This window comes from Triticum dicoccoides, chromosome 6B, assembly GCF_002162155.2.
Source record: "Triticum dicoccoides isolate Atlit2015 ecotype Zavitan chromosome 6B, WEW_v2.0, whole genome shotgun sequence".
NCBI lineage: Eukaryota > Viridiplantae > Streptophyta > Magnoliopsida > Poales > Poaceae > Triticum > Triticum dicoccoides.
Window position 1 is genome coordinate 486,161,581 of NC_041391.1, and position 59,336 is coordinate 486,220,916.

The 59,336-nt window shown below is 46.8% G+C and overlaps 3 protein-coding genes across 4 annotated transcripts; 2 read left to right on the plus strand and 1 right to left on the minus strand.

Moving 5' to 3' along the window:
• The first annotated feature begins 15,941 nt into the window (after window positions 1–15,941).
• Window positions 15,942–23,607, plus strand: LOC119323439 (ubiquitin carboxyl-terminal hydrolase 3-like). Its single transcript, XM_037597104.1, has 9 exons — window positions 15,942–16,115; window positions 16,247–16,378; window positions 16,474–16,527; window positions 21,404–21,509; window positions 22,268–22,326; window positions 22,415–22,489; window positions 22,728–22,776; window positions 22,872–22,948; window positions 23,326–23,607. The coding sequence occupies exons 1-9, from the start codon at window positions 16,065–16,067 to the stop codon at window positions 23,407–23,409; spliced, it is 687 nt and encodes a 228-aa protein (XP_037453001.1). The 5' UTR covers window positions 15,942–16,064; the 3' UTR covers window positions 23,410–23,607.
• Window positions 23,608–23,702: 95 nt separating this feature from the next.
• Window positions 23,703–25,846, minus strand: LOC119323437 (protein ROLLING AND ERECT LEAF 2-like). 2 transcript variants are annotated; one of them, XM_037597102.1, is made up of 2 exons: window positions 25,181–25,846; window positions 23,703–25,059 (listed from the first exon to the last, which is right to left on the minus strand). In XM_037597102.1, exons 1-2 carry the CDS (start codon window positions 25,686–25,688, stop codon window positions 23,876–23,878), a joined length of 1,692 nt encoding a protein of 563 aa, XP_037452999.1. In that variant the 5' UTR covers window positions 25,689–25,846; the 3' UTR covers window positions 23,703–23,875. The 2 variants fall into 2 exon arrangements, with proteins under 2 accessions (XP_037452999.1, XP_037452998.1); XM_037597101.1 differs by having other exon boundaries at window positions 23,703–25,080.
• Window positions 25,847–26,383: 537 nt separating this feature from the next.
• On the plus strand, window positions 26,384–27,656 carry LOC119323438. The gene is made up of 2 exons (XM_037597103.1): window positions 26,384–26,980; window positions 27,107–27,656. Exons 1-2 carry the CDS (start codon window positions 26,633–26,635, stop codon window positions 27,512–27,514), a joined length of 756 nt encoding a protein of 251 aa, XP_037453000.1. The 5' UTR covers window positions 26,384–26,632; the 3' UTR covers window positions 27,515–27,656.
• Window positions 27,657–59,336: the final 31,680 nt, after the last annotated feature.

The window sequence follows — 59,336 nt, forward strand, 5'->3', positions numbered from 1 at the left end:
CTCGAAGGCTTAGCTGCAGTCCAGTGCTCGCCTAAGTTTGAAAAACCCTACCAAGTGGTGAGCAATCCTCCCACTCGGGGGCTTAGATGCAGTCCAGTACTCGCCTAAGTTTGAAAAATCCTACTGAGTGGTGAGAAATCCTCCCACTCGGGGGCTTTGCTGCAGTCCAGTACTCGCCTAAGTTTGAAAAATCCTACCGAGTGGTGAGTAATCCTCCCACTCAGGGGCTTAGCTGCAGTCCAGTACTCGCCTAAGTTTGAAAAATCCTACCGAGTGGTGAGCGATCCTCCCACTCGGAGGCTTAGCTGCAGTCCAGTACTCGCCTAAGTTTGAAAAATCTTAATGAGTGGTGAGCAATCCTCCCACTCGGGGGCTTAGCAAAGTGTGGGTCAGCCACGACCACCACTTCAGGGCTGCACCGTCAAGAAGAAGGACGAGATTGTGCACACTGTCAAAGGCCCATCCAACGGCTGGCGCCAAAGCAGACAGCTGACAGGGACATCAAGACCTTTGTTGAGTGCCTTGCTGGTGAGCTGAGACAGGAACGTCAAGACCATTGCTGAGGGCCTTGCTAATGAGCTGATCAATGCTGCTCAAGGATCGTACAATTGGTCGACTGCTGATTCCTCTTCAGAAGCTGCATCAAGCAAACAGAAACCAATCCGAGAGAAGAACAAGTTCGATCAGTACCAGCTAAAAAGAGTTTTAGTTCTCTCAGACCCCCGCCGACTGCCCGCAGTCGATGGCGGTCTCGGGGACTACACCCAGTGGGTGCACTAAGCGTGCCCCCACTGGAGTAATCTCCACTCGGTATGGCCTGACCAGTCCGAGTGATGAACAAAAAAAAAGATAGGCCCTAAGACTCCCGCCGACTGCCCGCAGTCGACGGCGGTCTCAGGAACTACACCCAGTGGGTGCACTCAGCGTGCCCCCACTGGAATGGTATCCACTCGGAACGGTCCGCCCGATCCGAGTGACGGCCAAACAACAAAAAAAGACACGTTCCAAGCGTGAAGAAATTCTGAGTAATCAGTTACTCGATGCAGGACCAGCTCCAAATCATTCCAAAAAAATGCTATAAGGTGAGTTTAAGGCTCCTCCGTTGACCTGTTTTCAGCCTTCTTCTAGGACTCAAAGCGTGAAACTCATAAGTTTGGATCTAGAGCCGACTCGTATTGACGTTCCTCCGGGATAAGAATGGCATCTCACCGAGAGAGCAGTCCATTCGTCAACCTTGTTGCCTGGATTTAATGAGACATCCATATTCTGATCATGAGTTTACCTCTTCCGAGAGATGATCGAATGTCACCAAGTTGCTCCTTGCGGGCACTTACCCCAGATCACTCAGAAGCGCAGTGCCGGAATCCATTGAGATTTTGTTCAAACCTTAGTTGTCTGAAAGTACGATGACAGGTACCGAGTATTTCCATAATCACTCGGCCCAAGTTGTGTCTTTCACAAACTCGTTCTACAAAATCGCAATCGATTCGGGGGCTAATGTTGGGGATACACATAACAGGTAGGCCCACGAAGGGTCGAAGTATCATAAAATAGGGGGTCCACACAACATGTGGGTCCAGATAAATTTCATACAGACATACTATCCACTCGGACAAGCAGCATACTATCCACTCGACCAAGCAGTGTACCATCCACTCGGATGATAGTTCACCACTCGACCGTACGACTCACTCGGATATACGAAGACCAGCAGGCAACAAAGCAGTCGACATCATTCTCATGGTGAGGGCTTGGTAGTGGGATGGCATTATGGCATTCATGCCCCACTTTGTAACATAGGAGGTGAGGGGGTGGAGCACTCTATATACGCCACCCCCACCACTAGACTTGGGGGGCTTTTTTCTTCCACCTCTCTCTCTTTTCACCATTAGTCTCAGGACTTAGCTCAGGCATGGGGATCCGTTCCTCTCTCTCACACACACATTTTAATCTTCGGATATATACTCAGATAAAACAAAGCCTCTCCGGAGCATGAGACGTAGGGTTGTTATCTCCACCGTGAGAGGCCCGAACATGCTAAAACCACCGTGTCACCCATATGCATCTCGATAGATCATGCTCCGTTACCCTATACCTTATTATTGTCGGAATCGTTCCCACGACAAACGGATCTGTCACATTCAGAGCCGTATGTATTTTCCAAAATATTCTATGTCTACAATGCTCTGCACGGAGCTACTCTAGCTAATTGCTCCCACTTTCAATATGTATCCAGATTGAGACTTAGAGTCATCTGGATCGGTGTAAAAGCTTGCATGGACGTAACCCTTTATGACGGGCTCTTTTATCACCTCCATAATCGAGAAATATTTCCTTAGTCCTCACTAAGGATATTCTTGACCGTTGTCCAGTGATATACTCTTAGATCAAAATTGTACTCCCTTGCCAAACTCAGAGCAAGGTATACAATAGGTCTGGTACACAGCATGGCATACTTTATAGAACTTATGACTGAGGCATAGGAAATGACTTTTCATTCTCTTTCTATTTTCTGCCATGGTCGGGTTTTGAGTCTTACTCAACTTCACACCTTGCAACACAGGCAAGAACTCCTTCTTTGAATGTTCCATTTTGAATTACTTCAAAATCTTATCACGGTATGTACTCATTGAAAAATCTTATCAAGCGTCTTGATCTATCTCTATAGATGTTGATGCTCAATGTGTAAGCAGCTTCACCGAGGTCTTTCTTTGAAAAACTCCTTTCAAAATAATCCTTTATGCTTTCCAGAAAATTCTACATTATTTCTGATCAACAATATGTCATTCACATATACTTTATCAGAAATGTTGTAGTGCTCCCACTCACTTTCTTGTAAATACAGGCTTTACTATAAGTCTATATAAAACTATATGCTTTGATCAACTCATCAAAGCATATATTCCAACTCTGAGATGCTTGCACCAGTCCATAGATTGATCGTTTGAGCTTGCACATTTTGTTAGCACCATTAGGATTGACAAAACCTTCTGGTTGCATCATATACAACTCTTCTTTAATAAATCCATTAAGGAATGCAGTTTTGGCATCCATTTGCCAGATTTCATAAAATGTGGCAATTGCTAACATGATTCGGACAGACTTAAGCATCGATGCGAGTGAAAAAATCTCATCGTATTCAACACCTTGAACTTGTTGAAAAACTTTTTGCGACAAGTCGAGCTTTGTAGATAGTAACACTACTATCAGCGTCTGTCTTCCTCTTGAAAATCCATTTATTTTCTATGGCTTGCCGATCATCGGGCAAGTCCACCAAAGTCCACACTTTGTTCTCGTACATGGATCCCATCTCAGATTTCATGGCCTCAAGCCATTTCACGGAATCTGGGCTCATCATCGCTTCCTCATAGTTCGTAGGTTTATCATGGTCCAGTAACATGACGTCCAGAATAGGATTACGTACCACTCTGGTGCGGACCGTACTCTGGAAGACCTACGAGGTTCTGTAGTAACTTGATTTGAAGTTTCATGATCATCATCATTAGCTTCCTCACTAATTGGTGTAGCAATCACTGGAACTGATTTCTGTGATGAACTACTTTCCAATTCGGGAGAAGGTACAATTACCTTATCAAGCTCTACTTTCCTCCCACTCACTTCTTTCGAGAGAAACTCCTTCTCTAGAAAGGATCCATCTTAGCAACGAATATTTTGCCTTCGGATCTGTGATAGAAGGTGTACCCAACAGTTTCCTTAGGGTATTCTATGAAGACACACTTCTCCGATTTGGGTTCGAGCTTATCAGGTTGAAACTTTTTCACATAAGCATCGCAGCCCCAAACTTTAAGAAATGACAACTTTGGTTTCTTGCCAAACCACAGTTCATAAGGCGTCGTCTCAACGGATTTTGATGGTGCCCTATTGAAAGTGAATGCAGCTGTCTCTAATGCATAACCCCAAAATGATAGTGGTAAATCGATAAGATACATCATAGATCGCACCATATCCAATAAAGTGCGGTTACGATGTTCGGACACACCATTGTGTTGTGGTGTTCCATGTGGCGTGAGCTGTGAAACTATTCCACATTGTTTTTAAATGAAGGCCAAACTCGTAACTCAAATATTCTCCTCCATGATCAGATCGTAGAAATTTTATTTTCTTGTTACGATGATTCTCCATTTCACTCTGAATTTTTTTGAACTTTTCAAATGTTTTAGACTTGTGTTTCATTAAGTAGATATACCCATATCTTCTTAAATCATCTGTGAAGGTCAGAGAATAACGATACCTGCCATGAGCATCAACACTCATTGGACCTGCATACATCCGTATGTATTATTTCCAACAAGTCTGTAGCTCATTCCATTGTTCCAGAGAACGGAGTTTTAGTCATCTTGCCCAAAAGGCACGGTTCGCAAGCATCAAATTATTCATAACCAAGTGATTCCAAAAATCCATCTTTATGGAGTTTCTTCATGCGTTTTACACCGATATGACCCAAACGGCAGTGCCACAATTAAGTTGCACTATCATTATCAACTTTGCATCTTTTGGCATCAATATTATGAATATGTGTATCATTACGATCGAGATCCAACAAACTATTTTCACTGGGTGTATGACCATTGAAGGTTTTATTCATGTAAACAGAACAACAATTATTCTCTGTCTTTAAATGAATAATCGTATTGCAATAAACATGATCAAATCATATTCATGCTCAATGCAAACGCCAAATAACATTTATTTAGGTTTAACACTAATCCCGGAAGTATAGGGAGTGTGCGATGATGATCATATCAATCTTGGAACCACTTCCAACACACATCGTCACTTCATCCTCAACTAGTCTCTGTTTATTCTGTAACTCATGTTTCAAGTTACTATTTTTTAGCAACCAAACAAGTACTAAATACCCAGGTGCTACTATAACACTAGTAAGGTACACATCAATGACTTGTATATCAAATATACCCTTGTTCACTTTGCCATCCTACTTATCCACCAAATATTCAGGGTATTTCTGCTTCCAGTGACCATTTCCTTTGCAGTATAAGCACTCAGTTTCAGGCTTTGGTCCAGCTTTGGGCTTCTTCACGGGAGTGACAACTTGCTTGTCATTCTACTTGAAGTTCCCTTTCTCTCCCTTTGCCCTTTTCTTGAAACTAGTGGTCTTGTCAATCATCAACACTTGATGCTCTTACTTGATTTCTACCTTCGTCGATTTCAGCATCACGAAGAGCTCGGGAATCGTTTTCGTCATCCCTTGCATATTATAGTTCATCACGAAGTTCCAGTAACTTGGTGATGGTGACTAGAGAACTCTTTCAATCACCATCTTATTTGGAAGATTAACTCCCACTTGATTCAAGTAATTGTAGTACCCAGACAATCTAAGCACATGCTCACTTCTTGAGCTATTCTCCTACATCTTTTAGCTATAGAACTTGTTGGAGACTTCATATCTCTCAACAGGTATTTGCGTGAAATATTAACTTCAACTCCTGGAACATCTCATATGGTCCATGACGTTCAAAACATCTTTGAAGTCCCGATTCTAAGCCGTTAAGCATGTTGCATTAAACTATCAAGTAGTCATCATATTGAGCTACCCAAAACGTTCATAATGTCTGCATCTGCTCCTGCAATAGGTCTGTCACCTAGCGGTGCATCAAGGACATATTCTTCTGTGCAGCAATGAGGATAAACCTCAGATCATGGATCCAGTTCGCATCATTGCTACTATCATCTTTCAACTTAGTTTTCTCTAGGAACACATATAAAACATAGGGAAGCAACAACGCAAGCTATTGATCTACAACATTATTTGCAAAATACTATTAGGACTAAGTTCATGATAAATTAAAGTTCAATTAATCATATTACTTAAGAACTCCCACTTAGATAGACATCCCTCTAATCATCCAAGTGATCACGTGATCCAAATCAACTAAACCATGTCCTATCATCACGTGAGATGGAGTAGTTTTCAATTGTGAACATCACTATGTTGATCATATCTACTATATGATTCACGCTCGACCTTTCGGTCTCAGTGTTCCGAGGCCATATCTGCATATGCTAGACTCGTCAAGTTTAACCTGAGTATTCTGCGTGTGCAAAACTGTCTTACACCCGTTGTATTTGAACGTAGAGCTTATCAGACCCGATCATCACGTGGTGTCTCGGCATGAAGAACTTTCGCAACGGTGCATACTCAGGGAGAACACGTATACCTTGAAATTTAGTGAGAGATCATCTTATAAAGCTACCGCCGAACTAAGCAAAATAAGATGTATAAAAGATAAACATCACATGCAATCAAAATATGTGATATGATATGGCCATCATCATCTTGTGCCTTTGATCTCCATCTCCAAAGCATCGTCATGATCTCCGTCGTCACCGGCATGACACCATGATCTCCATCATCTTGATCTATATCAATGTGTCATCACATGGTCGCCTCGCCAACTATTGCTCTTGCAACTATTGCTATCGCATAGCGATAAAGTAAAGCAATTATTTGGCGCTAGCATCTTATGCAATAAAGAGACAACCATAAGGCTTCTGCCAGTTGCCGATAACTTCAACAAAACATGATCATCTCATACAGCAACTTATATCTCATCACGTCTTGACCATATCACATCACAACATGCCCTCCAAAAACAAGTTAGACGTCCTCTACTTTGTTACTGCAAGTTTTACGTGGCTGCTACGGGCTGAGCAAGAACCGTTCTTACCTACGCATCAAAACCACAACGATAGTTTGTCAAGTTAGTGTTGTTTTAACCTTCTCAAGGACCGGGCGTAGCCACACTCGGTTCAACTAAAGTTGGAGAAACTAACACCCGCCAGCCACCTATGTGCAAAGCACGTCGGTAGAACCAGTCTCGCGTAAGCGTACGCGTAATGTCGGTCCGGGCCGCTTCATCCAACAATACCGCCGAACCAAAGTATGACATGTTGGTAAGCAGTATGACTTCTATTGCCCACAACTGACTTGTGTTCTACTCGTGCATATAACATCTACGCATAAACCTGGCTCTGATACCATTGTTGGGGAACGTAGTAATTTCAAAAAAATTCCTACGCACAAGCAAGATCATGGTGATGCATAGCAACAAGAGGGGAGAGTGTGTTTTCCACATACCCTCGTAGACCGAAAGTGGAAGCGTTAGCACAACGCGGTTGATGTAATCGTACGTCTTCACGATCCGACCGATCCAAGTACCGAACGTACGACGCCTCTGAGTTCAGCACACGTTCAACTCGATGACGTCCCACGAACTCCGATCCAGCAGAGCTATGTGGGAGATTTTTGTTAGCACGATGGCGTGATGGCGGTGTTGATGATGCTACCGACGCAGGGCTTCACCTAAGCACCGCTACGATATTACCAAGGTGGAATATGGTGGAGGGGGGCACCGCACACAACTAAGAGGTCAATGATCAATTGTTGTGTCTAGAGGTGACCCCTGCCCCCGTATATAAAAGAGCAAGGGGGGAGGCGGCTCGCCTAGGAGGAGGGCGCGCCCCTTTCCTTGTAGTAGTAGGAGAAGGGGGAAAGGGAGAGAGAGAAAGGAAGGAAAGGGGGGCTCCGCCCCCCCTCCTTGTCCAATTCGGACTAGAGGGGGAGGGGACGCGCGGCCTGCCCTGGCCGCCCCTCCTCTTCTCCACCAGGGCCCATGAGGCCCAATAAACCCCCCCGGGGGGTTCCGATAACCACCCGGTACTCCGGTATATGTCCGAAACCTTTCGAAACCATTCCGGTGTCCGAACATAGTCATCCAATATATCGATCTTTACGTCTCGACCATTTCGAGACTCCTCATCATGTCCCCGATCTCATCCGGGACTCCGAACTACCTTCGGTACATCAAAACACATAACTCATAATATAAATTGTCACCGAACGTTAAGCGTGCGGACCGTACGGGTTCGAGAACTATGTAGACATGACCGAGACACGTCTCCGGTCAATAACCAATAGCGGAACCTGGATGCTCACATTGGTTCCTACATATTCTACGAAGATCTTTATCGGTCAAACCGCATAACAACATATGTTGTTCCCTTTGTCATCGGTATGTTACTTGCCCGAGATTCGATCGTCGGTATCTCAATACCTAGTTCAATCTTGTTACCGACAAGTCTCTTTACTCGTTATGTAATTCATCATCCCGCAACTAACTCATTAGTCACATTGCTTGCAAGGCTTATAGTGATGTGCATTACCGAGAGGGCCCAGAGATACCTCTCCGACAATTGGAGTGACAAATCCTAATCTCGAAATACGCCAACTCAACAAGTACCTTCGGAGACACATGTAGAGCACCTTTATAATCACCCAGTTACGTTGTGACGTTTGGTAGCACACAAAGTGTTCCTCCGATAAACGGGAGTTGCATAATCTCATAGTTATAGGAACATGTATAAGTCATGAAGAAAGCAATAGCAACATACTAAACGATCAAGTGCTAAGCTAACGGAATGGGTCAAGTCAATCACATCATTCTCCTAATGATGTGATCCCGTTAATCAAATGACAACTCATGTCTATGGTTAGGAAACTTAACCATCTTTGATTCAACGAGCTGGTCAAGTAGAGGCATACTAGTGACACTTTGTTTGTCTATGTATTCACACATGTACTAAGTTTCCGGTTAATACAATTTTAGCATGTATAATAAACATTTATCATGAAATAAGGAAATAAATAATAACTTTATTATTGCCTCTAGGGCATATTTACTTCACCTCGGTGCATATTGAGGCATGGGTTCTAGATCGCAAATTTGTTAGACCGTCCATGCGGCAAGTTGGAGCAGCCATGTATATGCACAAAGGCAAGGATGGGCATGTTCGTCAGTTGTGTGGCCCGGGTATTACTCTGGTTTTGCGGGGACGTATAAATAAAATGCGCGTCAAGGTGCAAGAGGCTCCTACCAGCGTTGGGAAGAATAAATTGGTGGTACTCCAATCCCATCGTATATGGAGAAGAAAGGAGGTGCCAAGTACCATGTCTAGTTCAGATAGCCGAGAGGGAGGAGATCGTGTGGCAGGCCAGCAAGAATTCAAGATGACAATGAAGCATGGCGAAGTTGCTGATTTGACGCCCCCCGCTGGAGAAGACCTTCCGGCGCTGAGGACAACGCTTTTCCAAGGGGGGAGGATGATGAGGGCATCCTAGTGCCTCATGTTGTTCCCATGAAGGCGGAGGTGAAGCCCAACTTCCGGACTCCACCAAGTTAGAGGCATGCCAAATGGGTAACCGAACCATGTACTTGGTCAGTTGTAATCTTATCTATTTTTATTATTCCAGGTCATGTTGTGGGCCACTTAGGATTTTTATTTTGTGTGTTTCGGTGTGGGCCTGTCCAACTGACTAGTTTTCTCGTTGCCCATATAGGTCGTTGGCTAGGTTTAGAGGGGATTTTTCTTGGCAGAGTTTAGATATTGAGTTGTATCTCGAGGTGAAGCATCCCTCTAGGAACGGTGTTGCCGTTTATCTAGATTGAATAAGATTGCGTGAAGGTTCTTGTGTGCATCAAGAATTATCAGGCTGAGGTTTGAGGCGTGTTGATCATCAACACGTTGCTTGCTAGAATTCATTCCTCTTCTTCAGGTTGTGTTCATCACATGATTGGAAGATCTGCTATCTTGTTGATTCGCTGTGAAAGATCGGGAAAAATTCTACTGATCATCACGATTGATCCTTATCATGGTGTGTTGTGAGCACTTGTATTAGTGTTAGCTCGTGTGTGTGGATTGCAGGGCCTATCCTCATTTCATACATGATCCTTGTGGTTCCCTCTTGGGATTCTACATAGGTTCACAAGTTTGATGGTTTGGGTTGCGTCCTTGTAAATCAAGCTAACTATCTGCTGCAATTTGTTTGTGAGTGTTTCCTCTTTTCCTTGCCACTTGAGAGAGATAGTTGTTGTTGCTTGTGTGTTCTTTGGCAGCGTGAAAGAACATTTTCATTATTACTAGTGTTCGTTGTACTATCATTATTGAAGATGAATAAATCGGAAGTTTTTCCCGCAAAAAAATATCGTTTTCAGCGGCGTCCCGCATCAAAGTGTATCAATCCTAGACTATGTGTTCTCATGAATTGCTACTAATGAACATATGTAAAAATATTGCATACTAGATCATGTGATGATCTTGTGAATCGACGCGTCAAGTCACTCTGTGAGGTCACATTCAACAATCCGTTCGAGCAGTTAGAATGGAAAGACTTAGGTAGGTGCATATTTCGGGGGAGGAGGGGGCTTCACATATCACACAAATGTATGGTAGTGACCATCACATGTCATACAAAGAATTGTTCCACATGAGCAGCAACATCGCTTGTGCTTTCACGTGGTGGGGAGTTAGCGTAGTATCTCAACAACGACAAAATCAGATTTACTGATGATGTTGAGTTCAACATACTGTCGTGCTGACATAACAACAGGCTTACACATCTGCTGCTTTTCATATAACACATGGTGTGTTATTAGTACCCATCTAACCAGTATCATCAGAGTCAGTTTTCAGTCAAGCTGAAAGAATACTTAGGAGAGAAGAACGAGTCTCACCCCATATATGGTGAAAACACTAATTACCACGAAAGATCGAGAACTAGCCATGATGGGACCCAACACACTAAGATAACATAGAGCTGGCATCCATGTATCTTGTCATTAACGAAGAAGAATCGTAAGAATAGTTGTCTTTATAATTTTCTTATCCTTTCCTATTTTTTTGAATTTTTTGTATCTTTTGCAATTTAGAGCATGCTTTGTATTCCCTTTCCTTCCTAGAGATGGAACATTTAGCTACTAATAAAGCTCAATATTTATCCCATATGACATGCTGCCTCATTTTATAGATTTGTTTGTTTTTTTCTTCCGTTTTCTCAAAAAAAATTTGAAAAATTCAAAGTAATTGAGCCAAAAAGGCCCATGGACTAAAAGTGCCCCGCAGGCCTAGCCCGACATGTTCAATTAATGAGCCGTGTTCGTTCCCGAAGGCGAGTCCCGTGTGTCCGGCACGACCCGATCCGCTTATAAATGGGATGTCGTGTGCCTAGTTGTGCAAGGCCCATTTATGTGTGGGGCGCCCAGCTGGCCACATATGCCCACGAGAAGACCTCTCTTGTATGATGTCCGTGGTTGTCAAACAGGCAAGGTTATGCCTGCAAGCATGGCAAATGGGCTGCCCACTCTGGCATATTTTTTTCTCTTTGGTTTTGTACATAGTTTTTCTTAAAAAACGGTTGTTGACTTTATTGAGCTAAATATTTGACAATCTATTAAAAATAAAAAATAAATATTTTAGAAAAATTCGGTATGTTTTCTATAGAAAAGTTTAGTGTATATATAAAAAGTTCACCATATATTTAAAATGTTTAGTGTGTATTTAAAATGTAATCATATAATTAAAAAGTTCGTCATATTGAAAATGTTCAACGAATATAACAAAAAATGTTCATTGTATATAAAAAAGGTTTAGTGTGTATTTGAATAATGTTTACTGTGTACTAATAAAATTTCAATGTGTATTTGAAGAATAGACGATTAAAACAATAAAAAGTAAATCTGAAAAATAAAAATCCACCCCCCCCCAAAAACACACAGAAAAATAATAATAAAAGAAAACCAGCTTCTAGTCATCACGAACGAAAACAAAACGAAGCCAGAACGCAGATCACACGCGTTGAATGGACCCGCCCATTTCGCCTCTGGCTTCAGTGAAGCTGCGATAGTATGACGCTCGCGGGCGTCATATAGGGCGTGTTTGGTTACATTGCCAATCGAGTCTGGCTCTAGTGAGCTGGTTTGAGGGATTGCAGGCAAAAAGACCCCATATGCACATAGTTTGGTTGCCTGCATGTTCCTTAGTTGCATGAGAAAACCATTTTGACCTGGCGTTTGGGTTGCCCGCATTGCATTAGGCGCACATATGACATGGTGTTTAGTTACAACATGCATAAGGTATTGTCACCACTTCTAACTAGTGGTGAGCTTATCACACATAATTTAAACATGTAGTGCCAGCTAGTTAAACAAATGACAGTTCATCCTAACTACTATCAAATGATAATTCAAATTATTAAGAGCCATTGGCTAAATAGGGGATAGTTCATCGGTGTTGCTGCTACCAGATCTTCCTCTTCATCTTTCTCTTCTTTTGCTTCTGCTGCTGCTTCTTCTTCTTCTTCTTCTTCTTCAAATCCTACACTCACCTCTGTTAAGCCACATTACCTCTGCCCACTCCAACATTTTGTTCTTCCAAGCGTCATTGTCAAATGCCTCCACACCATGGCCAGAGCTAACAACATCGTCAGGCTTGACCTCTTCCTCCTCAGGCACGTGTTCATCAAAGCCCCACTGGAGGATCCAGTTATGCAGAATGCAACAAGCAAGAACAGGCTTAACCTGAGTGGAGTATGGGTGGAATGACTTCTGATTCAGGATCTTAAACCTATTCTTCATAGCTCCAAATACCCTCTCAACAGTTACTCTAAGTCTGGAGTGTCTGAGATTAAACAACTCCTATGCAGTCCTAGGATAGTTCCTACCAGAGAACTCATTGAGATGGTACCTGGTTTTCCTGAATGGTGGAAGAATACTCGACCGACATGCATAGCCAACATCTCCAAGGTAGAACTTGTCGTCAGGGATGTTGATCCCATCAGGTCGACTCATGCTATCAGTGAGAATGTTAGCATCATGCGCTGACCCCTCCCAACCAGCCAGCACATATGTGAACTTCAGATCAAAGTCAACAGCAACAAGCACATTCTGACTTGTGTAGTGCTTCCTCCCCCTGTATGCTGCAGACTGTGACCTAGGAACTCTGGCAGTGACATGAGTACAATCTATTGCTCCAATGCAATCCTGGAATACCATCACAAGCATGTGTTAGTGCTCAACTTGAAGAATACAAGCATATCAATCCATGAAAAGTGTTATATTGTCAATGCTCACCTTGAAGTATGGATACCATATTGGGCTTCCACGAATCTTGGGTGGAGTCTAGGCAGATGGTATCCTGATCATCTCTCCTCTAAGTTCCCCAACAACAAAAAGCACTTGCTTGAAGTACCTAGAGATGGTCTCCATTGATCTACTGAACGTGTTGTGAATGACCCTAAACCTCTGGTTATGTCCAACAACATGGAGGAACATGCCCACTTGCTCTTCCACACTGGTGTTGATGTTATATTGTAGTAGCCCCCCTGCTCCTGAAGGTCTCGACAAGCCTGGCAAAAGGTGCTCTTTTCATTCGAAGCATCCACAGAGCCTCGACGTCATTGCAGTTTTAGATGTAGTTCAGATTATGGATCCTCTCTTGTTCCCGGATAAACACTGGACCATAGCGGATCAAAGGTCTTCCAGCACGACGAGAAACTATCTGGTGCATGAACATGACCCATGCCTAAATCACACTTATCAGTGCTGCTGCATGAATTATTAGCCTCATCCGTGCGTCCATAACCTAATCGACATCGATGGTTCGTTCAGTGGGAAATCGATCCTACACCTTGCCCAATGGCTTAACCACCGACCTAACAAGGGGGGGGTGCTGCTTACCGGCATCGGAGACGAGGACGGCGTAGTGGGAGCCATGGCATAGACAAGGTCGATTGATGATGCACAAGTATAGGGGGTCTATCGTAGTCCTTTTAATAAGTAAGAGTGTCAAACCCAACGAGGAGCAGAAGGAAATGATAGGCAGTTTTCAGTAAGGTATTCTCTGCAAGCACTGAAAATATCGATATCAAATAGTTTTGTATTAAGGTAATTCGTAACAGGTAAACAAGTAACAAGAGTAAACAAGGTGCAACAAGGTGGCCCAATCCTTTTTGTAGCAAAGAACAAGCCTGGACAAACTCTTATATAAAGCAAAGTGCTCCCGAGGACACATGGGAATTATTGTCAAGCTAGTTTCCATCATGCTCATATGATTCACGTTCGTTACTTTGATAATTTGATATGTGGGTGGACCGGTGCTTGGGTGATGTCCTTACTTGGGCAAGCCTCTCACTTACGATTAACCCCTCTCGCAAGCATCCGCAACTACGAAAGAAGAATTAAGGTGAACCTAACCATAGCATGAAACATATGGATCCAAAATTAGCCCTTTACGAAGCAAGGCATAAACCAGGGTTTAACCTTCTGTCACTCTAGCAACCCATCATCTACTTATTACTTCCCAATGCCTTCCCCTAGGCCCAAATCATGGTGAAGTGTCATGTAGTCGACGTTCACATAACACCACTAGAGGAGAGACAACATACATCTCATCAAAATATCGAACAAATACCAAATTCACATGATTACTTATAACAAGACTTCTCTCATGTCCTTAAGAACAAACGTAACTACTCACAAAGCATATTCATGTTCATAATCAGAGGAGTATCGAATAGCATTAAGGATCCAAACATATGATCTTCCATCGAATAAACCAACCAGCATCAACTACAAGGAGTAATCAACACTACTAGCAACCCACAGGTACCAATATGAGATTTTGAGACAAAGATCAAATACAAGTGATGAACTATGGTTTGAGAGGAGATGGTGTTGGTGAAGATGTTGATGGAGATTGACCCCCTCTCGATGAGAGGATCGATGGTGATGACGATGGCGGTGATTTCCCCCTTCCGAAGGGATGTTTCCTCGGCAGAACAGCTCCGCCGGAGCCCTAGATTGGTCCTGCCTAGGCTCCGCCTCAAGACAGCGGCGCTTCGTCCCGAAAACTTCTCTCTGATTTTTTCCAGGGCAAAAGACACCATATAGCAGAAGATGGGAGTCGGAGGCCTGCTAGGGGGCCCACGAGGTAGGGGGCGCACCCAAGGGGGTAGGGCGCGCCCTCCACCCTCGTGGCTGACTGGTGGCCCCCTCTGGTGCTTTCTTCGCCCAATATTTTTTTATATATTTCAAAACTGATTTCCGTAAGTTTCAGCACTTTTGGAGTTATGCAAAACAGATCTCTAATATTTGTTCCTTTCCAGAACAGGGCCCGACATTCTCCCTCTTAATATAAACCTTATAAAATAAAAGAGAAAAAGCATAAGTATTGTGATATAACGTGTAATAACAACCCATAATGCAATAAATATTGATATAAAAGCATGATGCAAAATGGACGTATCATCGACCTGACGGTGGCCAACAGCAAGGGGAGTATCAGATCCGCCGCAAATGCCGCCGCCGCCATTGTCGCTAGCGCAAATCTCAAATCGCAGCCGCCGCCGGTGTTGAGGCAGTAGGAAAGAAATGGGGGTAGTGGCTATGAGTGAGCGAGTGAAAGGAGGGTGAGGCTAGATTTAGCGTCGGGACGGCGCACCAGATTTCCCATCTCCCGCCATTCCCTCTCTCGCGTCGCACCCATCCGTGCGACCTCGCGCCCCACTCAGCCTGACTCGCGAGAAACTGCCGATCCGAGCGTTTCCACCGAGCCAGACTCTGAGTTGTTTTAAAAAGCGTGCGATGCAATCCAACAAACAATCAAACCAGACAATCAAGCCTCTTCCTTCTCGCGCGGGGTTGGGACTAGTCCTGGCCATCTCAGGCCCGGCCCTGTCGGCCCACTCAGGTCAGGCCCTAAAATCCAAGGCCTAGACCCGATGGGCTTGCTCGTGGGCCGGGCTTGGGCCTAAGTGTTGAGCCCACCAGCAGGGCCTGGACGGGCTTGGACTTGGCATATTGGCATTTTAAGGAAGAGGCCCGGCCCATGGCCCTAAGCCCTAAGGGCTTTTAACCAGATGGGCCGGGCTTGGGCTTGAAAAGTAGGCCCGATGATAGGGCCTTGGAGGGCCTGGGCCTACGTTTTCTGCCGTGTGCTTTTTTTAGGCCCGGCCAGGCCGGGCCTGGCCCATGGCCATAGTTGGGACCGATACAACCAAACATGCCCATAGGATCCACCGCCCACGAGTAGATGCGCTCGGACTGAAAGTTGCTGCTGTACCACAGTCAACAGACGCCACCTGCGCCCCCGCTTCGCCGCGCAGCGCACACCAATCTGCCCACGCGCCGCCCCGCCTCTCCTCTCTAGTCGCCAGGCTCTCTTCTTCTTCCTACGCGCGCCGAGAGAAGATGGGGAAGCGATGGATCCCGCTCGAGGCCAACCCCGACGTCATGAACCAGGTGAGCACGGCCTCCTCCCCCCTCACCCCACCCCGGCTCACCCGGTGCTAGGGTTTTGCTTCCCTTTCGTTTCGGGCGCGCCCTCGCTCACAGATGGCGCTTCCGCCGCGGGGTGGCGCTGATGCTTGCAGTTCATCTGGGGACTGGGAGTCACCGAGGGGGAGGCGCAGTTCTGCGACGTCTACGGCCTCGACGACGAGTTGCTCGCCATGGTGCCCCAGCCCGTCCTCGCCGTCATCTTCCTCTACCCGCTCACCTCCCTGGTAAAATCCCTCGTGATCTCCCTCGAGAGGTCTTCTTCGCTTTCGATTATGCGATGTGAAATTGAGATGGGTTTGTTGCTTTCCGGGGCGAGCAGGATGAGAAGGTGGAGGAATACGATGCTTCTGCCACCTCGACCGCAGGGGGCAAGGTACGGCTGTGTTTGTTCTGTTTACTTTTTGTTCCTCCATAGTGCACCCATTGTGTTCGACTGAATGTTTCATCAACGGTGTGCTCCTTTAACGCTAGATCGGTGCCTAGGTAGAGAAGGTCCAGTTTAACTATCTTGCTAGCATACCTTCCAACTTGAGGTAGGGTCTTTTGTTAACCAGATGTTTGTCACCGAAGGGATTTTATTTTTATTATTTTTTGGTTAAATATCTCTGTGGGGGTAGTATAGGCCCTCTGCTGTCTGAAATAGAGTCTTGGTTCCGCGGTGCGAATGTTTCTTGTACAATATCGTGTTACAACAACATTATGATAATGCCTTCTTCTTTTATGTTGTACTGTTGCAGAGGTCCAGAAAAATGCTGATCTTGGTAATTATTGTTTCTATTTTACCAAACAGTTGTTGTTTATGAATTTTTTGCCTTGTTGAGTTGTGATCTTTCCCTCTACCCACAGTCTGGCACATTATTCTGTTGTTGATATTACAGGTATAAGTGTAACAACAACAACAACAACAACAAAGCCTTTAGTCCCAAACAAGTTGGGGTAGGCTAGAGGTGAAACCCATAAGATCTCGCAACCAACTCATGGCTCTGGCACATGGATAGCAAGCTTCCACGCACCCCTGTCCATAGCTAGCTCTTTGTCGATACTCCAATCCTTCAGGTCTCTCTTAACGGACTCCTCCCATGTCAAAATCGGTCGACCCCGCCCTCTCTTGACATTCTCCGCACGCTTTAGCCGTCCGCTATGCACTGGAGCTTCTGGAGGCCTGCGCTGAATATGCCCAAACCATCTCAAACGATGTTGGACAAGCTTCTCCTCAATTGGTGCTACCCCAACTCTATCTCGTATATCATCATTCCGGACTCGATCCTTCCTCGTGTGGCCACACATCCATCTCAACATACGCATCTCCGCCACACCTAACTGTTGAACATGTCGCCTTTTAGTCGGCCAACACTCCGCGCTATACAACATTGCGGGTCGAACCGCCGTCCTGTAGAACTTGCCTTTTAGCTTTTGTGGCACTCTCTTGTCACAGAGAATGCCAGAAGCTTGGCGCCACTTCATCCATCCGGCTTTGATTCGATGGTTCACATCTTCATCAATACCCCCATCCTCCTGCAACATTGACCCCAAATACCGAAAGGTGTCCTTCCGAGGTACCACCTGGCCATCAAGGCTAACCTCCTCCTCCTCACAGCTAGTAGTACTGAAACCGCACATCATGTACTCGGTTTTAGTTCTACTAAGCCTAAACCCTTTCGATTCCAAGGTTTGTCTCCATAACTCTAACTTCCTATTTACCCCCATCCGACTATCGTCAACTAGCACCACATCATCCGCAAAGAGCATACACCATGGGATATCTCCTTGTATACCCCTTGTGACCTCATCCATCACCAATGCAAAAAGAGCTCAAAGCTGACCCCTGATGCAGTCCTATCTTAATCGGGAAGTCATCGGTGTCGACATCACTTGTTCGAACACTTGTCACAACATTATTGTACATGTCCTTCATGAGGGTAATGTACTTTGCTGGGACTTTGTGTTTCTCCAAGGCCCACCACATGACATTCCGCGGTATCTTATCATAGGCCTTCTCCAAGTCAATGAACACCATATGCAAGTCCTTCTTATGCTCCCTATATCTCTCCATAAGTTGTCGTACCAAGAAAATGGCTTCCATGGTCGACCTCCCAGGCATGAAACCAAACTGATTTTTGGTCACGCTTGTCATTCTTCTTAAGCGGTGCTCAATGACTCTCTCCCATAGCTTCATTGTATGGCTCATCAGCTTAATTCCACGGTAATTAGTACAACTCTGAACATCCCCCTTGTTCTTGAAGATTGGTACTAATATACTCCGTCTCCATTCTTTTGGCATCTTGTTTGCCCGAAAAATGAGGTTGAAAAGCTTGGTTAGCCATACTATCGCTATGTCCCCGAGACCTTTCCACACCTCAATGGGGATACAATCAGGGCCCATCGCCTTGCCTCCTTTCATCCTTTTTAAAGCCTCCTTCACCTCAGACTCCTGGATGCGCCGCACAAAACGCATGCTGGTCTCATCAAAGGAGTCATTCAGTTCAATGGTAGAACTCTCATTCTCCCCATTGAACAGCTTGTCGAAGTACTCCCGCCATCTATGCTTAATCTCTTCGTCCTTCACCAAGAGTTGGCCTGCTCCATCCTTGATGCATTTGACTTGGCCAATATCCCTCGTCTTCCTCTCCCGGATCTTAGCCATCTTATAGATGTCCCTTTCACCTTCCTTCGTGCCTAACCGTTGGTAGAGGTCCTCATATGCCCGACCCCTTGCTTCACCAACAGCTCGCTTTGCGGCCTTCTTCGCCATCTTGTACTTCTCTATGTTGTCTGCACTCCTATCCAGGTATAGGCGTCTGAAGCAATCTTTCTTCTCTTTAAGCGCCTTCTGGACATCATCATTCCACCACCAGGTATCCTTATCTTCGCGTCTCCTTCCCCTGGACACTCCAAACTCCTCCGAGGCCACCTTACGAATGCAAGTCGCCATCTTCATCCACACATTGCCCGCATCCCCTCCTTCCTCCCAAGGGCCCTCCTTAAATACCCTCTCCTTGAACACCTGAGCTACCTCCCCCTTGAGCTTCCACCACTTCGTTCTAGCGACCTTGGCACGCCTATCCCGCTGGACACGACTCCGAAAGCGGAAGTCAGCAACCACCAGCTTATGCTGGGGTACAACACTCTCCCCAGGTATCACCTTACAGTCTAGGCACGCACGCCTATCTTCTCTTCTCGAGAGGATGAAATCAATCTGGCTAGAGTGTTGGCCACTACTAAAAGTCACCAGATGTGATTCTCTCTTTCTAAAGAGGGTGTTAGCTACAATCATGTTGTAGGCTAGAGCAAAGCTTAAGACATCTTCTCCTTCTTGATTCCTGATGCCATAGCCAAAGCCCCCATGCGCCCCTTCAAAACCTGTGTTAGATGTACCCACGTGGCCATTGAGGTCCTCCTATGAAGAGCTTCTCACCAATCGGTACACTCCTAACCATGTCTTCCAAGCCTTCCCAGAACTCCCTCTTGGTGTTCTCATTGTGGCCTACTTGCGGGGCATATGCGCTGATAACATTGAGAACCAAGTCCTCAGCTACCAGCTTGACCAGGATAATCCGGTCCCCACGTCTCCTGACGTCTACCACTCCATACTTGAGGCTCTTGTTGATCAAGATGCCTACGCCATTTCTGTTTGCAGCCGTCCCCGTGTACCACAGCTTGAAGCCGGTATCCTCCACCTCCTTCGCCTTCTGTCCTCTCCATTTGGTTTCTTGGACGCAAAGGATATCAACACCTCTCCTCACTGCTGCATCAACTAGCTCCCGAAGCTTCCCTGTCAGAGACCCTACGTTCCAGCTACCTAAGCGAATCCTCCTAGGCTCGGCTAGCTTCCTTACCCTTCGCACTCGTCGAGTCAAATGCGAAGACCCTTGCTCATTTTCCACTACATCCGGGCGCCGATGTAGCGCGCCACTAAGGATGCGACGACCCGATCCTCGCTCACTTGCCACCGTATCCGGATCAAGATACGGCGCGCCACTTGGGGGGTGACGGCCCGGCCCTTGCCCATTTTCCACCACACCCGGGTTCCGATGTGGCGCGTCGCTGAGAGGGTTACGCCCCAACGAAAATCTTTTGGGTTTCATCTCCATAAGAGTGGCTGAGTTTTTACGTTGGCTCGCCAAGCCTATCACAACCCTCCTCCTTTACCCGGGCTTGGGACCGGCTATGTTGAGACAACATAGGCGGAGTTATATTACAGGTATAAGTGTATGACAATGAAATCTGTAATCTGAAATCTGGATCATGTGTGCTCAACCAAAGCATAAGTGGCCTGCTTTAGAGATTATTTTGGATGGAACTGAGTGCTTAGTTTTTGTTATGGGTTGAATTATAAATGCTTTGAGTGCAACCATACGTACTATTGTTCTGAGTCGTATAATGTATATGTTGACTTTACAATTTAATCAAGCCATTATCCTAGTTATTCTGCAATCACATAAATTATAGGCATTTTAGGTTGAAAACACTTTGTTTGCCATACTCGAGTTAGATGTGCTACAACAGATTAGGATAAGGATATTATTCTTTTGAGCCTGTGTGCATTGTGCCTTACTAATATTTGGTAACTTGCCAACTTACCACATATATGAAGTGTGGCATGACATTTATCCAAGCTACAATGATTGCTATGTTGGTCACCTGTGTGTACTGTTGCTTAGTTTTGCACCATAGCCTTCAGAGAGAGAATGCATAATCAAACACAACATATCTTGGCCATGTTTGGCATTGTTGTGGATTACCATAATCTTTTTGTCTCGCTTTGTGGTTTTACTTATTTTAGTGTCTGTTTGATCCTCTTTTGTCTGCTTTTGTGGCTAATTTTCTACAACGGATTGTTAAATAGGCACAACACTTAACAGTTCAGCAACCACAAATCAAGCCTTTATTCTGCCAATCATATTTCACGTCACCGGAGGCTTTTTGATACCCTGTCTATATTGCATTTTTCAGCGTGTTATTCAGTAAACAATGTTTCACCCTTGATTCCTCTTTATAGGGTCTTGCCTGTATTATTTTCTTGATCTATCCTGCATGTTGAGAGTGCCAGTAAACAGTAGATAGATCCAAATTCTCTTTTATTTCACTTGTGCATGATGTCAAACTGAACATTAGTTTGCAGGTCACTGGAACTTGAGCACATGTTCAAATATTTAGATCTGTTTTGGTGGGAAAAATATTATCAAGTGGTGGGGTGTATGCAGATAAGGTTTACCTTTCTAATCCAATAACTTTAACTTGGTATGTAGGATTCAAGCGAGAAGGTGTACTTTACAAAACAGACTGTTGGCAACGCTTGTGGAACAGTTGGTGTTATTCATGCAATAGGGAATGCTGCATCCGACATCAAGCTGGGTAATTGTTGCGACTTTTCATTACACTTAGATAATGCGCTGCATTCTATGGGCTACTATTGCACAGAAGGAAAGCTGCCAGTTAGCAACAATCCAATAGACAGAAAAACTTTAATCAAGTGATGCTTTCTCAGTGATTCAATATTTTTTCAAGTAGTCCCAAACAATATGGTAAGCATCCAACACTCTGCTTGGTTTGGTCATAATATAAATTAGTTGCACCTGGTTTTTGAACTTCAAAGCATCCCCCATTTTGCTGCTTTTACTAAAACGGGCAAAAAGTTACATAGGATGTAGTGAAAGTGGCTTGACTTTGTTGAGAACTGAGAGTAGATGATCAGCAAATGTAAAAGAAGAAATAGTACTCCCTCCGATCCATATTACTTGTCGCTCAAACGGATGTATCTAGCACTGAAATACGTCTAGATACATCAATTTCAGCAACAAGTAATATCGATCGGAGGGAGTAATGAGTTTTATGACTATTTCACATGATTTTCAGCATATACCCAACTCAATAGTTCATATCCCGATCTAACTTTCTAGCACATTAAACGCATCTGCTAATATATATGCATTTGGTTGCTTTAGAGTTGCTCCAATAGTTTATTCTATTTAGTGTTTACCCCTGACCTTTTTTTAGATGTCATGCACCTGTTTAACAAGCTTAAACACAAACGTATCACATGGCTACTTTAGGTTTGGATTCTGGCTACTTTGACCTGTAGCAAGGTTTATTGACTCCTTTCTTCTTTGCAGTTGAGGGATCTTATTTTGATAGGTTTTATAAACAAACAGCTGATATGGATCCAGTTCAGGTTAGTATCTGGAAATAGATAAATTCATTGATATCTCCATAATGAACTTATGTATTATCCTCATGCACAACATGTTTGCTATCTTTAGCGTGCTGTCTTTCTCGAGGAGGATGATGAGATGGAGGGTGCTCATTCTGTTGCTGCTACTGCTGGTGACACTGACGTAACCACTCTCATCCCATTCTTATTGATTGTCCACTAAATATACTCGGCTTTGCAAGGAATAACCAATTACATTATGATAGTACCACACTTCAGTTGTGGAAAAATAAGTTTAAATGGGCCTTTAGGGCGATTTGCCTTGTCCAAAATAGTGATGGTAGGAAATACGTTCATATCAAAGCTATCCTCAAATTTGAGGTTGGAATGTGCGCCTTTTACCAATTGTCTTCCTTGTGCAGGTAAACGTTGAGGTGAATGAACATTTTGTCTGTTTCTCCTGTGTTGATGGTAGGTAGCACACTAGCCTACTTTAATACTAAAATATTATTGGCAGTAGTTATCTGTTGGCTAACAAATATGTAATTTGTTTTGGCATGCAACAGGTGAACTTTATGAGCTTGATGGACGAAAATCAAAACCGATATCTCATGGCCCTTCATCACCTGAGACCTTGCTGCAGGTCAAATATTCGTCCCCATCTTCTATTTTATACTTATATGACATAAAAGAGTGCTTATATTATTGGACTGTGACAAATCTGATTTCAGATTTTTAGGATTTCCGATATTATGTTGCTTTTTCTATTGTCCTGTTGGCTGTTTGTTTTATCAAAAAGCTTGTCACTGTTTTTTCATTTGTAAATGGAAGTTGTAAATTATGTCTTCACATTGGTACATCCTAAATTAGTAAAATATGCTCGGTATTAAGCTTGCTGTTCAGCAAACATTTCCTCATCTTTTCTGATGCCTTCATTGTAGTGGTTTAAATTCTGGATTTGGTTGATTCCCTCTATATTTTTCATTGATAACCGTGGATTTTTTTTAAATCTGTTCCCAGGATGCTGCAAAAGTCATCAAGGCCAGAATTGCGACAAACCCTAACTCGTTGAACTTCAACGTCATGGTTCTTTCAAAACAGTGAATCGGTGATGTAAGGTGGAATGGATAGGTTTGGTCTTTTCCATTCTAATGGGCTGGTGCCTGATAGTCAGCATAGCCCGTCGGAAAAACAGAGACTTGTTGCCTAAAAGTAAACTGTGCTCTTTGCACAAAAGTTATGTCTTTGTCTTCTGGCTTTTGTATCAGAAATAAAAAAGGAGTTAGTTGCTGGATTGAAAAATGTGTACTATACTTTTGGTGCCTTTTATCGATCTTATTCCTGTCAAACCGACGGCAGTTTGAGACGCAAGACGAGGGAATACATTTCTACGCAAATACACAAATTATAGTTATGCCATAAAATCCAGTTGAAACAGTCATGAAAAAGAAGTCACAACTCAGTTATCTCTGTTTTGCTGTCTCATTTCTTTGAAAATCCTACAAGAACTTCCATCTTACGTATAGAAAAGAAATCTCCCCAAAATGAACGTAGTATGCACTGTATGCGACTAGTGCACATCGCTGCCATGTCTGCACACCGCGTCGAGAGCGGTGGCAAGCGACGCCGAGAACGTGGCCATGGCCTGGAACACCGCCGGCAGCGTCCTCTGCACGCCGGCGACCGCCGAGGACCTGGTGGCGTCGATGGCCATGGCGTGCCTCTTCATCTCGCCCTCGAGCTTCCTCCGGCACGCGTCGATCTCCTCCTTGCGCTGCACCACCTCGTTGTGCGCGTGGTGCACCTGTCGCATGTCGTGGTCCATCCAGTGCCTCCCCCGGTTCCACAGCGCGAACCCCGCCGGCGCGTACGAGTCGTAGTGGCTCTTCTCCACCTGCCGCAGCATCCGGGACTTGCGGTCCAGCTCGCGGGTGCACTGCGCGACGCGGCGCGCCGCCCGAAGCTCGTCGCCCTGGTGCGCGTACAGCGCGTGGGTGGCGCCGGCGAAGTTCTTGATGGACTTGAGCACCTCGGCGCAGTGCACGCCGTCCAGCGCCTGCCTCCACCGGTCGACGAAGGCGGCGAGCTCCGCGGCGACGGGGGAGGCCGGGGCGCCGTCCGTCGGCGCCAGCGTCAGCTTGAGCCAGCCGTGCAGGGCGGCGACGTAGTCGCGCTGGTGCTTGGCCAGGTGGCCCAGGGCGGCGCACCAGGCCGACATGGCGGCCTCGAGCGCCCGCGTTGCCCCGTGCTGGATCTCCGTGGTCGCGTCCATGGACGTCCGGCCGCTGAGCCCGCGCAGCTGCTGCGCGATCAGGCCCTGCGCCTCGTGGTGCTGGCGCATGGCCTTCCACATGTCGCGCGTGGCGTGGCAGAGCCCCAGCACCTGGCGCGCGAGGTGGGTGTCCCGGAGCTCGGAGATGGCCGCGGAGCTGGCGTGCGCGGCCTCGGACGCCGTGGCGAGCTGAGCGCGCGCCCTGTCCCACGCGCCCTTGAGCTTCTGGATGTCCACGTTGACCTTCCTGCTGTACTCCTGGTCCCGGAGCGCCGTCAGCTTCTTGTCGTGATGGATCTGCAGCCGCTCCCTCGCTTTCACCTCCTTGTACAGCTTCTTCTCCCAGACCATGAGCTGCTGCAGTGTAGAGCTATGCCGCTTGCCGATCCGGTCGTGCATGCTGTCGATCCGGTCGTGCGAAACAGACGGCGACGACGACGACGAAATGCAGCAAAGCACGCCAAAGAAGCTGCTCGGTACACCTGCAGAATATTTCACATGCACTGTTAAATGTCAGCTTTGAATGTTCCACACGTGCACTGCCGCAGCAAGTGGAGGCGGAGGGGAGTGCGCGAGAGACACTCAGGCAGCAGGGTGGCTCACCACTGTACTCGGCGCTGTTGGCCTCGAGGAGTTTCGACACCGGGTCGCCGGCAGCGCTAGCCCTGAGGAAGTACTCCTCCAGCCCCGCGGCGACCTCCGCGAGGCTCCGGTGCCTCACCGCCACCCGCAGGTCCTCTCCGCCAACGACGCCGCTCTCCGTCCGGGCGGCGGCGGGAGGCGGCTCGGCAGCGGCAGCACCGTCCTGCTGCACCGGCTGGATGGAGCGGAGGAGCGGCGGCGGCGTGGAGGGGGCGGGGACCGGGCGGTGCACGAGCACGGCGGGCGGGGTGTGGTCGGACACGGGGAGCGGCTCGCCGAGCGCGAAGTGGGTGAGCGCGGACGCCACGAGGCCGAGCGAGCCGAGGTACCCGGCGTGCGAGGCGGCGAGCTGGCGCCGCGCCCGCACGACCTCCCTCATGAGCCGGCGCCGCTCCCTGCACCGCCTCGTGTGCTCCCGCGCCGCCGCGCGGGCGGCGTCCCCCTGCTGGCGCGACCACGCCATCCCCATTGCCCGCGTTGGCTTCGCGAGTACGTAGTAGTTGCCGTGGAGGAGTGGATGGAGGAGGAGGCTCTCGATCGACGGGAGTGAGAGTGAGACCTATTATGATCGGCGCGACTGATGGCAGCTCGGGAGGTTAAGTAGGCATCGCGATATATAGCTGTGGTATTGTGCGTTAGTCGAAGGCTAGAGGGACGTGGTTATCGGTCGGCGGGGTGGCGCGTTGTTGTTTATGAACGATCATCAGTCAGCAAAAGAGAGGCGAAAGGCAAAGCTGGGAAGGGAGGAGAATGATACTGCTAAGGAAAGTGGAAAGGAAGAAAGGAGCGCGCGTTTAGCTTGTTCGGATGTATTTTTTTATTTTTTGAGGGAAATGTTCGGATGTATTTCGGGGGTTTGGTTGGTACACCAGAAGCTCGCGGCCACGTATACCGCTGCTGCTGCTTAATTATTTGGCGCGCTTTGGAGAGCGGAGTGAGTGTATGCAGACACGCACTATATATCTCCCGGTCTTCATTTTTGCTGATTCAGTGTCGGTTCGATAGTGCGAGTGCTGTGTACGTAGACGGACGAAATGCGCGCGCTTTACATAACTTTAGATGGACGCGTGGAGCGTATTGCCATGGCTCACAAAGAACATCCGGGCTCTCCACTCTCGGGTAATGTACTCTTGTGTAGCTACTACTACCTCCGTCCGGGTTTTTAGGTCCCCTCGGTGCCGCACGCTCGTACCACATTTACAGGGCCGCTCCCTCGGGCGCCATGCAAAAAGTGAAGGCGCTGCGTCTTCCCAAAGCGCAATCAATTCAAAGCTGCTGGCGTATAGCTTGCATGCAGATGGGCTATTACTAATACTACTCCACCCCGCAATACTAGTACTCCACCCCGCAGAAGCACGAACAGACGCGAGCGCTACCAGCACGCCGCGGCCACCCACGCGACAGCTTGCGAGCATGCCGCCGCGACCGAAGACGGAGAAAACGGGGCTTCGCCGCCGCCGGCGAGAGGATGCGCTGCATCACGTCGTCCATACTGCGGCGGAGGTAGGCGTGGACGACGTGGCGCTGGCGCAGCACGCCGTCGAGGTCGATCCTAACGCGGAGACCCAGGCGGGGCGGGGCTTGGATGCGCCGCCGCCCGACCTCGTCGTTGGTGGGCACGCAGAGCTCGGCGTCGACGATGGGGCGCTCGTCGAGCATGGCGTCGAGGTCGATCCTGACGCGGAGACCCAGGCGGAGCTCGGCTTGGAGGTGCCAGCGCACGCAGAGCTCGTCGTTGGTGATGCGACTCGGGGTACTCAGGTAAGTGTTCATGGTTTATTTATGCTTGTCATGTTGATGCATGCTAGCCGGTGCAGTTCGGACGCCCATGGTATTTTTCCCCGGCCAACATGGCGTGATTTGTTCTTACAACATGGCTTCGCGCAGGGCATGGGTCCGGACCTTGGCGCGCTGCTGCACAAGGTGGAGGCTCTCATGAACGACGTTGATGCGCTCGTCGACGCGGTCGCGGCGTTCGTCGACCGGGTCGCGGGTATGAACGGCATGGAGGAGGAGGATGGCTTCGCTGCGTTGCTTGACGCGGTCGTGGAGTTCGTCGGCCGGGTCGCGCGTGTCCGTGCCATGAAGGAGCGCTTCGCTCGGCCAAGATCGACAGGGTCTGTGGGCAATGGCTTTCCTCGGCCAAGATGGATGTTGGCCTTGGATGAAGAAGAAGTGATAATAACACCTGAAATGCTAGGTTCGTGCACGCGCCCTGGTCTTGATGCAATGATGAACTATATGAAGAGGCGGCTGGAAGCAATTGAAAAGAAAAAACAAAAGGAAGAGATGTGAAACAGGATGGTAGCATGAGAGTTGACCTGTTTTAAGTTTGATGATTTTGCATGTAAGACTGAATATTTGCATGCATCTGCATGTTGGACTTTTCGCATGAATGATGGAAGCTTGGTTTGCCGTCCGAAGTATTTAAATTTAACTGTGTTTTAAGTTTAATGATGTTGCAAGTAAGAATGAACATCTGCGTGCAGTTGCATGTTTTAAACTCTTGCATGCCATAACATAAAATAGAGTTACATTAAACCAAAAGAGACGATTGCATTACACATTGCAATACATTCAAATCTGCTCGGAATTGACATACTCAAGCGCCATAGCTACAACCTCGGGCTCGCATGGTAGCCTACGCGTGCGGATCCCCCTCCTCTCAAAAGACCTCTTTTTTAGGTGAGGAAGATCATAGTCTATGGAGCCCTTGTGCCTTAGTATTTCCCGCATGACAGCCTGATGGGTAAGGAACACACGGTTGGACTTGTTTGCATCATGCTCATCCCATGTCTCATCCACTTTCGTGAGAATCTCATGAAGATTTTGTGGCATCTTCTTTTCAAATACGGACTGAAGAGAGTTGAAGATGCCAAGGTCTAACCCATTAGTATCCGGAGAATTAGGCGGCTGCATCACGACCCTAATGTCCCAACCACCTTCATGAGCTGCTGCAAGAACTGCCGGATCATCAGGTCGAACATGTGTCTTTGCGTTGTCCTGTTGGATGAAGATTGGCTTCCATCGATCCTCTTGCAGCCACTTCTCCTTGATTGCCGGCAACACCTTATTGATCAAATATTCCCGACTCTTATCCATGCCGACCGTGGTGCATGGCTTGAGCTCCATAGTTCCCCTAGGCCTGTTCGGGCTTCTCCTTTGCGCCGGCTTCCATTCAACATAGGGCCAAATTCCAATTTTTCCATCAAAAGTACAATTGCCTTGCATATCGAATCTTGGCCTAGCAACAGCGGCAAGAAACATGATCTTCTCGATGTGTCCCTTGTTTTTGGCGTGCCTCACGGGGTTCGGCTCGTTAATGCCCAAATAAATTCCTTGGCTTCTCCTTGTGCGATAAAACCATTTTTCATCAATGTGGATGACGTTGTATGAATCCTTGAAGATAGGGTTCTCCGGCATACTAGCAGGTTCTAGGTTTGAAATGCAATACATGATACGAGCTTTCTTGTTTTCCTCCGTTAGCAAAGGCTTAAGCTCATTGGTGTGTTTGCGTAACTCATGCTCCTTCAACAGCTTGTGAACGGTGGTCTTCGACATGTTCATTGCACCGGCAACATCTCGAATCGTCGTGCGGTGTCTCGGAGGGATGGCCGCTAGAGCAACAGAGTCTAGCGTAATGCGCTTTCTACCAACTCTACCCGGCTTCCTGTTGATAACCGCATTCACACCACCACCTCGCCTACCATTATTCCATACCCGCCGAAGAACCCTTGCCGGCACTTTCATTCGAGCTGACAATTCTCTAGTCACCCCATGTTTCAACGGACCACGACCATTCATCTCCAAAATGGCTGTGTAGAACGAACGCTTATCGTCGTCGGTGTAAAATGCCCGCCTCTTCTTATTGGCCATGACATCTGGAACAACCATAACAGTAGCCTTTTGTTAATCATGTGCAATCTTCAGTTATGAATAAAACACAAAATATTTAATCTAGAAAATAAGAAACACCTTATGAAAGCAGCACATAATGCAAACCTACTTAGATCAATGCCGGTGTCGTGGCCGTCGGCTGCGTCGTTTCCCTGATCACCCATGTCTTGAGTGTCTCCTGTGCCATTCTCTTCATCACCGCTGGCTGCTGCATCGTCCTCGCCAAAGACATGGCCGTGGCCGTCATTCGCGTCCATGTCTTGATGACCACCGACGTCGTGGCCAAACGCACTTCCGCTGTTTGCTCCGGCGCGCCCGCCATCGTGCGCCCTGAACGCACCGCCGTCGTGCGCGCCGAGAGCATCACTGTCGTGCGCCCTGAACGCACCGCCGTCGTGCGCCCTGAACACACCGCCGTCGTGCACGCCGAGAGCATCACCGTCGTGCGCCCTGAACGCACCGCCGTCGTGCGCCCTGAACACACCGCCGTCGTGCACGCCGAGAGCATCACCGTCGTGCGCCCTGAACGCACCGCCGTCGTGCGCCCTGAATGCACCGCCGTCGTGCGAGCCGAGAGCATCACCGTCGTGCGCCCTGAACGCACCGCCGTCGTGCGCGCCGAGAGCATCACCGTCGTGCGCCCTGAACGCACCGCCGTCGTGCGCGCCGAGAGCACCCCCGTCGTGCGCCCAGAACGCACCGCCGTCGTGCGCGCCGAGAGCACCTCCGTCATGCGCGCCGAAAACTTCATGCCCGGTGAAGCCACTCCCGCCGAGCCATCCAACAGCTTGTGTACGACCGGCAAGACCGAGCCGCCCATGAGTGCGTCCTCCGCTTGAGCTTGATGGGAGCGATCCGCGGCTCGGGTCAGAAGCTACTCGCCGGCGTCCGGCTAGACCTAGCGGAGGAAGGCCGACGACGCGAGCTCCAACTTGTGGTCCTCCGGCGCCCACTCCGCCGCCGGCAGTCCCATCGTGCCCACGTCCAAACGCCTCCCCTTCGCCGCCGCCGTCCTCTAAGTCTACTGGAGGTAGGTTTAGATCAAAAAACGCCATGGAGTTCTGGAAGAAGGACGAGAACGAATGAGTACGATTAAGCATGCATCATGTGTTGTTCTTATAAGGAGAATTTGAAGCTGTGTCGATGGCCGTGGCGCCATTTTTTCTCTGGCCGAGCTTTGATCGATCCGTGGCATCGTGAATTGACCAATGGATGGTTGATCGATCCGTGGCATGATGAATTGTCCAATGCATGCTAGCGAGGGAGCAAGCTGATTGGGTCACGGCGCCCACGCCGGATCATGCAAGCGAGAGTACTGCATGCACGCGTGCAAGGAAAAAGCGAAGCGTTGCATGCATGCAGTAATAACTGCGCGAAGCTCGTTGGCCGTCGCTCTGCCATAATATCTGCTGCTGCTGCAGCAGATCCTGCCTTGGTCCGTGCGTTCCGGTCGGAGGGACTTAAAAACCCGGACGGAGGTAGTAGTAATCTACTTCCTCCTTTCCTAAATATAAATTTTTGGAAAGATTTTACTATGGACCACATACGAAGCAAAATGAGTGAATCTACACACAAAATGCATCTATATACATCCGTATGTGGTTCACAGTGAAATATTTACAAAGACTTATATTTAAGAACGGAGGGAGTACTACGTACTGTAGTAGTACTTGATTGATCAGAAGCTACTGCTAGAAAGAAACGCCGCCGATGCACAGCACACAGTAGCATTAAGACGATGCACATACAATGATACAATATAAAGCGAATCTACGTACTCATCCATCTAGGAGCTCTACTTGTTAAAATTATCATGTATCCATCTTCCTTTTTTTTGCGGGGATCATGTATGCATCCTTGCTAATGTGGCTTTCTCTCCTCGGTTGATAGTGAGAACTACGCTCTACGTATACGTACGTGTCGGCGTCACCGATGTCCACTATGCATGTGAAAACTTGGTACGCTGCGCACTTGAGACGAGGAAGAGTCCAAATTCTCGTTGCACATGCATACTACTAGTAATAATAATATTATAAAGGGTATCCACAGCACTACGACGACTCATATCGACCTTTCTTGACCACTTTCATCGATTAGAAAACATAATCGTGGGCTGTCGGCCGGAAAGAAAGGTCGGATGATCTCACCCGAAGGACCGATGGAAGCATGCATACACGGCTAAGGAAACGGAACCGATCGAAGCCAGACGAGACCAGCACATCATATGCTTATCTCGGCGCCTCCGGATCACGCATCGTGTCACGGCGTCACCTCCCACGGCTGCCCCGGCCTTTCGCGCTCGGTGCGCCTGCTTTTGCGCGAGCCCGCTCTCAAAGGCGTCTGAATCTCGCATGATGAACGAGGTGCCGGTAGAAGCTCGTCCGAAAGTGCATTTCGACCTTGTTTCTCTATCCCACAGCCGGCTTTTGGGATCAATCGGGTGACAAAGAGAAGATAGGGCGACTTTCTTTTGCTTTTGGCGACGAGAAGCCGTCGAGCCGAAGGGGGCACTGGAATTTGGAATGGAAAGGGTGAAAGTGACGAGACTTGTGGCGTGGACGCATGGTGGTTGGTGTTTGCCGAGACACGAAGCAGCTAGGTGAACAGGGCTTGGTCCGAGGAGATTAATGGGGGCGAGGGGGTCGATCGAGCTGTGTGCGATCGAGACTCCAGGCCTGGCCAGTGCCAGTGCGGGACGTGCGGAAGAATCTCTAATCAGTGCACAGAAAAGGGATGATCAGAGTCTATAACCGGACCCCTCAAACCCGTCTCAAACGCCGCGTCCGGTCACAAAATTTGAAACCAGATGGGCCTCTCAAACTGTTCTCAAACGCCCGGACAGACCGGCACCCCCATATCCAGCCCAAATATGGGACGAATATGGGGCGGTCCGGGCGCGTTCGAACGCGTCCGCCACGTCGACTTGGCCCAGCCTGGCCCATGGCTGCCCCATAAATATTGCCGTCCGGAAAACCCTAGACCACAGTCAAACCGAACTCCACTTCACTCCCCTCTCCGCCCACTCCACTTCTGATCCCCTCCAAACGCATCCGATGACCAGCTACGCGAAGCGGGACCCCGACGATGTGGAGGAGGTCGCCCTTCGCATCGCATTGAGGCGTTCGGTCGTCGACCAAGGCGGATCCGGCAGCGGCGTAGCGGCGGATCCACTTCGTCAGCGCTCGGCGCCCGTCGACGCAGCGCCGACGACGTCGCCGGTCCTTCCTGCCTGGCGCGCAGCTCCAGCCACTCTGCTCCACTCCTCCAGGTACGCCGCCCACCACCAGCATGCTTTGCTCCGGAGGTGGTGCATGGCCATCACTGGGTCCTCATGCCCGTGGCGGGCCGGCGCGCACTCGAACGCCCGAGTCGGAGGCATGAGAAGCCCGACACGAGTGGCAGCGGGCGAGGGAGGGGGCAGTGGCGTCCGACTCAATGCCCGCGCGCCGGTCAATCCTGAGGCAAAGCTCTTCGCTTCTGTCCTCCACCGCTCGCTGATGATGGCGGAGACGGATGCGCGGCGCTTCCGCCGCAAGAATGCCAAGGCGCTCCGACTCGCCATCGAGTTGTCAGAGCGCGAGGCAACAAAGAAAGCGGCGGCGAAGGCGAAGGCAACTGTAAGTGCATCTAGTGCCCCTTAGTGATTTTGGTGTATTGAAGACTTATAGGTTAAGAGACAAATATGTTTGTGAGTGTACACATGCTCTATAAGTCGATGAGGAGTTTGATATTTACAATGAAAGTCGACCCCTAAAAATGAATGTCTTCAGCTGAAGACTTTGGTTCTCCTGAAGACTTTGAAAGTGAAGAAATTGGTGTGACCTTAAAGACTTGGATATTCATGCGAGGATTATGAAGCATGAAGACTTTTGTTTTCGTAGTTTCATTTTCTCTTTCTTGAGTCATAGGAAACACCGTACTGTTAAAGGGGGTCGAGGTAATACTAAGAAAATTGATTTCCAAGTGATGCTCACCTCAAAATCCTACACCTAACCAATCCTTTCGAGTGAAGCCATTGGAAATCTCATATCGGTTCAGTCAATTTCTTCAGTGAAAGAGACGAAGATCTTCTGGTCTCTAAGGAATTTGTTCTGACTGAGGAGCTAGAAATTCGCCAGTGCGGATTGCCTACACAGTGAGGAACATGATAGCTCCGAGGAATTCAAACCTAAAATCCGACCGTTGCTGTGCTACGCGCCAGCTGTCCAAAATATCCTACCATCTAACGGTCATATCATTGAAGGACATTTATGTCTTATCATGTTGGGTTGTTCCCTAGGCTATAAATAGTCGCCCCCTACAACCATTAGCTGGTTGGCTGCTCCGAGAGAAACTGATACTTGTCAATTGAAAGCATCCCATCCTCCGAGGACTTTGAGCGAAAATCATCAAGTGAAGAAAACCCAAATCCCAAACCCAAATACCTACAAACCCAAAGTGATTGAGTATCACTGAAGAGATTTTTCCTGTGTGGAACCGACGCTTATTACCTTTGAGGACTGTGTATCCTTCAGACGGTTAGGCGTCATGGTCTGAGCATCCAAGAGAAATTGTGGATCGCCGAGTGACCAAGTCTGTGAAGGTTTGAAAGTCACCTGTGAAGACTTACCATGAGTTTTGGACGAGGTCTGTTTGATCTTAGCTCAAGGAGAATACGGTGAGGACTGTGTGTCCAGAACTGTGTGTCCTCGAGTTTAAATGCTCAGCCGCTCCAACCAGACATACTACTGTCACAATAGTTGGAACTGGTCTATCAAATCATTGTTTTCATCAAGCCCACTGATTCAATTTCCTCAACCCTTTCAATTCCTCATTCATGTGTTGATAAACCTGATCATTACTGTTTGAAGACTTTGACTGAAGACTTTCTCTATTTCCTCAATCCAAGTTCTTCAGTCACATTGTCTTCAGCCTGCTTATCCCGTGTTTACGTTTTCTGTACTCTGTGTTTGTTTTTCATTTCATCATGATGACTCTGCTTTTGCTCTGATATGCTTATAGTTGAGTACTTATTCCGTTGCAAGTTGTTCGTGACTTAGGATTTTCCTCACCTTGAAATTCCTCAGTGAAGAGATTGAATAGATAGGGCCCCACAAGTTGTTAATTCGCTGCTGGGGAATTCACACAAAAGGGAAGGACTTATTCTCAACGAAAAAAGTGCTCTCTGAACCGAACGTGAAAGTTGTTTTCCATCAGACGGTTGTTCACGCAACTCCACTCTCGGCTTGGATTATATATCCATTTGGTCGAATTTGTAAAAATCACCTATTCAACCCCCTCTAGTCGACTTAACGCACTTTCAATTGGTATTAGAGCAAGGTACTTCCTTGTTCTGTGTGATTTTGGTTTAACTGCCTGGAGTTTTAGTTATGTCGACTGCAGGAATGAAGAAAGTGACTTGCCCCATCTTTGACGGTCATGAGTATCCTAAGTGGAAGGCCAGGATGAAGAAGCGACTCATGGCAATGAACAGCGAATTGTGGACTGTCACTGAGATTGGTCTTACCGATCTTTGCAAGATGGCGGAGGCTGATGATATTTGCAAGTACACTCTACTCAACCTCACGGCGAAGGATGTCACCTGCTCCTGTTTGTCCCAAAATCAGTTCAGGAACATCATGCATCTCAACCATGTGAAACTTATCTAGGATCGACTCTCTGAGGTCTATGAAGGCCATCGAACTCGTCATGATCCTTGGTTTGAGGATTTCAAGGAGTCTCTCAAGGAGATGACTTTCGCACCAGAATGATCATCCACTGCACCATGTCTTATGGCAAAGGATGCCAAGGTAACTGAATGCTACCTTTTCGAATCTAGTGATGATGAATCGGGTGATGAATTTGAACCCAGCTACACTAAACTTGCTTCCCTTGCCACTAAACAACAAAGGGCTCTTGAAAAAGTTCAAAATATGCTTGATGAAAGCGATGATATGTTGGTCGAGGAACTGAATCGAACTAAGGCTTTGATTGATAGTCTCTTGAAACTTCAGTCTAAGTTTGACAACCTTCAAAATTATCATAACACTCTCTTAACTGATCATGAGAAGCTTTCTTATGAATTTCTTCAGAGAAAGCAAGATCTTGAGAAGTTAAAAGTGAGTTATGAAGATCTTCAGAAGGAAAACGATTCATTGCTTGCTCAATAGATCAGTTCCGCTCAGGAAGAATTTATTCCACCATGTCTGAAATGCATTGAGCATGAATCTGCTAATTCTTCACCTGAATGTTCAAATGCTTCTATTGCTGCAAATTCTTCAACTGTCTCTGTGGTCACAAATTCCTCATCTGAGGATACCACAAGTATCACTAACGATAATGCAGGGCTGAAGGAATTGTACGTGACAGGTGAGGGAGTCCTGGATTTAGGGGTCCTCGGACAGCCGGACTATATATGTATGCCAAACTGTTGGACTATGAAGATACAAGATAGAATACTTCGACCCGTGTCCGGATGGGACTCTCCTTTGCGTGGAAGGCAAGCCTGGCGAATTGGATATGTAGATTCCTTTCTCTGTAACCGACCTTGTGTAACCCTAGCCCCCTCCAGTGTCTATATAAACCGGAGGGTTTAGTCCGTAGCGACAACGATCATAATCTCATAGGCTAGCTTCTAGAGTTTAGCCATTACGATCTCGTGGTAGATCAACTCTTGTAATACTCATATTCATCAAGATCAATCATGCAGGAAGTAGGGGATTACCTCCATAGAGAGGGCCTGAACCTGGGTAAACATTGTGCCCCCCGCCTCCTGTTACCATTAGCCTTAGACGCACAGTTCGGGACCCCCTACCCGAGATCCGCCGGTTTTGACACCGACATTGGTGCTTTCATTGAGAGTTCCACTGTGACGTCGAAGATAGGATTGATGGCTCGCTTTGTTATCAAGGACAACATCACCTCTAGAGGAGCCCTGGCCTCAGGCCAAGCCCTCCGGCTTGGCGGCTTCACTATGACCGCCCCTTCGACCGTTGAGCCGATGATGACTTCTCGGGTCATCGAAAATCGCCTCCGCATCAGCTCAGAATACTCCGAGCAGATGGATCCGATGGAGTTGTCGTCCTTAAATGAACTCCTAGATCGCATCGCTGCCTTGGGAGTCCCTCCGGACTATGATCGGATTGGGCTTAAACCCGATCAGAGAGAGATTGAATCTCCATCAATCACCCATCAGATAGCGGTAGTGGAGGAACAACACGACAACTCTCCCTCTTTATTAAGGACGAATCATGTTTGGGTTTCCGAGCTCTCAGAGACGGATACTCACCCACGGGCAGACACGCCACCCATCCCGAACCTAGAGTCGGATTGTGGGCCGAAAAAATTGGCTTATACTCCGGAGCCCGAGCTGCTGAGCTCGGAAATTTCTCAAACTCCAGACCTTAGATTGGGCCAGGGTTCGGATTTAAGGCCACCCACCCACCCGGATACAAGCGTATATAGTGAGGCAAACCTAGCTAAAATCCGGGCTTTGTGATAGTTGGCTACGCCAGCAAACCTTAAACAAGTCCAAAAACTATCCGGATGTGTGGCAGTTTTGAGCCGCTTTATCTCTAGGCTAGGAGAAAAGGCATTGCCACTCTATCGCCTTCTCTGACGCACCGATCACTTCGAGTGGACGGATGCGACAACAGCTGGATTGGAAAAAATAAAGGCTCTTCTAGCAAGCAACCCAATCCTGGCCGCGCCAAATGTCGGCAAACCTATGTTATTATATATATCGGCCACACACCAAGTTGTGAGTGCGGTACTCGTTGTCGAACGAGAGGAGGACGGACACAAATTCCCGCTCCAGAAGCCAGTATACTACGTATCCACTGTCCTCACACAATGCAAATCCCGGTACCCTTATTACCAAAAAATAGCATACGCGGTTTTCATGGCATCCTGGAAGCTACGACACTACTTTCAAGAGTGCTCGATAACGGTGGCCTCTGAAGTACCCCTTAACGACATAATAAACAATTGCGACGCTACGGGCCGGATTGCCAATTGGGCCATTGAGCTCCTCCCATTCGACATATCATACAAACTGCGCCAGGCCATTAAATCCCAGGTATTGGCCGACTTCATCGCTGAATGGACTGAGGCCGAACTCCCTAAAGAGTAAGTCACATATTCAAATAGTGTCATGCACTTCAGCGGCTCAAAAATGCTGGCAGGCCTAGGGGCAGGCGTTTTCCTAACATCCCTACCGGAGATACTGTTCAGTACGCCCTACAAATATTATTCACGGACTCCAACAATGCAGCCGAATACGAAGCCTTATTGCATGACCTTCGGATACCGTCTCCATGGGCATACAACGCCTGGAAGTGCGCGGGGATTCAAACCTCACAATAACTCAAATAAATGGAGATTTCGATGCCAAAGATCCGAAGATGGCGGCTTACCGTAACGCCATTCTCAAAATGTTGGCTCGGTTCGAGGGGCTCGAGTTCCACCATGTGGCTCGTGAAAGTAATCAAGCGGCGGATGTCCTCGCTCGCATCGGCGCCAAGCGCGACCCCGTCCCACCTAACATCTTTGTGGAAAGGCTCTTCGAGCCATCTGTGGTGTGGCAAGGGGAAAGCAGCAATACCAATCCAGATCCGAATATAAACCTAGATTCCGAACACACCGACGTCACCGGGGGCTCAGCCACCGAAATCACACCATCGTCCCATCTCATCATGGCAGTCATCGCCCCATGGACCGAACCCTTCTTGGCCTACCTTAATAGGCAAGAACTCCCTGAGGATCAGAACGAGACGCGTTGCATTGTGCGGCGCTCTAAAGCCTACAAAGTCCACGAGGGAGAACTTTACAAGAAAAGCGCTACCGGAGTACTTCAAAGATGTATCTTCGAGGAAGAGGGGCGACAACTCTTGGCTGAAATTCATGCCGGCCTCGGTGGTCACCACGCCGCGGCTCGGGCCCTTGTAAGCAAGGCCTTCCGTACAAGTTTCTACTGGCCGACGGCCCGAGCAGACGCACAGGACCTTGTCCAACATTGCGTCGGATGCCAGATTTTCGCCAACCAAAGTCATATGCCACCCACCGCTCTACAAACAATCCCCATTACTTGGCCTTTTACGGTCTGGGGGCTTGATATGGTCGGACCCCTTAAAGGAGGAAGCTATAAGAAAAAATACCTGTTGGTTATGGTGGATAAATTCACCAAGTGGACAGAAGCCAAACCAGTTAAAACGGCTGAAGCCGGGCCGGTGATAGATTTTATATCTGGTGTTGTACAACATTATGGTGTTCCGCACGGTATCATCACCGACAACGGCTCCAATTTCACAGCCGATGAGGTGAAGGCCTGGTGCGCTAATATGGGCATCAAGCTCGACTATGCTTCCGTCTATCACCCACAAACCAACGGTCAAGTTGAACGAGCCAATGGTCTTATTATGAGTGGCATTAAACCCCGAATAGTGCGGTCTTTGAAAGAATCAGACAAGCACTGGGTGGAGGAGCTCGACTCCGTACTCTAGGGGTTGCGGACCACGCCCAATCGTTCTACCGGATACACACCTTTCTTTATGGTGTACGGCGCAGAGGCTGTGTTACCCTGCGACATTATCCATGACTCACCTCGAGTGCGCATGTATGAAGAGAGAGAAGCCGAGTTGGATCGACAGGACAGCTTGGATGCCCTGGAGGAGGAGCGCAACATCGCAAAAGCCCGTTCCACATTTAGCAACAATAGACCCGCAGATATCAAATGAAAGAAGTATGGGCCAAGACTTACAATGTTGGTGAACTCGTTCTACGCTTACTAGAGAAGAAAAAGGACAAACTCAAGCCCAAGTGGGAGGGTCCCTTCATCCTCGACGAAGTCCTCACCGGACCAGCGTACCGCCTGCGTGATGCGTCAGACAATCGCCTAAAGCTGAACCCATGGAACGCGGCCAGACTCCGAAAATTCTATGCCTAGCGCCGAACTCTTCGTTCGTTTCCTTTCCCCTCCCTTTTTGTTTTTCATACTTATTTTCCTCTCTTTTCATTTGCTTTTTTAAGCCTTAAAGCTTTTGCGGGTAAACCGTGAATCTTCGACGCACACATTCTAAAATTTGTACGTCAAAGTATACCTGGAGGCTTCTTGTACAGAAGCTTATTATTATTACTACTACTTTTGGAGCATCAAGCTCGCCACATATGTGTCTTTTCCGCGTATGTACCTTTTCTTCGCCATTATATGCATCGATATGACTTAAGTTTTGGCCAAGCTGGGTTGCCTGGCTCCTGTGCTTATGCCCTACGTTCCCGTTAGTTCGGATAGGGCATAAAAGGAGCACCTCTGTGATTGTTACTGCCGGGTTATCCGGACGTGTACCTCAGACTGGGTGAAGCCGAAAACTAGTGTTCTTAAGGGAATATTCCGTCGGCGAACTGAAGATGTTCTTTACTCACTACACTACAAACCCCCAGATGTTAAAAATGCTACGATTTTTCTCAATCACAGTACAGACGTGCATGTTAACGCCCAGCGAAAGGAACCCTTAATGGAACTATTCTCTCTCGAAGATGTTAATTACGATCGAAATGTAATATAGCATAACTAGCCGGATACTTGTCTGTTCAAGCAACTATGACCCCTACGCCTGGTTTCCACGCATACCCCAGTATATATTATTGAGCGGGTATTCAGAAGCACTCCACACCCTCGGGTTCAAAGGTTGAAGCGAAAAGGTCTGCCATGACATTTATAATTCAGCTAGAGACACAATTTGTCATTTGAAGTACATAGTCACTTAGACTCAAAAACTTCTTCTATGCTATCCAAAAGGCTATCTAACCTACAATCCTATTGGGAATACTTGGCGGCTACTTGTACCTAGTCATATACCAAACTGACAGGAATCTCTTTTCCATCTGACCCTAGAGGTCGGGCCATGTGATTCGGGTCGAGCTTGGTATACCGTGTCTTTACCATGGCCCAGGCCTCTCTCGCCCCTTCACGGCATGCCGATATCTTCCATAGTCGGAAGCGACACTGTGCTCCCTTAAACAGCTGTACAAGCCCCTTCATACTTCCTGGAGGGGAGTCGGATGGCCATAAGGCCTTGGCAATACTTTGCATCGTATGCCGAGCTCGCTCGTGCATTTGCAACAGCTCTTGTAGCAGATCGCTCGACGATCCGGACACCTCCTCTTCAGGACAGCCCGTCAGTATACCTACATACATAATTATCGTCAGTTTCTTTCCTTGCTGAAGTATGTAAAGGTAAGTCCGAACACATACTAATTATGCTGCCTCGAAGCTTCTTATTCTCCCTCATAGAGTCAGCTAGCTGGTCTCGCACATATTTTAGCTCTTCACCGAGCTTGGTGTTGGCATCTTGGAGTTTGTTCTTCTCCATCTTGACTTGTGTCAGTGTATGTTCGCCCGCAGCCAGTTGCCTTTGAGCTCCTGGATTTCCCGCTTGTGCGACCTCAGGTGCCCCTGTCATAAGATTTGCACCTGCATTAATAATTCTTGTATATGATTATGTCTTCTCGATAGAGGGGAACATTACCAGACACTGCCTTCTTGGATTTCTCCAGTTCGGCGGTAGCAATAGCTAGCTGGGCCTGGCAATTTTAAGCTCTTGAGATAATAGGTTGTTCTTCTCTGTGAGCACCTGGTTCTATAATGATCCTTAAATCAGTTTTATTAACCGCTTCAAGTCTCGGGGGCTACTGATATATGATTATCAGACTTGTGCAAACTACAAACCTTACCCGAATATCTTTCAAATACTGGTTTGTGGCCCGCGCAAGCCCATCTTGAGCAGCTCAGATGTATGCATCACCCGAGTTAAAGGCATTAAAAGCCTCTTCTGAAAAACCAGGGTCGCGAAGAGCGGCCCGCCTACGCCGATGATTCATGGTGCTTTCTACTTCGGAGTTTGTGGCGGATACTTTATCCGAATCCTCCACAGAAGGACAATCTGGTGTCACTTCTGCGTCAGCCTCTGTCCTCGAGATAGGGTCGGGAATCCGGCTAGTAGAAGCATGACCGGCAGGTTCCCCGGACACAGTCCGACGAATATTTTTCCTAATAAGACACAACGGATGGAGTCATACTTTAAGATGACGAATATGGAGCATATTTAAAACCTTACCTCCTTAATGAAGGCTCGACTATATTTCTATTTGCCTTCTTCTTCGGAGGCCTGCCTGTCGTAGGCGCCACCTTTTTGCGCGTTGCCTCAGGAGCAGCATAGCGCGTCGAGTGCCTCCCCTTAAAAGAGCATAATATAGTGCGGTGGGTAAGGAGAGAAGAAGGAATCCTCTTAAAGGACAAGTCTCATGATTACTTTCATGTGATGCAGGGAGGAGGCCGGGATAGTCAGCAATGATGGCCACTTCTGTGCCATCACAGCTCGCCTGGTAGAATACCCCTTCCCCCAGCTCCACGAATATATCCGGATCCTCTTCGAATCTGGGGTCAAGGGCTCGGTTGTGGTCCTCTGGCTGTGGAGCTGGGCTGCGGATATCCCTGGTGATTTTCCGCCATTCCTGTTATAAATGGACGGGTTAATATTTATAAAAAAGCACTCAAGGACTAAATAGAGTAGAGTAGTGGGATGGAAACTCACCCGGCTGGGAGGGTTGTACATGGAAAATCCATCTCCGGGCTTGATGTGTATGAACTCCTCTTTCTCCCCTATGTATAATCCGGACAGTATTTTCGCCAAATCAGTGGGAGTGTCCGGACCCTTCCGACCGAAGCGGGTGGCATCGTCTTCTCCGTTGAAATGCCACATGGGATGCCGTCGGTATTGGAGCGGCTGAACCCCTCGCATTATGGATATTGCCATAACCTCGATTATCGACAATCCGGATTGAGCAAGCATCTTTATCTTGCTCATCAATTGATGGACTTCCATACTATCTTCGTCCTTAAGGCTCCGGGGACGCCAGTTGAGGCGTTTCTTCAACGGAACACTTGAAAATTCAGGTAGACCCATTCGGATTGGGTCAGGAAGAGAGACGTCCTCAACATAGAACCATTCGGAAGGCCATTCTTCAGATGCCTTCTTCAGCATGCCAGATAGGTATCCAGTCCCGGCGATGCGCTAGATTTCGGCTCCGCCCACTTGGAATATTGATCCCTCTTGGTTACGAGGGACGAGGCAAAACAACTTCTTCCATAACTCAAAATGGGCCTCACAACCCAGGAATAGCTCGCAAAGAGCAACATAACCTGCGATATGCAGGATGGAGGCGGGTGTGAAGTTGTGCAGCTGGAGGCCGTAATGCTCCAGAAGCCCTCGGAGGAACGGATGGATTGGAAATCCGACGCCTCTCAGCAAATAGGGAACGAAGCATACTCGTTCCCCCTGGATGGGTTGGGGAACTTCTCCGCCTGCTCCCCACCATCAAAAGAAGCAAATCCGGCTTGAACGGGGACTAGATATGCGCGCGCGGGGGGGGGGGGGATCCCTGGGTCTGCAGCTTCACCAGTTGGCCGTGGGATACAAAACACTTTTCTCAATCTCCCTGTTTGGGACCGTCAAGGTGGGAGGAAGATCTAGGAGTGCTAGCCATGTTGGGATGGTTTTTGCGTGCAAGCTCCGAGGATTCCTCGTTTGGGGGAGATGGTGTGGATTGGATCTGAAGATCCATGTCTCTTTAAATAGACAATTTATTCACATGGTCAAGGTGGCAAGTGTAAAAATGCCCTGACCTCTCGCATCCGCTCAACACGTGGAAGCTTAAATCGTGAAGGTGCAGAAGCCGATGAGCGTGACATTAAATGAAAAGCCGGACACTACTCTTTAAAATAGGTACCTCGAAGTGTTCGGAGAAGGAACCAGCCTTGCAATGCCGAAGACAATCTGCGCGCCGGACTCAACGTCATTGAAGCCTAGTTCGGGGGCTACTGAGGGAGTCCTGGACTTAGGGGTCCTCGGACAACCGGACTATATACGTATGCCAGACTGTTGGATTATGAAGATACAAGATAGAAGACTTCGACTGTGTCCGTATGGGACTCTCCTTTGCGTGGAAGGCAAGCCTGGAGATTTGGATATGTAGATTTCTTTCTCTGTAACTGACCTAGTGTAACCCTAGCCCCCTCTGGTGTCTATATAAACCGGAGGGTTTAGTCCGTAGCGACAACGACCATAATCTCATAGGCTAGCTTCTAGGGTTTAGCCATTACAATCTCGTGGTATATAAACTCTTGTAATACTCATATTCATCAAGATCAATCAAGCAGGAAGTAGGGTATTACTTCCATAGAGAGGGCCCGAACCTGGGTAAACATTGTGTCCCCCGCCTCCTGTTACCATTAGCCTTAGATGCACAGTTCGGGACCCCCCACCCGAGATCCGCCGATTTTGACACCGACAACATGCATTTATAAAAGCCTCAAAGGGCATCAGACTCTTTGTGATGTGCTCAAAAAGCAGTTTTTGAACATGAACCCTAGGAAAGAGGGTATTGCCTTTGAGAGGAAACTCAATGCTGATGGGACCTACTGGAAACCTGAGCAGTATCCCAAAACCTCATGGGTTACTGCGAAAGGACCTCCTGTAGATCCATGCACTCTATCTTGCTTTACTTGTGATTCTTCGTATTCCTCTGATGAGTCATTTGACTCCAACTATAAATTGATCAAGAATCAGAATGGTGAAGTATTTGCTCGATATGTTGGAACTAACTGCAGGAACGGCCCCCCTATGAAGAAAATCTGGATTCCCAAAAGGTGCCTTAAAAATCTTTAGGTGAATGTCATCATGACACCACCTATGAAGAAAAGGAACCCCAGATCAAATTCTTAATGTGGACCAAATTCTTCATCTGGATCAAAATCATCATATGAACATCATCGTGCTAACACTTCCGTTTCGCAGGGAAAGTCTAAAGGCTATGAATATGTGCATTATTCTTCAAACCATTATGTTCATAAGTCCTCAAAGAATTTCTCTGCTTATTCATATGCTTATCCTAACCACTCTTCTGTGAAACAAAGTGCACTGGCTTCAATGCCATCTTTTTCTTATGGAGCTCGCGGAATGATGAACTCTTTGCCACCCCTCCAGATGTGGGTGGTGAAGAAAAAGAACTAATCTCTTATGCAGGGTCAGGTCTCTAGACGAACTTAATTGTCTGAAGAATTTGCTGCAGACCTGAATGTGCTTGAATGGACGCAAGCTAATCATGAAGAAATGAATCACTCATTTCTCTCGTCCTCATATTGCTATATTTGTTACTGTTGATGAAATTGATATCATATTCTTCACTGATGAAGTATATGGGTTTGTAAGTTGCACTAATTCATCTGCAGGATGAACAACCTAAAGCTATTGAGTGGGTCCTCGACAGTGGATGTACAAATCACGTGAACGGTGACAGGAACTTCTTGATGGACACTGATTTGTCACCATCTCATCTGAAGCATATCACCTATGCTGACAAAGGCAAAAGCAAGGTATTGGGTCTAGGTAAGGTTGCGATCTCAAAGGATAAACACATGGACAAAGTCATGCTTGTCGAGTCCTTAGGATTCAACCTCATGCCTGTCTCAATGCTTTGTGATCTTGATATGGTTGTCGTCTTTGGTATATATCGTTGTATTGTGCTAATGGAAGCTGACAATTCCAAAGTCTTCGAAGGCTTTAGGAAAGGAGACTTGTATATTGTTGATTTCTCTGCAGGACCTTAGCCTGCCACGTGTCTACTTGCAAAAGCTTCAGAATGCTGGCTATGGCATCGACGACTTGGTCATGCTAGGATGAGGAACTTGCATACACTCGTGAAGAAGAAGCATGTCATTGGCATCGAGGGTGTCAAATTCCTCAAAGATCATCTTTGTGGGGCTTATGAGGCTGGAAAGATCACCAGAGCCAAGCATCCCTCAAAGACTCTATCATGACCACTTCTCGTCCCTTTGAATTACTTCATATGAATCTCTTTGGCCCTACTCATTATGCCACGTTCTCTAGTTCTGCATCATTATATGGCTTTGTCATAGTTGATGATTATTCTTGTTACACATGGGTGCATATCATCACTTACAAAAATGAAGTGCAGGAAATCTTTAGACGATTTTCCTCAAGAGCTTCTACTAACTTCGGCGTGAAGATCAAGCATATTAGGAGTGATAATGGAACTGAGTTCAAGAACATTGGTCTCGATGAATATCTTGATATACTTGCTATTACTCACGAGTTATCTGCTCCCTATACTCCTCAGCAGAATGGCGTCGTGGAGCGCAAGAACAGAACTCCTGTTGAGATGGCTCGCACCATGCTTGATGAATACAAGACACCATAGTGCTTTTGGCCTGAAGCTATTGATACTGCACCACATCATCAATAGGGGATATCTTCACAAATTCTTCAAAACTACCTCATATGAACTCCTCCCTGACAAGAAACCCAATGTAAGTTATTTCAAAGTCTTTGGTGCTAAATGCTAGATTAGAGATCCTCACCATCACTCTAAATTTGCACCGAATGCACATGAGGGTTTTATGCTTGGTTACGGAAAGGACTCGCACACCTATAGAGTCTTCAACATCAATCATCACAAGATTGTTGAAACTGTAGATGTGCGGTTCGATGAAACTAATGGCTCGCAAAGAGAGCACTTACCTCCCGTGCTAGATGAAATGTCACCCGAGGAATCCATCAAGCTCAAAGCTACTGAGGATATCATCCCTACTGAAGAATCTGCTAAAGAAGTCATTTCGGATCATGAAGAAAATCACACTGTTGCTGCTGAAGAAAATAGTCCTGAAGAAATTGCTGGGCCTAAGCAAAGTTGTCAACCTGCACATCCTCATGTTGCAAACGAAGTGCAGATCGAGAAAATCATCGATGACATCAACGAACCAGGTCCTCTCACACGCTCAAAAGCTTCACCCTTATCTAACTTTTGTGGGCATTTTGCATTTGTCTCTATCACAGAGCCCACTAAAGTTGATGAAGCATTCATGGAATCTGAGTGGATTCAAGCCATGCAAGATGAATTGCATCAATTCGAGCTCAACAATGTGTGGTAGCTTGCCAAGCAACATGACCCACGCAAACACAACATCATCAGTATCAAATGGATCTACCGCAACAAACAAGATGAAAATGGCCTTATGGTGAGGAATAAGGCTCGTCTCATAGCTCAAGGCTACACACATGTTGAAGGAATTGCTTTCGATGAAACTTTTGCACCTGTTGCTAGACTTGAGCTATTCCCTTATTGCTTTCTTACGCTAACCATCATAATATCATCTTACATCAAATGGATGTGAAAAGTGCATTCCTCAATGGTAAGCTTGAGGAAGAAGTATATGTTGCTCAACCACTAGGTTTTGAGGAAATTTCCAGATCACGTCTACAGACTCAACAATGCCCTCTATGGCCTCAAGCAAGCACCTCAGGCGTGGTATGACACACTGAAGGAATTCCTCATGAAGAAAGGCTTCAAACCCGGTTCACTTGACCCAACTCTTCTCACCAAAGCATATGATGATGAATTATTCGTGTGCCAAATATATGTTGATGATATTATCTTTGGCTGTACTAATCAAGGTTAAAGTGACGAATTTGCCTATATGATGAGTGAGGAATATCAAATGTCTATGATGGGAGAGTTGAAATTCTTCTTAGGTCTTCAAATTCATCAACAACACAATGGCATATTCATATCTCAGGGGAAATACCTCAAGGATGTGTTGAGGAAATTCGGCATGCAAGATTGCAAAGGCATCAAAATCCCTATGCCCACAAATGGCCATCTATGCACCGATGAAAATGGTAAAGACTTTGATCAAAAGGTATACCGCTCTATGATTGGCTCTTTATTGTACCTATGTGCATCTAGGCTGTATAGTATGCTTAGTGTTTGCATGTGTGCCCGATTTCAAGCTACACCGAAGGAATCACACCATAAGGTTGTGAAGCATATTCTTCGATATATAGCTCACACTCCAACACTCGGATTATGGTATCCCAAGGGCTGTTCCTTTGATCTCATTGGATATTCTAACTCCGACTATGCTGGTGATCGGGTGGTCCGCAAGTCAACATCAAGCACATGTTATTTCCTCGGACAATCCTTGGTATGTTGGCCCTCGAAGAAGCAGAACTGCGTATCACTCTCTACTTCTGAAGCTGAGTACATTGCTACTGGATCCTGCTGTGCTCAATTGCTATGGATGAAGCAAACCCTCAAGGACTATGGCATCAATGTGAAGAATGTGCCACTCTACCGTGACAATGAGAGTGCTATCAAGATTGCTCACAACCCAGTTCAGCACTCGAAGACAAAGCACATCCAGATTCGTCATCATTTTCTTCGTGACCATGTGTTGAAGGGCGACATCTCCATCGACCACGCAAATACTAAAGACCAGCTGGCCGATATCTTCACAAAGCCCTTGGATGAGAAGAGATTTAGCAAGTCGCGATGTGAGATAAATATCTTAGAATCTTCGAATGTTCTTTGAAAAGGACACACATCCTAACTCTTATGCAAACTTGATGACTTAGATGTGCAACGAAGTAATGTTTTTCTTAAATCAATGGAGACTAACCCTCTAAGTGTAAAGAAATTAATGAAGAATTTGATTCTCAGAACCCTACGACAATTGTACGTGATGTCTGAAATCATCATTCTTATACGGTGGGTTACGCCACCAACCAAAGTTGAAAATCTTCAATTTGAGTTTTTCTTCATTTTTGAAATTCCTCAATTGTCCAGTTTCTTCAACTTTGTATTGTCTTCACTCATTCCGTCGTTTTTCTTCACTGACTATATATTGAGTATAAGGGATAGTTGTAGCCTCTTTCGATAAGTAAGAGTGTCAAACCCAACGAGGAGCTAAAGGTAGAACAAATATTCCCTCAAGTTCTATCGACCATCGATACAACTCTACGCACGCTTGACGTTCGCTTTACCTAGAACAAGTATGAAACTAGAAGTACTTTGTAGGTGTTTTCGGGTAAGCTGGCAAGAAAGTAAAGAACATGTAAATATAAACTAGAGGCTGTTAAGATAAAGACACAACTAAAGTAAATATAGCGAGTGTGGAAAAGTGGTGGTAGGAGTTGTGAAATTGTCCCTAAGCAATTGACTATGTTACTAGACCGGTAATCGCTATTGCAATTCTATTTGAGGGAGAGGCATAAGCTAACATACTTTCTCTACTTGGATCATATGCACTTATGATTGGAACTCTAGCAAGCATCTGCAACTACTAAAGATTCATTAAGGTAAAAACCCAACCATAGCATTAAAGTATCAAGTCCCCTTTTATCCCATACGCAAACAACCTACTTACTCGGGTCTGTGCTTCTATCACTCACGCCACCCACCATAAGCAAATCATAAACTATTGCAAACCTACAGTGGGAATCCCTCACGCTTGCGCGACACGGAGGGCAAAATAGGACAGCACCAATAATAAAACATGCAACTCAAACCAATCATAGCAATTCATCAATCACCAATAGGACAACGAAAATCTACTCAGACATCATAGGATGGCAACACATCATTGGAAAATAATATGAAGCATAAAGCACCATGTTCAAGTAGAGGGTACAGTGGGTTGCGGGAGAGTGGACCGCTGGATATAGATGGGGGAAGGTGATGTAAATGTTGGTGAAGATGGCGGAGGTGTTGGTGAAGATCGCGGTGATGATGATGGCCCCCGGCGGTGTTCCGGCGCCACCGGAAGCAAGGGGGAGAGTGCCCCCCTTCTTATTCTTCTTCCTTGAACTCCTCCCTAGATGGGAGAAGGATTTCCCCTCTGGTCCTTGGCTCCCATGGCTTGGGAGGGGCGAGAGCCCCTCCGAGATTGGATCTATCTCCCTGTTTCTGCATTCTCTAATTCTACCCCTTCACTGTTTCCTTTATATCTGGAGATCCGTAACTCCGATTGGGGTGAATCTTTCGCCCAGATCTTTATCATAAAATTATCTTTCTTGCGCCAGAAGAAGAGCGTCAGCCGCCTTACGGGTGTACCACGAGGGTCAGGGGCGCGCCTCCCTACCTCGTGACCACCATGGACACCGTTTCGCATTGATTTTACTTCCAGAAAATCATAAATATTCCAAAAAGAATCTCCGTCCATTTTTATCCCGTTTGGACTCCATTTGATATTGGGTTTCTGTGAAACAAAAAACATGCAATAGACAGGAACTGGCACTAAGCACTGGATCAATAAGTTAGTCCCAAAATAATATAAAAAGTTGCCAAAAAGTATGTGAAAGTGAATAATATTGGCATGGAACAATAAAAAATTATAGATACGACGGAGACGTATCACACACACACACACACACACACACACACACACACACACACACACACACACACACACACACACACACACTTGAGTTTCATATCCTCTACAACATTCACTTACTGCTAATTCTTCAAGTTGCCTTTTCTGCTAAGTGAATGTGATCGGACCCTTTCCCCCTCTATGTTAAACTCAACCCACTCTGTTCACAAATTCTTCATGTGCATTCTACTTGAAACCCGTTTAAAATCTTCACTATGTCCTTGTCAGCTGAAGAATTTGCGAATGAAACATTAAAATATTCTTATCTGAATTTTCGGCTTTTGCCGCTCAAACCGTTCCACATCCCACGATAAGATTTATCTATTCACCCACAATCTCACACGATCTCCACCACACTGTATGTGGGTGACACATGTCGCTAGGATGAGAAGGGTCAGGGGCACGTTCGTCCATTTTCCTCGATCGAGCGGTTTTTCACCTCGACTATAAATACACCTCACCCTCCTCAGACTGCATTTACCCCGCTCGATCTCACTTCCCTCGCTCGAGCTCTCAAGCCCTAGCGCCGCCGCTACCTTCATCGTCGCCGGTGAGAAGAGCTTCACTGCCTCGACCTCGTCGCCGTCGTACTCGCGCCGGCCGTAGATATCTTCACCCCGCCACCGCCGTAGTTGTCTTCCTCTGCCAAGTTAGGGCGTGGAAGATCTGGACTAATGAACTTCCAATCTATACTCTCATTTCGTCGTGTTCTTCGTCAAGGGTAATTAAAAGTTACTTTTACTACCTTTGTTGATTCTGATGGTTTTCATAAAATCTTTAAAAGGTGTTTATTCCTCAACTTCCACACTCTAAACACCTCACATAATCATCTGTTCTTGATCTGTTTCTCTAAGTGACATTTTTCCTCAAGATTCCTCAATTGTGTGAATTTCACAATCCATACAACTCTAGAACCTAAGTCAAAGAACGCTTAGAAAAATTCTTCAAGACATATCTAGTCAATTTCCTCAAACTTGTTCCATTTTGCAAAAACTTCTGAGAACGCATATGACCTCTCCAAATTCTTCGCACCTATACTCTGTTTACAGGTACACATGTCTGTTGCTGAATCACTAGGTTCTCATCAACTTAACTCATTTGAAGCGTTCCTCGAAGAAAAGCTGCATACTTCTTCAGAGAACTCAATAGTTCAAAATCCTTAGCTGAAGAAAATGGTAGATGGCAAGAAACCTCAGAAGGGAGGGAAGAAACTGGAAGTCAATACTGCTTTTGAGATCCCTGATGACATATATGCAGTGTATTGCACACCAGATGAGGCAACTCATGGAAAGGAAACAAAGAATGAGCGCAAGGTGCGCATATAGAGAATTGAACGAAGATGGGCACGGGAATGGAGGGAATACAAATATGTAACTCCAAAGTACATGAAGAAATTCGCTCTTCACCCTTCTTGCCCAAGACCTCTGTTGGCACCTGGCCAAATTGCTGATCCCACCAGCATCAAGCGCGGTGAGGACTATGTTGATGAATGGGCCAAGCGGCAAGCCAAGTTGGCCAAACAAGCCAAAGAAGTAGTGAGGAAATTCAACAAAGACTCAGCTGCTGCCGCTGCTGAGGCCTCGACTAGCAAGAAGGCTATGCCTAAGAAGCCTGCTTGCAAACCACCTTCCTCAGCAATGCCCTCACGACCAAGCTCATCTATGCCCTCACGGCATATTCCTCAAGCTGCTCCAGTTCCTCAAGTTGCAAAACCCTCAGCTCCTCCGACAAAGTCCTTGGCATGTGTGCATCTCGCCTCTTGCCAAAGGACTACATGCATCTCAATTGCCTCAGGAGCATCTGCAAGTTCTTCAGCTCCTCCCCTGTCTTCAACAGGCCCCACTTTGCTGAAGACCAAGGCCACTACTGGACGAGGCACTAGACCAAGTCCTCACAAGAAGCAAGTTGCCTTCCAAGTGCCGTCAGATAATGACGAAGCTGATGATGAAGAATTAGCCAAAATCATCAAAGACAGACATCAAAGGACCGCTAGAGCCAAGGGCAGTGTTGTGCCCCTCATGTTGGATCCAAAGAAGATCCTAACTTCATTGATATCTGGCACATGGACCCAAGCACTCCTCTGCCAAACTTAAACCTCACACCTGGTCAAAGTCATATGTTGACGACTTTCATCTCTGAAGAAAAATGGAAATTTGAGAAAGCCAGGTCTGTGAAGAAAGCCCAGTACAAGAAACATCGCTTTCTGAAGGACAAGGTTCTAATGCTATTGCCTGAACAACTTATCGCTCTGCAATCTGAGATCAAGAAGCTCAGTGATGAATTTGACGCCTACAAGGCAGAATGGCTGGGAGCCAAAGTCAGGTTCGTCAAAATGGCGAAGGGATTTACACCCAATGTTGCTGCTCCAATGCACATTGAAATTTCTCAGGCTAAAGCATCTGCACAGCCAACTGAAGAACATGCCAGCACCGTTGATGAAAATCAGGCTGCCGATGGAACTGAAAGCACCAGGGCTGATGAAGCTATTCCAGCCGCTGAAGAAATTGCCAGGGCAACCTATAGTGTTGCGCCTGAAGTACAAGACAGGCCAGCTGAAGCATTTGACGCTCCGCCTGAAGAAACTGAACAAGTCAGGACAACTGCATCAGTTGTGCCTGAAGAAATTGCACCAATTTCCCCTGATCCTCCTGCACCAACGCAAACACCAAGTCCTATTCTTCCTTATGCATTAGAAGTGAAGAAAACCAAGGCTGTGGAGCGACCTGCACTGAAGAAAAGGAAAGCATCTGCTTCCTCAGAGTCTTCTGCTCCCAAGAAGGCGAAGACTTTGACCAACTCATTTGAAAATCTAACTGATGTTATTCCTCTTTCAAGCATGCCATCAAAGGAAATCATTCCTTTTGATGAACATTATGTGACTCCAAGTGAATCAGATGAAGAAAATCCTTCTGCTGCTTCAACAGAGCAGATGGATGAAGAAATTGAAGTGGACACTATCACTCCAACCTCTATGGTATCATCGCCCATGCCCCAGTTCACGACTGAAGAGGCAGGCGTTGAAGAAATGGATGATGAAGAAGAAGAAGACATGGACATTGGGTGCACCACTCCAGTGTTGAATGATGACTATTTGGAAAGTCATCACCCCAATTCCCCCATGTTCACCCCACTGCAACAGATTCCTTAGTCCCCAGTCCAGACTGAAGAAATCCACACGGGCTCTGATGAACCTCAGGCACCTCTTTTTACCATGCCTAAAGAAATTCTAGCCACTAGTGCTAATGATAAAGCTGCTGAAGATATGGAGACCCAGGTTGCTACTGAAGTAGAAACTGAAATTCCTTAGCTTGCGACTGCTGAGACTATGATTCCTGAGGTTGTGAAGACATTGACCGATACTCGTCAGCCCAAGCCGAAGAATCCATTCTCGAAGACACCAAAGTTCAAAGCTGATGACTTCTTCCACGAGCATGTGTTCTTCACATAATTCAACCCATATGACTCTGCTCATCTTCGAAGGAAGCTTTTCTGGACCGTCAACCAAGCAAACTTCTATTCTTCACTGCTTTTCGATAAGGACAAAGTCTTTGACCATGAGCATATTCCTCATGTGGATATGGAATCACCGCCGTGCTTCACACTAGTCCTCAGTGTTCTTCATGACGCTGGATTGCTCAACTTCTGCACCGATATATGTGATTGAAATGAAGAGCTAATTCTTCAATTCTATGCGACGCTGCACATCATAGGAAATGCTGAAGATGTGAACTCTTGGGTGTTGGACTGGATGACAGAAAACACTCACTTCAAAGCATCAGCCTCTAAATTGCTTCATGCCCTGCCAGTCAGTCCTCCCCTTGAAGGTGCGCATCTTATGTATCATGAACCTGAACTCATAGATCACTACATGCAAGTGTTGATGAAGCCACTGAAGCCCGGTCAAGCCCCAAGGACCAAATTCCTCATGAAGGAATTGCTATATGTGCCACGAACTGTTTATCGCATTCTGACCAAGACATTGAGTCCAATCAAAGGCCACAACTCGAATGAAGAAGACATCGTTGGCATCATGAAGAATTTGTTGTTCAATATCATGCATGGTATTCCAACAAACTACCATGACTTCTTCATGCAGACTATGGCAAATGTTGCATTGTCTCCTTTTGAATTGAAGCCTTACACTCCCTAGATTATGAGATTCCTCAGATCAAGGTCTTCAATCAATTACAAGGCTGACACACTCAACCATGGCAGCTACTTGCCCCCCATTGAAGTCCTCAAGCGGACGTTTTCCTCAGCTGATGAAAAGGGCAAGGCCACTCTGTTATTGATGAAGGCATTCTTCCATTGGATGGACAGTTCCGCAAAGCTGCATCTTACTCCACCAATGACGACTCTGCCACTCACGACTCTGCCGCCAATGCTTCAAAGCAAAATCCTCAAGGCACAACTCCAAGGGTGATGACTGATCGTGAGCTTCTCCTTAGTCTTCATCAGAAGGTCGATCACAACCACAAATGGGTCAAGCGTCAGTTAAGTTCAATTCTTCACAACATGACTGCTACACACAATTCAGTGAAGAAGAACCATTACTACCTCCATGAAGTATTTGATCGCACCTGGGCTGTCCTATCTCATCTCTACAGTCAAGAAGCTCTTAAGCAGATGGTCTTCAAGCAGGACTTTGACTGGTCTAAGTCACCGGCGAAGAAATTCAAGAAATTCAAGGTTCCTTCCTTGGTGGCCAACTCATTTTCTTCATCGCGCAACACTGATGAAAATGAAGATTTGGATGACATTGCGGCAGGCCCTACTCCAACAACCGACCCCAACAACGCTGGTGCTCCTCCATCAACCTCGTGATGATATTCTTCAGGGGCGTTAGTCCTCACTTTTCGTCCCTTTTGGTCATTTGATGACAAAGGGGGAGAAATTTGAGTTAGTCTTCGAGCGGGTCTATCTATAAGGGTGTTTTTTTGTTAAGTTGCAACTCTCACTCTTCTGAAGTGTTTGGTGGATCGAGTTGTAAACTTAAGTCCGATGGTTGATGTCTACTATAAAATCTTCTTCTTGTAGACGTTGTTGGGCCTCCAAGTGCAGAGATTTGTGGGACAGTAGCAAATTTCCCTCAAGTGGATGACCTAAGGTTTATCAATCCATGGGAGGTGTAGGTTGAAGATGGTCTCTCTCAAACAACCCTGCAACCAAATAACAGAGAGTCTCTTGTGTCCCCAACACACCCAATACAATGGTAAATTGTATAGGTGCACTAGTTCAGCGAAGAGATGGTGATACAAGTGCAATATGGATGGTAGATATAGGTTTTTGTAATCTGAAAATATAAAAACAGCAAGGTAACTAATGATAAAAGTGAGCGTAAATGGTATTGCAATGGTAGGAAACAAGGCCTAGGGTTCATACTTTCACTAGTGCAAGTTATCTCGACAATAATAACATAACTGGATCATATAACTATCCCTCAACATGCAACAAAGAGTCACTCCAAAGTCACTAATAGCTGAGAACAAACGAAGAGATTATTGTAGGGTACGAATCCACCTCGAAGTTATCCTTTCTGATTGATCTATTCAAGAGTCCGTAGTAAAATAACACGAAGCTATTCTTTCCGTTCGATCTATCATAGAGTTCGTACTAGAATAACACCTTAAGACACAAATCAACCAAAACCCTAATGTCACCTAGATACTCCAATGTCACCTCAAGTATCCGTGGGCATGATTATACAATATGCATCACACAATCTCAGATTCATCTATTCAACCAACACAAAGTACTTCAAAGAGTGCCCCAAAGTTTCTACCGGAGAGTCAAGACGAAAACATGTGCCAACCCCTATGCATAAGTTCACAAGGTCACTGAACCCGCAAGTTGATCACCAAAACATACATCAAGTGAATCACGTGATATCCCATTGTCACCACATATAAGCACATGCAAGACATACATCAAGTGTTCTCAAATCCTTAAAGACTCAATCCGATAAGATAACTTCAAAGGGAAAACTCAATCCATTACAAGAGAGTAGAGGGGGAGAAACATCATAAGATCCAACTATAATAGCAAAGCTCGCGATACATCAAGATCATGCCACATCAAGAACATGAGTGAGAGAGAGATCAAACACATAGCTACTGGTACATACCCTCATCCCCGAGGATGAACTACTCCCTCCTCATCATGGAGAGCGCTGGGATGATGAAGATGGCCACCGGTGAGGGATCCTCCCTCCGGCAGGGTGCCGGAACAGGCTCCCGAGAGGTTTTTGGTGGCTACAGAGGCTTGCGGCGGCGGAACTCCCGATCTAGGTTATTTTCTGGAGGTATTAGTATTTATAGGGAATTTTTGGCGTAGGTCATCCACGAGATAGGGGGGCGCGCCCAGGGGGGTGGGCGCGCCCCTCACCCTCGTGGGCAGCCTGGGACTCTTTTGGCCCAACTCTTTTACTTTGGGGGCTTCTTTTGGTCCATAAAAAATCATCAAAAATTGGCACGTCAATTGGACTCCGTTTGGTATCCCTTTTCTGTAAAACTCAAAAACAAGGAAAAACCAGAAACTCGCACTGGGCTCTAGGTTAATAGGTTAGGCCCAAAAATCATATAAAATAGCATATAAATGCATATAAAACATCCTAGATGGATAATATAATAGCAAGAATACATCATAAATTATAGATACGTTGGAGACGTATCAATGGTGATTCGATACTTTTGCTCTATTTTTCTGCATGATATTTCCTCATATATGTTATGCACGCATGCTGAATTACATCAGTCACCATATTTCATCATGCATTTCAAATTCTTCATTCGATATGTCAAATGCGTGTATGAATTACAAGATATAGGGGGAGATCTCCATGATTCTACCTTTCAAACATGCATTGCTTCAAAAGCAAATTCCTCACTGTGCACATCTTCAGGGGGAGTTCTTCTATATCTTGCAATCAAATTCCTCAATATTGAGCACTTTCAATTCATATGTTTATCCCCGTTGAAAACTTAACCTATTTGTCATCAATCACCAAAAAGGGGGAAACTGTAAGTGCATCTAGTGCCCCTTAGTGATTTTGGTGTATTGAACTTATAGGTTAAGGGACTGATATGTTTGTGAGTGTACACAGGCTCTATAAGTCGATGAGGAGTTTGATATTTACAGTGAAAGTCGACCCCTAAAAATGAATGTCTTCAGCTGAAGACTTTGGTTCTCCTGAAGACTTTGAAAGTGAAGAAATTGGTGTGACCTTGAAGACTTGGATATTCATGCTAGGATTATGAATCGCGAAGACTTTTGTTTTCGTGGTTTCATTTTCTCTTTCTTGAGTCATAGGAAACACCGTACTGTTAAAGGGGGTCGAGGTAATACTAAGGAAATTGATTTCCATGTGATGCTCATCTCAAAATCCTACACCTGCCCAATCCTTTCGAGTGAAGCCATTGGAAATCTCATATCAGTTCAGTCAATTTCTTTAGTGACAGAGACGAAGATCTTCTGGTCTCTGAGGAATTTGTTCTGACTGAGGAGTTAGGAATTCGCCAGTGCGGATTGCCTATACAGTGAGGAACATGATAGCTCCGAGGAATTCAAACCTAAAATTTGACCGTTGCTGTGCTACGCGCCAGTTGTCCAAAATATCCTACCACCTAATGGTCATACCATTGAAGGGCATTTATGTCTTATTATGTCTGGCTGCTTCCTAGGCTATAAATAGCCGCCCCCTACAACCACTAGCTGGTTGGCTGCTCTGAGAGAAACTAACAATTATCAATTGAGAGCATCCCATCCTCCGAGGACTTTGAGCGAAAATCATCAAGTGAGGAAAACCCAAATCCCAAACCCAAACACCTACAAACCCAAAGTGATTGAGCATCACTGAAGAGATTGTTCCTGTGTGGAACCGACGCTTGTTACCTTTGAGGACTGTGTATCCTCCAGGGTTAGGCGTCATGGTCTGAGCATCCAAGAGGAATTGTGGATCGCCGAGTGACCAAGTTTGTGAAGGTTTGGAAGTCACGTGTGAAGACTTACCACAAGTGTTGGGCGAGGTCTATGTGATCTTAGCTCAAGGAGAATACGGCGAGGACTGTGTGTCTGGGACTATGTGTCCTCAAGTTTAAATACTCAACCACTCCAACCAGACGTACAACTATGACAACAGTTGGAAATTGTCTACCATTGCCTTCACCAAGCCCACTGGTTCTATTTCCTCAACCCTTTCAATTCCTCATTCATGTGTTGATAAACCTGATCATTACTGTTTGAAGACTTTAACTGAAGACTTTCTCTATTTTCTCAATCCAAGTTCTTCAGTCACATTGTCTTCAACCTGCTTATCCTGTGTTTACGCTTTCTATACTCTGTGTTTGTTTTTCATTTCAATCCAAGTTCTTCAGTCACATTGTCTTCAACTATGACACCTGAGTACTTATTCCGCTGCAAGTTGTTCGTGACTTGGGAATTTCCTCACCCTGAAATTCCTCAGTGACGAATTTGGAAAAATTGCCTATTCACTCTCCTCTAGTCGACTTAATGCACTTTCCGCAGCCCGCCATGCCAAGGAGCAGGACCGCCAGCTCCGCAGGCTGTCGGGCTTAAGGTGCAGCCCCGACGACGACGTGCCTCCGCACGCCGACGCCTAGACGGAGGAGGGGCACAGCCGCACCGACAGCTGGAAGGGGAAGGGGCCGACGAGGAAATGGTGATTTCCTTCGCCCTTCCCCATTCTGTTTATATTTTATCTATGTTTGTAGTATGGATTTGCACTGACCGTCGTTGAATTCCGATGAATGATGTTCCTTTTGTCCGGCTAATCCGATGAACTGCGCTATGATCATGTGTTTTACGTAGCGTTGCATGAATTGCATGGTTTTGGGGTTTTGGATATGAGGGACACGTGTGTGGAAGACGAAACAAGAGGCATGTTCAGCCAGTGCCCGCTGTTGAGTATATTGATTATTAGGAAAGACTAGATAGACTAGGATTAGTTCTGGCTTGTCTTGTACTTCAAGTTGATCATTGTACTCCTATATATATGCCCACGAGGCTCAAGCAATAAAACAACTATTCCACCAATTCCCTCTCTCCCTTCTAACATGGTATCAGAGCAAGTCGATCCTAAACCCTAGACGCCGTTGCTTCCACACCTGCGCGCCGCCCCCGGGGCGGTTGGCCTCCATGACCGCCGCCGTCAGGCCGCCGCCGCCGCTCTTCTTTGGCCGCCACCGCCGCTACCTCTGTAGCCGCCGCCGCCGCCCGTCCACCCCATTCGACTTCGTCCAAGCACCAGCCCGTCGCCAGCGTCGCCGTCATCTACCCTGACCACTTCGTCTACTCCGACCATCGTTGGTGACATCGGCCCCGCGCCGATGGACGCCGCAATCGTCATTGAGTTCTTCTCTGCTGGCCCCTCCGACTTCTCCGACATGGCGTACAGCTCGTGCAGGTCCCTCGTCTACGCATGCCCGGTGCTGGCAACACCGATGCGTACCTTCATCCACGACGTGTCCCCGGGCCTGACAAGCCTGGTCGGCGCTTCGTCAACTTTGTCTTCGTCCGTCTACGCATGCCCAGTGCTGGCAACATCGGTGCGTGCCTTCGTCCACGATGTGTCTCCGGGCTTGGAAAACCCGCCGCGACGCGTCGTCAACACCATCATCCTCTCCGGCGAACCACTACTTCGACACCACTGCGCCCATGCTAACTCGGCGCCCCCTTGCGCCCGCGGCTCCACGACGACTTCCTTGACACCGGCCACCCCGCCTCGACATCGACCACGCCATTCTTCGCACGGCTACCTCGACCACGGCTCCACCACACATGCTCTCGGCTACATCGACAAACGGCACAAAGGGCTACCGCCTGCTTGAGCAACCTCGTCGGTTTCCACTCCAGTCACAACTTCTGCGACGCGCCGACCGTTACGACTGTGGGGGGTGTCCGTCAGCTTGCCTTCGGATTCTTCTCCAGTCTCATCGT

Excerpts from the sequence above, each read along its gene's own strand:
- LOC119323438 (XM_037597103.1), top strand. The coding sequence starts at position 26,633 with ATGCCGCCGCGACCGAAGACGGAGAAAACGGGGCTTCGCCGCCGCCGG. Across the intron at positions 26,981-27,106 it reads ATGCGACTCGGGGTACTCAG|GGCATGGGTCCGGACCTTGG; the intron begins GTAAGTGTTCAT and ends GGCTTCGCGCAG.
- LOC119323439 (XM_037597104.1), top strand. The coding sequence starts at position 16,065 with ATGGGGAAGCGATGGATCCCGCTCGAGGCCAACCCCGACGTCATGAAC. Across the intron at positions 16,116-16,246 it reads ACCCCGACGTCATGAACCAG|TTCATCTGGGGACTGGGAGT; the intron begins GTGAGCACGGCC and ends TGATGCTTGCAG. Across the intron at positions 16,528-21,403 it reads CCTCGACCGCAGGGGGCAAG|GATTCAAGCGAGAAGGTGTA; the intron begins GTACGGCTGTGT and ends CTTGGTATGTAG.
- LOC119323437 (XM_037597101.1), bottom strand. The coding sequence starts at position 25,688 with ATGGGGATGGCGTGGTCGCGCCAGCAGGGGGACGCCGCCCGCGCGGCG. Across the intron at positions 25,081-25,180 it reads CAACAGCGCCGAGTACAGTG|TGCATGTGAAATATTCTGCA; the intron begins GTGAGCCACCCT and ends GACATTTAACAG.